Genomic DNA, 72,089 nt, shown 5'->3' on the forward strand with positions numbered 1-72,089 from the left:
CTTCTGCAGTGCATTCCTCAAGTTATTACAAGTTCAGATAATGATGATCTTATTAAAGTTCCAGATGATACTAAAGCTCTAAAAGATATGAAGCCTTGGAAGGCTCCAGGTCCAGATGGCTTTCCACCTGGATTCTTTCAGTCTCATTGGGATGTTGTTGGAGATGATGTGATCAAAATGGTAAAGTAGTTCTTTCAAACAAGATACATTCTAAAAGAGCTAAATGCAACAAATATTTCTCTCATTCCTAAGACAAAGAACAAACAATTTCTATCTGATCTCAGACCTATTTCTTTGTGTAATACCTCCTACACGATTATTTCCAAAATTCTTTCTTCTAGACTCAAAAAAGTTATGGGGAAGCTCATATCACCTTTCCAGGCTGCATATGTACTTGGGAGACAGATTTCAGACAACATACAGTTGGCACAAGAAATTATACATACAATGAAGAATAAAAGAGAGGAAAAATATCATATTGCTCTTAAGTTGGATATGTCCAAAGCATTTGATAGAGTGGAATGGTATTTCTTAATGGATGTGATGACAAAAATGGGATTCTGTAGTGAATGGTGTCATCTAATTATGCTATGTATTAGTACTACAAAAATCTCAATTTTTTTAAATGGTTCTCCATGTACTTCTTATCAACCCACAAGAGGCATCAGACAGGGTGATCCCCTTTCACCCTATCTGTTTATTATTGTCATAGAAGCATTCTCAAGACAATTGCATCAGGCTGAGTTAGATAAGAAGATTCAAGGATTAAAATTGTTGCTAATGCTCCCTTCACTTCACATTTATTTTTGCAGATGATTGCTTGTTATTTGCAACTGTAGGATCAGAATCTCGCAGCAATAATGCCTCAGCAAAATTATCAGCAACAGAACACAACAGCGTCGCAGAGCAATTTCAGAAATGACATAATAAACGACATCAGCTAAATCATGAGAAAAATGTGACGGTCCTGCGAAAATTAGAGAGTTTGCGAGATTAACATTTGTAAGGATGCGAGAATGTCGCAAGCCATATCCGAAAATAAAGGAAAGATTAGCTGTCATCCACTATGTAATTCCCTATAAATAGACGCTCAATTGTAAAGGAAAGGGGGAGATCTTTTCTGAGTGAGAAACAAATAAATAGGAGAGAGAAAATCTAGAGCAGTGGTTATTCTTGATTCCTTTATCTTTTCTTGTAAGATTGTTTAAAGATTGATCAATAAAATTAATATTGTTAATCTAAAATGAGTTGAATGTTAATGAAATCTTGTGAGGGATGTAGTGTAGGATTTCCTGCAGCTACATAATGGCGCTAGAAACAGGGATGATTGAAGATTATTCTAGAAAAAATTGAAGATTAATATTGAGATTTGTGAAGATTTGGAGTGATTGATTAAGAATTTTACATAATCTCTTGCAATTCATTAATATTGAAGAAATGGCTAGAAGAAGAAATACATCAGAACAACCAACTATTGTTAGAAGAAGCAAGAGAATTGCTGGAAGGGAAAGAAGTGAAATGGGAGAATATACTAGAATGAGAAATAATCGAGAAAATCAAATTCAACCACCAGTTCAACAAACACTAGTACAAGGAAGGAATACAGATTATGATAGGGTGAGTATACACACTTGGCAATCAAATTCAGCAGAAGAAGTAGAAGAAGACCAGCAAACCAGAAATCATAGACAGGTAGAGAGAAATCAAGAAGCAGATGAAGGAATAATTCATGGAGATGAGGAAATTGGAGCGTTAGAAACGTTGAGACGAAGAATACATGAAGAAAGAAGAGCTGAGGCAGAAGAACGTGCGAATTTAACAAGGCAAAATCACGAATTGAGAATGGAAAATATGAGACTACAGAGTAGAAGATCGAGAAGTATTACAAAATCATATTCAATATCGACTAGAAGAGAGATGAGGCGAAACTCACCCACAATTAATGCCGGAAATAACATTCAAGAAGAAATATCAAATCCTGATGAAGAACATCGCGAAAATAGAGAAAGGACTGATGATCGTTACGTTCCACAAAATGAAACTTTTGATGATAGGCAAAATGATAGAAATCAAGAGAATGGACAACGTCAGGGACAAAATAATCAAGATGGCGAAGGGAATCGAGAGGAAGGAAGGAGAATTTTACATGAGAGAGAAGCTCAAAGAAATCAACAAACAATCGAAGAAGAAATTGAAAGACATTATGCTGAACAAGCACGTTTGATTTACGAACGTGAAAGATTGAGAGAAGAAATGGAAGAACAAGAGCTTCAGGAAACAATTCGCCAGAACAATCACGACAATCGAGAAAGAAGACGAACATAAAATCAGAATAACGGTAATATCAATGAAGAGTATGATAGAGTACAGAGGATGGCTGAAAGACATCGAATGGAATTGATGAGAAATGAACAAAATCATGGAGGGGAAAATGAGAGACATCATCATATACGAATTCAAGATAGAGATGAGGAAGAGAATCGCAGAAGAAGACGAGATGAAGATGATGAAGAAGAAATGCAAAATTTCGCGAGAGAAGAAAGATATGAACGCAGAAGAAGGGAGGCGAAATTAAAAAGACTAATGGATCAAAATTCAGGTGTAAATAAACAAATCTTAAAAGAATTAGAAGAAATGAGAGGAATGCTAAATAATAGAGGAGAAGTAGGCAGAAGACAATTGGATGAAGCTATAGAAGAAGCTGCGAAAACTCCATTTACAAGGGAAGTACAACTAGGAGGAATACCACCGAAATGCAATTTGCGCGCATTAACCAGCATTTTTGATGGAACAACTTGTTCAATTCAACACATTAAAGCCTACGTGAGGTGCGTGTTGCAATGGGAAAATCATGATGTTGTATTATGCAAGTATTTCGCATCCAGCTTAACAGGGGAGGCGTTAAAATGGTTCGAAGGTCTACCAAAGAATACAATAACATCCTTCAATCATTTGCAGACTACATTCCTGGGGGCATATATAAGTAATAATTCTTCGCGACCTGGTATTGAAGACGTGTTTGGATTAAAACAAAGGATTGGCGAAAGTTTGAAACACCTAACTAAAAGATGGAGGACTATGTGTAGCGAAATGGCTGGCCGTGTAGATGAGAGATATCTTATCTTATCATTTATCAATGCTATGTTTGCAACCAACCTATTGTATATCCAAATTTTCAGAGTCAAGAATACAATCACAATGACTGAATTGCGAGAACTTCAGGAAAATATATTGCTCTAGAGGAAAGGCAAAATGAAATGGAATCATATCCGGTTGCGAACACCAGTTCACAAACAGCAAATGCAAGCTTATTACCCAAACTAATAAACACAGTGGCGAGCACTTCACAAGTACAACAAGAAAAGGTGACGGGCAACAATCAACATAAACTGGTGGCTATGGGAAGCCGAGATCAAGAGGAATATGAAAGAGAAAGAAATTTCTACAATCATGGTGGAAATAACAAAATTCAAAGACTCGATCAGCCGCAAGAAACTTATGGAGGTCAAAGACAAAACTATAATAGAGGACAAGGAGGTCACAAGGTGGTATGGGAAGAAATCAAGATGCCACCTCTAAATGCAAGTGTGGAGAAAATATGGGAGGCTATAATTTTGATGGAGAATTGTAGATGGTGGATTTTCGACAAGGGCTAAAATTGTAAACTCATAATTATACGAAGCTCTGATCCAGCAATCAGACGTGAGTATTGAGACACGGGTCTCTCATCGAATTCTCAACGGAGAGTACTTTCTCTTAGAGTACATGTAGATATGTAGTCTCACGACTGGACAACGGCATATATCATGAATACTGAACACTTTCAGTGATTATTTCTATATAGTATCACGAGATGGACGGCTCCTAGACAGCTTCCTCTGCTAGTATAGAGCGATAACGTCTTCAGGAACAAACAACAAGTTTACCCTGACTATATAAAGGATATGACTTACCGGCAAGCTCATATCGGGATAATTAATGCTCCTAGACAGCTTGCTCTGCTAGTATAGATCCACAAAGTTAATTATTCCTAATTACAATTGCTCATATTCCATGGTCGAATCCACGACTGGTCTCATGGAATGGCAATAACGAATTTTCTGATTCTATGATCGAATCCACGACTTGATCTCATAGAATAACAATAACTATATTATCCCATTACTCCGATTTCATGATCGAATCCAAAACTGGTCTCATAAATGGTAATAGATAAATCTTAATTACTATGATTCTATGGTCGAATCTACGATCCCATGGAATGGTAATGCTCAATTTATTATTATGAATTCGTAGTCGAATCCTCAGCTGATCCTATGAATTAATAATAAACATCTTATTACTCAGTTTTGTGAATTATTCTCCACTGAATTCCACAATTAGTAATAAATAATCAACAACCGGGCGTCTGAGCTACCTCTAAGTAAGCCCCGATTCAAATGGTGAAGGTGTATTCAACGATGATACACTAACAGTCACCGTACGAACGAGTATTTCAAAAATACAACGAAACGATGAACCTATGCAAAATAGAGAAGAAAATAATAAATAAATAAAAATATTGACCAGGGTGCTGGGAGCACGGACACACGACCGACCGACCGTGTCATGGTCAATCCCACGCCAGTTTTATATTTTTAATGCATTTTTATTATTTTCCATGATTTGATGAAAATTCTCTCATTTTATCAAATCTCCTTCGTCTCGAGGAAACTCCTCGGTTTCATGGTACTTCCATAAATCCATAAAAAATAATATAAAATTAAGGAAAGGAGTATGGGGCGTGACCATTGGCCAACCGACCATGTCTTGGTCCCAACCGGCCCCACACCCCACGGTTCCTTATTATTTTATTATTATTGTTATTTCTCTAATTTAATGAAAAAACTCCTTGATTTCATGGTATTTTTGCACAAATCATCATAGAAAAATAAAATAAAATAAAATTATGAAAACTTGTGGGACCGGGCCACTAGCTGGCCGGCCATCCCCTAGCCGGTCCCACACGCCCTTTGCTTTATTATTTTATTATTATCTATCCTATTTTTCCTTGAATTCATCAAATTCCTTGATTTTATGGTATTTCTCTCAAATTAGGAAAAATTCCCTCAAATCATCAAAAATACCTAAAAATATTAAAAAATTAGGGAAACTCGTGGGACCGGGCCCTAGCTGGCCGGCCGCGTCTCCGCGGTCCCACACGCCCTTGTTTTTATTATTATGATATTTTTTGCTTCCCTGAACTCATGAAAACTCCTTCAATTCATGGAAACTCTCTAAATTCATCAAATTTCTCAAAATTCATGAATTTTTCATAAAATCATCAAAATATTATAAAATTAAGAAAAAGGCACCACGGGACCGTGGTCACGACCGGCCGACCATGCCTTGACCACGGAGGTCCCACGCCTCCTCGTTCTTTATTTTATAATTATTTTTCATCACCTCATGGTGTTTTCCTCAGTTTCGTCGAAACCCTAATTTTGGCATATTTTCTCGAATGGATGCTCAATTGCACGCCAGAAAATATCAAATTCTCAGGACTGAGACGCGGACGCCTTGGGGACACGAGCACGCTATCTTGACCGACCAAGATTGTTTCTTTGGCTCACAGAAGCCGGTCCCATCAATTTTCACAGTTTTGACCTAATTTGCACAATTGCTCGTATTAGGTCCAAAACTCTTCCAAACACTTTGGATTTTCATGAAGTGATCGTCAGGCGGTCACATGACAACCCAGGGCCGGTTTCGTGACTCCATGGTCGGTCCCTCACCTCGTCATAATTAATTAGGTTTTCTCACCTAATGCTCAGACGAGCATTTTTGAATAAATGATTAAGCCAGCATTTAATCATTCTTCCACCAACAAACCGTCAACTCTTCAGGAGTTCGAGTTCTTCGTATTTTCTCACGTGAGCATATGGACACTACATGGTTAATCCACGGTCCCTAGTAGTCGCTCCCTCCTTCATCCCATGGTTGAAATTCTGACGAACCATGAATTGATCATCAATTGATCGAATTAGGGTTTCTGAATCCAAGGATCATCATTCCAGATTCTAACCTTAATAATTTTACGACGACCTCATGGTCATTAATTTTATTAATTATGCTCGGTTTAACGACTAGTATTCTAATTAATATTTTTGGTACGCTGCCAATAATCCATCAGGCGAGCAACACATGCTCAGACGATCAAATATTCAACAATTCATCAGATGAGCAACACTTGCTCAGATGATAAATATTTGTTCAAACCAAGGAATATTGGTTCAACAATCAATATTCAACGATCCACCGAATGAGCAATACTTGCTCACTTCATCGTAAGAACTATACCTCTGTCTCATGACATGTTCAATTCATGAGTTTCAGAACATCATGTTCGACACTCAGCAACTACATGGACTCATCGTCCCATCAAACCACGAAGTCATCAATTGACTAACAAACCACAAGACGCCAATCGTGTCACTTGGGGGGATATCACTTAGGGTTTTGGTCTGGCGGTCTACGGCACGTGTGTTCAAACACACGATGGAATGTGAGCAAGTCGTGCAATCAGTTGAAGGAATTCATGAGGTAGTGGGTGGAAAATCGACCAAGTATCCACACGTTGAGCAACTGGTTTCAAACACGATCTCCACTTCCCCGCTCCTTGATTCCATCAATTGTCACACTTCATGGAATCATGGTATCTACAATTCCAGCAATATAAATAAGTCTCTGAATCATGATTGAATCAGCATCATCAGTATCATCAATCTCACATCTCATCGACAACACGAGATCATCAACTCATCAATTGAGCAACTACTCTCAATTGAGCAATTTCAATCACTCAGAGCTTATCGTATTCAGAATTCACACACCCACAATCTTTGATTACCATTGATTCCACACATTTCTCAGCTTCCCTCCTACAAATCAACCCATCCTCTCTTGTGACCGAATTTACTCTAGAACGGTCATTGTCTTGATTTATGCCGGAGTACTACAGATTGATCTCTCGAATCTAAAGCACCCCATTTGCAGCGGTGCATCTGTGTGAGGTTTAACATTTTGCTCGGTTCGAGGAGTCTCCTCCGTACGGTCGTCTCCTCAATTCCTTAAAACCAGCAAATCGTTTTTCCCCATCTACAAGAATATACCAACACCATGGAACATGGGAACAGAACCACCTTCAAACCACAGAAGTCATGAGTTTTGTTATTATCATCATTTTCATGGACATACTACAAATGATTGCAGAAATGTAAAAAGAATTATTTTGAGAATGATAGATCAAGGAAAACTAAACCACTTTTTGGTAGGGCAACCACAATCTCAACCATTGCCACCACCACCAGAGCATCACAAAGTAAACACGATGAAAAAGAAGGAAACATTCTTCATAGAAGTTGGTGCAAAAGCAAAGAATCTATTCTGTCACTCTATCGTACATTCATACAAGACAATTGAAGATTGTCATGATAATGTTTTGAGTAGAGTGTTCGCAAGAGATAATGATGGAAGAGAAATTATGAATATTGCGAAAATCTCGCCACTAGAGGAATGGCAGAAACAGATTATTTCTTTTACCGCAGTAGAAATTCCCGAAGGTGAAGAGGTACATGATAATCCATTGGTAGTAAAATTAGAAATTAATCCAAAACTGAAAGAAGATGAGGATGATGAAGCTGAAGATTCATGGGCAATTAATAGGATTCTAATCGATACTGGAAGCTCTGTGAACATCTTATTTTATCATACTTATAAAACTATGGGAGGAAGAGATTATGATCTTATACTATCAACATATAAGATATATGGTTTTAATGGTACTGCCAACAAGCCTAAAGGGGAGGTTACTATGCGAATTCCATTGAAGGGATATCTTCTGAAATCCTATTATGTGTCGTTGATGTAGAATCACCCTACAATGCATTAATTGGTCGACCTTGGCTACATGGGATTCTAGGTGTAGCTTCAACTTTCCACCAGTGCATCAAATTCCCTCACCCCAGCGGTGTAGGAATCATAAAGGGAGATTGGGTTGAAGGAAACAGGTGTTATGAAACTGAGGTAGAATCCTGCGAAGGAAGAGCAAACAAGAAGGAAAGTTGGCGACACAAAATCAAAGAGACACAAAGAAGTAAGAGGTTGATGGTGGATGCAATCGAAAGAAAAGAAGAATAGATGTTGCGAAACTAATGCTAGCTCAGAATAAAAAATGGTGAACATACCACTACCAAGGAAACAGTAGCAGAAAATAACAAAGAAGCAGAGGATAGCAAAGGTAATGTATGAATGATTGATTTGTTGCGACACTCTCGAAATAAATAAAATTCTCAAAAATACATTTTATTGAATGACAAAATTGAGATTGCGAAATGCAAATACAATATGATGATGTGCAAGAATCTCGCAGAGATAATGAATTCTACAAAAGACAATCAGAGAACAATGACAAAAGAGAAAGGGGCGAACCTTTATGGCGTACACCCTAGTTCGCGAATACAGTTTCGCAAGAGGAAAATGTAAGACCTAAAGTACGTCATATAAGGGGGTACCTGTTGCATGGCTCAGGAAAAGGCTACACCGCCACCGGAACCTGAGTCATGGAGATTTTGGGTCAATAAATCCCATCCGGGAGAGGCACCTTGGATTCTCAGCTTAAGCATATGACTTAGGTTGGGCGACTAAGGTAATAAGGATTCTCCCAAGGAGTGCAGAATCTGATCAAGGATCCAAGGTACACGGTTGAGTCAAGAGTGTCAGGGGCGTCTGGAGCGTACCTTGCCATTCTTGACAAGTCTTGGCTTATACTGCACTCGGCCCGAAGAAAATCCCACTTAGGGTGCAGTATCGTAACCATAAACCCTATAGGTAAAAGGGATAAGAGGATGCGAAAACAACTGGTTGTTGTTAAGACTGGATGGGAGGAGCTAACCTTATATGGTAGAAGTACGCCTCCTTGAAGGGGAAACCAGGGGGAAGATAAGGGCGGCACCCTCCATTAAGGAGCTGATAAGTGTCTTAAGACGCAAATGTCATGAGGCTTTCTATTCGCAAGAATATTAAGGCTTGTCATATTTGTGCAACAATCCTGAAGAGGCAATAATACAAAAGAAAAAGATAAGACGAGATCAATGGGTTTTCGCATGAAAGTGCAAAGACGTCATGCGATTTCGTCGCAAGACGACAATGTCACGGGGCTTTATTTTCGCAAGAATATTTAGGCCTGTCATATTGTCGCAACATTCCTGAAGAGGCCATCATACAAAAGAAAAAGTTAAGGCAAGATCAATGGGTTTTTGCATGAAAGTGCAAGGACGTCCTGCGATTTTGTCGCAATGACAAGAGGTGGCATAATAAGACCTTTAATTAGGAAGGCAAAATAAGACCACATGATAAAACAAAATATTTATAAGTATTCGTAACAGATTATTTTTTGCAAGAAAGATAATGAGAGGCAAGTATGGGAATCAATACACAAGAAGCATTATCTTTCTCATCAACAAAATATTAAAAGGAAAAGTTGATTCCAAGGTTGGTTGAAAAATGTAACTCGCAAAAGTGATAAAAATAAGACAGTTCAAGAAGACAAAGCTAGTTAAGAAGCTCAAGCTTCAATATTAATTTCAGTAGCAGGAGATAACAGAATTCTTCGCCAATATTCTCGCAAGCCTCTCCTTCATTTCGGTTTTGATCTTCGACTTGACTAGCATCTTGATTATCGCCAGCAATTACTTCTTTAGGAGAAATTTCTTTCTCATTTTGATTAACACCAGCAGATGCTTCTTTATAAGGAAGACTACTTCTTAGTTGATCCTTAATCATCTTCATCAGACTTGTTCCCTTCTTCGTCTGCATCAGAACTTTTATCTCCATCAGAACCTTCATCACCATCAGATTCTTCATCATCAGCTTCGCTATCAGAAATAGTCAGACTGGGAATGTTCTTTGGGATCTCCTCCAAGAGACAAGGATAATCAGAATGAGGAATACTATGGTCATCACAAACCATTTGAATAGTTTGATTGCGAAAATGCATAGCATCGTTCTTAAAGTTCGCAACAGTGATCTTGATTTTATTCTTTAATCTAGAATACTTATCGTTGCGAGAAGAAAGATTCTTTGCGAGTTCCTCTTTTTCATCTTCAAGTTCCTCAATTCTTTCGAGATATCTACTTTCAAAATCTGTGAGCAAAAGATTAGTGAAGAAGAACAGTTAATAACCTTCTCTGTCAGAAATCATATCTCTAATCAAGGTTGTATGCTCAACTTGGAGACTAACATTTACACCTATATCTTTTCTGGCATCATCTAAGATTTTCGCAGCCTAAGCGAATTCATCCTCATTATTTATAAGGAGACGAGAACGAATTTGGTTTTCTCTTTCGCGGAGCTCGGTATTCTTGCGGTTAGCTTCATCTCGTTCAAGTTGAACTTCAAGAAGGGTCTCCTGGAATTTCGCCAAAGCCTTAGCACCTTGATCAGAGATGCGATCCTTATCATCTATGAGACCGCTAATTTTGGTTCTTAGCTCATTGATTTTCTCTTTAGAATTAAGAAAGAGACGCTTAAATCGGTTGGCTAAGCATAAACTAGATCTATGGTCAATTTCTAAGAGGCGAAATTTGGATCTCAGTTCATTCGGAGAAAGAGATGAAATTTTATCATTTGAGAAACTATTTAAAGATTTATTAAGACGCTCAAGAAGGGTATCATTATCCAAGGCATTAGGAAATGAACGAAGAATGGTAGCTTCATCAGAAAGACCATAAATGTCTGCAAAAAGGATCAATTAAATAAGATAAAACAACACGATAAATGAATGAAGGGAAAGGAGAAAAGTAACATACCATAGAGTTGATTATTAGCTTGCTGAAGACTAGAGATTTTGTTCTTGTACGAAGAAGAATCGATTTCTAGTTGTTTGTTCTTCTCGCGAAGACATTTGACTTCAGCCTCTAGTTCCTCATTTTTTGTACGAAATTGAAGATTCTTCTTTTCAAGAATTTCGCGTCTCCTCTCCATATCTGAGGCAACAACGAAAGAAGCTTTTCCAGCCTGCGAGAAAATGTAAAGAGTGTTAAAATAGAAAGAGATTTTGAGTTACAATAATGAAGAAGTAAAAAGACGAAAGCATACCAGACTATTAAGAGAATGCAAGAAGTTGGGAGTAACCGATTTAGAAACTCCGTGAAGAGAATTATCACCATCCAGTAAAGGAACATCGCAAATCGTAGCGAGAGCTTTGCAGGTATTAGCGAATTTATATCTCTCATTCCTTGCAAAGAATCAGAAAAGAGGCCAGAGAGCTTAGCCATAGAAGATTCAGATGGAGAATCTTCATTTGCAGCAAGGTCATCATCCTCATCATTCTCGGAGTTTTCATGAGAAGGAATATTTGAAGGAGAGGAAGAACATACTTTTCTCTTCTTTGAAGGAGGAGCAGTTGGTTTTTCCCTGCGAAGAGCACCTTTGCCTTTATCACCAGTCTTCGCAACATTGGCAGACTCTTCTATTTCAGCAATAATCTTCGCACACAGATAGAAATAAGAAATAGAGGCAACAGTATACTGTTTAAAATCATAAGAGAATATTTCTTACCTCATCTGTGTATGAGAGAAGAGCTAACAAGGTACTAGCCTTCCTAGTCCTGTGATAGCTATCTTTCAGTTTCTGGATCTGTAGAATGTCGCAAGAGTCAGCGAACAAAAGAATAAAGACAAATAAAGAAATATAAAGTGGGTAAAACTGGAAGAGACATACCTCTTTCTCCTTCTCGGGCCAAGAGAATACCCAAGGTTGATAGGAAGCGAGATTCTCAGGAAGAACATTTGACCCAGCAATGTAAGGTCCTTTCGGCATCAAGGGAAAAACACACCATTTATCATCTTTGGATTGGCGAGGAGTTGTGTTCTTACCAGAATGCCAATCAATGTCTTGCATGAGTATTTTAGCTTCATCAATATTATCTTTCCTTTTCAAGCGAATACCCCAGCGAGTATTCTCTTTCTTCATGGAGATCAATTCATAATTTTCAAAGAAACTCGCTACTGTGTATTTTTCAGCAATTATCTCCAAGTCTGCGAATTTAGGATCCCTAAGTTCTTTGGAGTAAAGAGATCCTTTACCAGCACCACGGTTAGCGAACTCTAGCATCATACGAATGCAATCCCCACTCAATTGGAAGATAGCTCGCGAAAATCCCGAGTGAGCGAGAATTTCATAAAACAGAGGAATATCTGGGTCATAAAGAGGAATGGGGAGACCTGCGAGAATTTGACCTAGCGAAATTATGATTGATTGATCATCACAATGTTGATCATAGAAAAGTTTGATAGAAAGAATTGACTTGGCACTTTCACCAGGAATGGTAGAAAGTGTTAAACCTTTCTTAGCAAGATCTTTTTGGACGTCTTTTAAGTTTTTTTCATGTTTGTGGCCACTTGGAGGCATATCTGAATATAGAGTATGGGAATGAATAAAAAGTAAGAAGATTGATGAGGGAAGAATTACAGTAGCAGAACTTACGAAAGAAAAATAGAGTTGCAGAGATGAGAGAATAAAAAGAGAAGAGAAAGTAAAAAGAAAATGGAAAGAAGAGTAAGAAAAATATATAAAGAAGATTTTTTTTACTCGAAGAGATAAACACCATTAATGCGAAAAGACGTGAGCGGTTGAAAAGCAGCGGTTACGGAAGACGTGTCAAGAAATAGATGGAAGAAAGAATACGTGTGATAAATGCAGAATATGAAGAGATGAACAGCTGCGGCATTTCTGACATCATTCTCTACTTCGCAGAAAAGATATGAGAAGAGGCAAGATGTAGGATCAGAATCTCGCAGCAATAATGCCTCGGCGAAATTATCAGCAACACAACACAACAACGTCGCATAACAATTTCAGAAATAACATAATAAACGACGTCAGATAAATCATGAGAAAAATGTGACGGTCCTGCGAAAATTAGAGAGTTTGCGAGATTAACATTTGTAAGGATGCGAGAATGTCGCAATCCATATCCGAAAATAAAGGACAGATTAGCTGTCATCCACTATGTAATTCCCTATAAATAGTCGCTCAGTTGTAAAGGAAAGGGGGAGATCTTTTCTGAGTGAGAAACAAATAAATATGAGAGAGAAAATCTAGAGCAGTGGTTATTCTTGATTCCTTTATCTTTTCTTGTAAGATTGATCAATAAAATTAAGATTGTTAATCTAAAATGAGTTGAATGTTAATGAAATCTTGTGAGGGATGTAGTGTAGGATTTCCTGCAGCTACAGCAACAGCTGATCTCCATAATGTGAATAACTTACTTCAAATTATTGATGTGTTTGGGGCTGCTTCTGGACAATTTGCAAATTTCTCTAAATCAAGTGTGCACTTCAGTATTAAGGTTCCACAAATATTTTGCAGAATTCTGGCAAGAAGACTTAAGGTGCCTAATATGAGTACAAATGAAAAGTACTTGGGTATTCCTCCCATTATTGGTAAAGGTAAAAAGCAATGCTTCACGCATCTTTTGGAAAAAGGTTAAAAACAGATTGGAAGTTTGGAGAGGGCCTCCAATGTCACAGTGTGGTAAGTCTCTCATGATAAAAACTGTGACTAACACAATTCCTTCTTACACTATGAGTTTCCTTCAAGTAACAAAAGCAACTATTAAGGAAACAGATGCAGTGCAGAGGGACTTCTGGTGGGAATATGAAGATCATAAGGGCACTTACATCATTTCTTGGAAGCACTTAAGAAGACATAAAGATATTGGTGGTCAAGGTTTCAGAGATCTGAAGATCTTGAATCAAGTTCTTCTAATTCGAGATGCTTGGAGAATCTGTGTGCACTCAGATGAAGTTTGGGTAAAGTGTATGGATGAAAAATACTTCCCTGGCACTAGTTTACTACCCGCCAGTAAGAAAGATAATTGTTCTTGGGCTTGGAAAGGCATACAGAAGAATATGGACTTCATCAGAAAACATAGCTGTTGGAGAGTGGGGAAAGGCAATAAAATAAAAATCTGGCTTGATGTTTGGATAATTGGTCTGGATTGTCCACCAACACCAAGACAAGAAGCAGAAAATAATGAAGAATTTATTTGGGTCAGTAATCTGATTTTGGAGGAGAGTAACTCATGGAATTCAGATTTGGTGCATTATCTTTTTGAACCAAATGTTGCTGAGCTTATTGTAAGAATGCATACACCAAGAACTACAGATGATAAGTTGATTTGGAAACTGACCAGAAATGGTGAGTTTACCTTGAAATCAACTTATAATAAGCTATTTGAAGCTAGTTTAGGAGGTGTGCAAGTCTCAACTAATGTTCAAGGTACCACTGTCAGATGGAAGGAGCTTTGGAGAATTCAGACTTGGCCATGAGTGAGACATTTCTTCTGGAAATGTCTAAGTGATATTTACCAACTAGAGAACGTCTAGCAAGAGCTTGCAACTATATCAATAAGACTTGCCCTTTCTGTAATCAACATGAGGAGAGCCTTATGCATGTTTTATTCTACCGCCCTTTTTCAAGAGCAGTTTGGATGGAATACCTGGAGGAAGCACTGTGTACACATGAGGATACACTGGCATTGCTCCTATGTTTGAAGAGTGAATGAATCAACATAATCAGCAACAAGCTAAAAGCGAATGGCTAAATCTTGCCATGGTTACTACATGGAGTATTTGGAATGAAAGATGTGAAGTGGCATTTCAGAATAAGAAGGCTAGCCCAAGAAGCACCGTTCAGAAAGCTATTAGTCTTGCCAATTACATTAGAAAACTCAATACTAAATCTGTAACTGCGACAGATACATTGCATAATCATGGGATTCGACCTGCTATTTGGAACCCCCTAATTTCCCTTTTCATACTATAAACTGTGATGCCTCATTTTATGTAAATACAGGACTAATGGGAGTTGGTTTGATTTTACGTGATTTTGCAGGAAAATGGTGTGGATGCTATGCAAAATGCTATGCAGGAATAGAAGACTCCGAACAAGCAGAGTGCATTGCAATTTCTGAAGCTGTAGCATGGTGCAAGGAGTTGCAGCTTACTCATGTGGTCTTTGAAACTGCCTTGAAGAACATTGATGGGTATATCAACAAGTCTACACCAATAATAGCTTGGGAAAATGAATGCATTTTGTTAGATGCATTAGATATGATGAAGAAGTCGATTCCATTTTGGAAATGTGGTTTTATTCCTAAAGTACGTAATAAAGCTGTTGACGAGTTAGCAAAATTCAGCAGAAAATTTAGTGTGACGAGAGTCTGGTTGGATCGTCCTCCAACAGTTATTGTGAGTCAGTTGATGTTAGACAATTTGCATTCTGCAACTTAATAAATATCATCATATTTTTGCATCAAAAAAAAAAGAAAGAGAATTTCTTGTGATTTTCATCCATTATAAAAAGTACCAAAAACACAAAAACCTATCGTTCTCTCGTTAATTTAGCAAGGGAAAATAAAACACAAAAAATCCATAAAATGCTTTCATTAACTGTAGAAAAACAAAAACAAAAATCATTAAACAAAATTATTATAGCGTGGAAAAGAAAACTAAAATTAATAAAATGTTTTCATTGAGAGATAAACTCAAGACCTTCGGCTTACTAAACCGGTGCTCTAACCAACTGAGCTATGAAAGCTCTTTAGTCAGGTGCCAACCAAATAAAACTCAGAAAGTGACCACAAAGAAAATCACCCATCAGGAGATTTCGCTCTAAAAGCATCTGAAAGGATAATTCCGTCAGAATAACATGAACATATAATATCCCAGGATATCCTTTAAGTGCCAATAAAACATCCCATTAGATATTTCCACGTATCATATTTCCACTTTCAACCTTCATTGTCTTTCTTACAGACTAATAGATAAGGATGTAGTAGTTGGTGTACTACCGTATTAAACAATTTCTTAACGTCAACTACACAAAATTCCCAAATTAGTTGATCAGATTATACAACCAACTACGGTTATTATGTCTAGTGTAGTTGGCCACCGGCTGATTTTTTCCTGGGAAACTATGTTCAAGCTAGGTTTGTGGTTAGAGTTACGGCTTCGAATCCCTCAAGGCAAGAATCATCTAGAAAATGTTAGTTTGTTTCTTATAAGTCACCATTGGATTGCTTCATTGAAAAAAAAAAAAGTCATCATTGGAGATTCCTTCAAAACATCGGTTATTTTATTTCATCTCATTTTCACAAGACATCATGGATTAAGCTTACCAATCCATGATTAATGTAAACAATCATCACCAAGTCACCAAAAACGCACACCTAATCAGCATTATCTTATTATTAAGATTACGGTCCGTTGAACAAGCAAATCCGTGAACGGAACCTCTTTTGCCAAGTTTATTGTCACAAGTTCGTAATTTAAAAAAATCCAAAAAATCTATACACGATAGTCCAAACGATACCCAATAATAACTCGTCAAAAAGGAGACTCTATAAAGTACACGTAAGCCTGCAGAAACCTTGATCCTTTCTTTTTCACATCTTTTATTGATCCGACATTTCCCCAAAACAAAAAAACTTTTATTTTCCCCTCAGGGTTTTGAAGATCTAAATTCTCGATAATCTCATACCCTAGTTTCATTTATTCACTCATCATCACTTTCCCCAGTTTCTCTTCAGCCCAAGATTTCTCAGCAGAATTTGTTGACAAGTTTGGTGAGGTACCAGAGGTTGTTTGGGAGTTGGTCTCTGGTTTGTTCCTTCTTCTTCTCTTTTCAATTTAAAAAAAAAAAACCCTAATAATCTATCTTCTTTAGTTTTTGTTAGTGCCCTTATAATCTTTAGGGCTTTATATTGCACAATCGATATAGATTTCTCTTCTTTCACAGCTCAAGCCCTCTTTTCTTTTGTTCCGTTACAATACAATGGGAACCCTAACTAATTTTTCTGTGTCACCCCTTACCATATTCTTTCCGATGTTTGTGATTATCTATCTAATTGCTTACTATGGGGTATTTAGAAATTGGAACCCTAAGTACAGACCAGAAGCATCAAGTTGTTTGATATCATTAGCTCATGGAACACCTGCTTTTTTCTTAGCTATTATTGCTATAGCAAACCAATCGCAGTCGCAACGAGGTTTTGCGTCTCCCAACACTGAGCTGCAGAATATTGTTCTTGATTATAGTATTTCGTATTTTACGATGGATTTGATTCACTATTTGGTTTTTAACCCGAACGATGTGCTGTTTATTGGGCATCACTTGGCGACGCTGTTTGTGTTTGTAACGTGCCGGTATTTGGTATCTCATGGAGCGTTCGCTATATTGATTCTTCTGGGGCTTGCTGAAGTGACGAGCTTTTGTCAGAATACTTGGACTCTTGCTGGTGTTAGGAAGAATGATGTTGCTGCTGCTGGGAAATTATATGAATTCTTGTCGCCTCCGTTTTATGTGTTTTACTCAGTTGTTAGAGGTATTGCAGGGCCTGCTTTTGTTTATAAAATGGGAGCTTTTTATTTGAGTGGTGCTGCTGATAATGTGATCCCTAGGTGGCTTGTGGTTTCATGGTTGGTTGTCCTTGTGGTTGCGATTTCAGTGAGTATCTTGTGGGTTGCAAATCTCTGGGTAGATTTGTTTAAACAAAGGTCAGGGAAAATGGAGAAGAAAGTGAGATAGAAGAAGTTGGTTTTTCTACTTTGATTCTGCTAGGTTAGACACAATTATCATATGGGTGCCAAAATTTGATGAATGAACCTGCAGTAGTGTAGTGGGTTCTTCAATCTTCACACATTGTAATTACTCTTACTGCTGATTTCAATTGATAATAAAAGTTTCTGGCTTTCTGCCTTTCTTGTTTCATTTAACAATGTGTCACTATTTTTATTTTATTTTTCCTTTGCTCAATCTCTTCCTTACTGAATGTTGTATATCATCAATAGCTTTATTCTGCAATAGTTATTTGGTATATGAAACTAATAGTTGATGTAGAAAGCTTGTAGTTGAGATTGAAATTTTACTCAGAGGAAAGAAAAAACTTGAGAATATAGGATTGCCAATACTAAAATCACTGATGAGCTCAGCAAATTAATGAACACTATTAACACTTGAGTGCTAAAGGGAGACTTGGCTCCTTACATGACTATCATGTTCATCGCAACAACGATTAAGAACTCAGAGGGAAGCAACCATTAGGTTTTGCTTTCGGATCAAGCCCGACCAGATCGAAGTGGTATATCAGTTGTGAATGACTGCATATGTTTGGCTGTAGAGTTGGATTCCACGGTCCTGAAATTCCTAAAGTATCTGTTGGCACCTGGATTGTCGGACTCATTGATGGATCACCTAGATCCTACATGCGGATGATTGTAGCGCTTGTCCTGTCCAAATTCCCACGGTAGGTAAGCTCTACAAAGGTACCCCCTCCAACTCCCTTCGCCAACCTACCAGGATTCACAGAAATGCACTTCACTGGCTGTTCCCCATATGCTTTCCCCCCTACTGACAGTACCTAATAACAAAGGTATTTATGTTAAAATTGCTTGCTTATAAATTTCTTAAAAATCAGCTGACGCCCATAGGGATGTTCAAGGCATGCTTTCTTTATGATTATGATCCATCTAGAGCATGAGTTGTTCTTAATGTTAGGTCAAGTTCTGTATAGTATTATGAGCCTAAGGGAGAATTCAGTACCTTCACAAATGAGGCCAAATCTGAAGGTAAGACGAGAATATCTGGAATGGCGGGAATCTGCAGTGCTTCTGGAGCAAGTGAAAGATCCAAAGGAACATCTTCGGAAGGGGGATATAGAGGATAAAAGCTGTGGGGAAAAATAGTAAATTTCGCTCACATTTTTCAGCAATATGCTAGTTGCCTCGTATTTATGTAAACTGAGATTGAGGTCTAAGCTTACCTTCGTTGGTTCAGTAAATGAGTTGCAAGTCTTCCCATACGATCCCTAGACGAGCTGTCAGCTGGTATTCTTGATATCTCCTCCCCACTAAGTTGTTTTAAGACATCCACAGAGCAGCATCCAACCTTGAGCTGAAACTCGTAAAAGAAATGGTGGTACTAGTTAGAGATGCTTAATCAGCTGATTACCCAATACAATTGGGTATTTGGAACACATGATGTTACATTCTATGGTAGTTAGGTATCCTATGTTATGCCCGCTCAGAGACAGCACCACCCAACCATTTCGTTCCCAGTCACTTGCGCATTACATACAAAATTCATGATTAGTGTAAGGAATTTTTCTCATGTGCCCTGGATACTGATCTACCGAGAATCTCTAATCTGAAGTTGAAGTATGTTTAAGTTTCAAAAATATCTTGTATTAATTCTCTCCCTACTTTATCATGCTTGAGTATTTTTATATAATTAGGCTTACCACAGTTGAGTTAATATTTACCTTGTTTGCAGTGAAGCGAGCTGGATTTGGAAGGCTTGATATCTGCACGAGAGAAAATGTAAACTTGAGTTTTCACAATAGTAAATAGAGGACTTCTTGAGGGCACAGTAGCAAGTACCAACAGTGAGCATCGGGTAAAAGTATCTACCTGATGTTTAAGATTGGAAAGATGGAGATCCAGAGCAGGCTACAAAACCACAATAACAAAATTTGACTGATTATGGTACCAGAGTTTGTTGCCTGACTTTTAAGATAATGAATTCTAACTGAATTCAAATATAACAATACCTGAGGGAAAACAAAATCATGGCTAGCATCTCGTATAGACGGAACAAGAACTACACGTGCAGCAGTACCCATGTACTCTGCGTGATCTTGCAACTGAATAAAAAACAACAAGATTAGAAGGCTAAATGCATATAGCAGCAAGATGTAAGAAACTTAGAGCACTACTAACCCTTCTGACGATTTCAACTTGAAAAATCTCTTCATAGCTTCTATCAACAGTCCCCTTCTTAATCTCTGGATGCTCAGAATCAACAAATGGCCCCAACTGTGAAAAATAATTCAGAAGTTTTAAATGATTGCAACTTCAGCAGTCTCATAATATAAACTTTAGAAGCTTTACTGAACTGAATGAATAGGTTCTCACCAGCACAAGCAATTGGGGTTGCTTTCTACTTGCATAAGCAAGTAGCTCCGTTAGAGGCTCAAACAACAAGTTGTCAGTTGTAGAGAAAGGACCTGCTGCAATAATCTGTCTTAAGCATTAGAACCTTGGTAACTATAATGTGCTATGAAGTGCACATAAAACCAAGTGGCTTTATAATGTCAACACCCAGTGTGGATAAAAAAACTGGTCATAGTATGACATCATATTAGCTATTTAAGGTATAGATTGGGCAATATGATAAACGTTGTATAGCAAATGGTATTTTATCCTTGTCACCAGTGGGTCTGTAGGTAATCATTGGCTTCAGCTACTGTATATTCGGATTTTGAATTAGTTATTTAAACATGTTCCTTACCATAGATAGCTCTTCTGTCGATGGACTTGAGGGAGAATTTAGCTGAAATTGATCTATAGCTTGCTTTTTAGCTGGAGGCAAATCAATATCAGGCAAAGCAGGTAGAGGAATAGAATCAACCACTTTAGATGCAATCAAACAGTGTCCACTAGGATTGTTCCCTTCAATTCCCAGAACCTGCATCAGTATATGTCTCAAATTACTGTTGATCTGTGTGAGAGTTTAATTTTTAAGTCGCTGCCTATATATTACTCCTACCTGGCCAGGAAAAAGGGAATAATGACTTAAATTCTGTAAGTCAAGGCGCACGCGTTGCCCTCCACAGTGCTCAACACTATTAAAAATCAGCCAAAACCAATGATATGATTCCATTAAACGAAGATGAGAATTATATTCCCCACTCATATAACAAATTGATTGCAAGTCTTGTTAAGTTAATTATGCCAGAGAAAGAATTTTTAATTGGTGTTCTGATATGTCTGTATACCTGCCTTGCAGCAAGATAGACTTTTCATTGAGACGACCTTCTCCGTCGCAACAAACCATACCCACGGAAAATATACTTTTCTGAGATACAAATTGTGCAAGATGTTAGAGGCATGAAATTTCGTTAAAGCAACTCATTAGCTCATTCTATGACCAACTGAGGCAATGTTAGAAAAGTTGGTCAGTGAGAGTTTAGACCAAAAATATATGTACTCAGATCAAGTACTACCAAACAGGAGAAATAACAATGATTTACAAATTATATTGTCAGGATTGACAAACTTACATTTGAAGCAACTGTAGGATCTACTGATTCCTCAAAGAGTCGAGTAGCACCAATTGTCGATGCATGCTTTATGATGTGATTCTCAATGGAATTAAACTATGATAAAAAGAAACGACGTTAAAATCAACAATAACCAGGAGCCCTCCTCCCAAGGTAATGCAGTGAAGGGACATCAATTACCTTGTTCTCAATACTATCGTACATGAATCGGCAGCCAGGTTCTGGCTTTGACCCTTGGATTTCCAAGGAACACCTCTCAATGGGTCGAATCCTCTTAATGACATCATCCTCTTGAACTGCTAGCTCGTTGCCGCGTACATCATTCTCTGTATCTTCTGTCTTATTACACGCAAATTGCACAACAAACTTGTTTGTTCTCTGCCCAAAAGGCGTCATATGGTTACTGCCACGTTTCGTCGGTCTTCCGGAATAAGACATTAACTCATTTGTTTGGGGCGAGTCCAAATACAGTTTTTCTCGTTTGTCAGTTGGTGTTCCAATAGTACCATCTCTGGAATCATAAGTTTCATCTCCGAGGAGCCTACGCAAAATGAAGACCAATTTTCAGGCAAACGAAACATTATAAGGTCTATAACCACCATCAATTCACAAAACAACTGATTAACATTTTTTTTTCTTTTCAGTGAAGAATGTAAACAGTTAAGCAAATGCTAGATATTACCAATATGATCGTGGTTTAAAGAACAACACAAATTGTTGATGAGCTAAATCTTACCTTATCTCCAAAAATACACTCCCATAAAAACAACCACCGAAGTTTATATTAGTGCATTTGTATACATCACAAAACATATTATCCCAATAAAACATTTGGAACGAATCCAGTCTCCACACTCACAAAACAAGTAAAGGTAAATGACATCGCAGAAGAGGTTTTTGTAGAAAGATTGGGAACTCACATTTCAACATCATTGCTAGAGTACAGATGTGGGTATGGTTCCTCTTTGATAATCGCTTTCTTCTGTTCATTCTCAAGGTGATTCAAAAAACCATCTATTTGAGAATTCTGTAGAGAGAATCCAGTTAAGTCCCTGAAACAATTAACATCTCACAAAAATCAAATCCATAAACCCTAACCCTAGAAATCAAATTCATAAGTAAAAATCGAGAATAAATCAAATTTTGAACGTTTTCTTCTATTGCTTAACAATTTATATCTATAAACCGCATCAGCATAGGTAGAAACGAAAGTGCCCAAATAAAATGTAAAAACACATCGATTTGGGTTTTTACCTGTTCAAATGATATGCTTCCCAGTTAGATGCGAGATCCGAAGGTGTAAGTTTATAATTTATACAGACAGTAAGACCTGATAGAATCATTAAGGGTTTGTTTAGATTGCTATCAGCATCGATCGATACGGGAAAAAGAGGTGTAGAGTGATAAAAATCTTACATTTTTTCAGTATTTCTTCTTCAGCTTCAGCTTCAAGAGAAAAACCGCTTCTTTTGAATTCAGCTTTGATCTCCTGATCCATGATGAATAAGGGTTTGAAGTTTGGAGTTGCAGAGAAACGGAGGATAATAAGATGATAAGGAAAAGGCGGGAGATTTGGTTTTAGGGTTTTATTAGAATGATTTCATTTTCGGTGCGGGAATTCTTATATATTTCGCGCCCATTTCATTGAAATTGCACTGGGGACACAAATTTTATCGATTTATAAAACTGTCGGTTATTGAGAGCCGACTGCATGTACTAACCGAAGATAGAAGTTTTTTTTTATTTATTTTTTTTACCTGGCATTTTTAGGGGCGACCCAAAAAAAATTAGGGGCGACTTTTTTATTTCCAACCTATACACTACGTTAAGGGATGTCCAAAAACGCGGAGAATACGTTAATGCCCTTACGTAATCGGAAGTTATACTGTACCCGAATGTAAATACCTAATCGGAAGGTTATTAACTAGATTACACTACCGATTAAGTTCGTTTATGTGCCAAACTCGTATCTAGCTTCTATAACAATCGGGAGTAACAAGATCCTCAAGAGACTACCAATTGTTAAAGTATAGAAATTAGAAATCTTTAGATTTTTGCAATGGTGAAATTTGGGGCTCCTATATAATCGGACGAATTAAAACCTGTCTAAGCTAACGATTTGGGGTTTCCCATAATCGGAAAACTACGAGTAACAATACCTCCCGATTATGGTAGATTTCAAATTCATTAAATGAAGGATTTTATAAGAAAACTTATTTTGGGGCAACCTATAATCGGAAGTTTATGTAATCCATATACCTTCCGATTATGACCACATCCAAAACACGAACCAAATGGTTATGGTCGGCTCTGTACCCTCGAAACCTATGGAATTTGGCAGTGGTTCGATTTGGGGCTTCCTATAATCGGTAGGTATATAAGTAACAAACCCTAACGATTTTGGGCTACTCAACAATCGGTAGCTTATGATGTGGTAATGCCTACCGATTATTAACCGTTTGACAGATAAAACCAAAGTCAACTTGAATTTATTTCATTTCATTTCTTTTCTTTTCAACTTCAACTCCTCTTCTCATCTTTCCTTCCGATTGTAGAGAGGAAAACTCTCCCCCTCTCCTCGTTATACATCGTTAATCGTCGAATCGAATCATCGTCGATTATTCTCTATAAAAATGAAAGAAAAGGAACCCCAGAAATCTAAAACCAAAAACGTTTGTCGCGGTAAGGATCCAAACATTGGATTGCATGCCTGTAATAAAGAGGTTTTAACTCAAGAACGCGAAGAAGATGCGGCCCCTGATGTAGGCGATACTCAAAGCCAAACTCTCCAGCAACTTGAAATGGCGCCTATTAGGTAAGATTCTACCATTAATTTGCTTTATATTGCTTTAATTCGTCGAATCCATGATTTTTTTTTTAGGGTTTTCGGTTATTACCCATATTCATTAGGTTAGTAATTGTTTTAAACTCCCGATTGTTGTCGATTTCTTCATTTCACAAGAACATTCGTTATATTCGGGTGCTAAATATTTAGGTTTCATACCGATTATTGAACATTTTTCATTACCGAGGCCTAAATCGATCATAATCGGAATGTAATTGTGTTTTTGACTTCCGAATATACTAGGGAAGAACAAGTATTAGAGACGTATTAAGCGGTTGATATGTTGTGTAATTTGCTTCCGATTGTTTAGGCTGAACCATATCAGTAGTTTCTGGACACAAAGTGATGCATATTCGGTAGACATTAGTTTTGTGAGACTTACGATTGAGATTTATTCAGAAGGTTATACTTTTTATTACTTTCGATTATTCCTATTCGGAAGGTTGTGTTGAAATTTAGTTTTCGATTATTTGGTGTAGATAAACATATTCGAACACCAAAAATTTATTTTGTTTCCGATTATTTGTATTCGGTAGGGTTTAGTGAACTGGGGATTCCGATTGTTCGTAATCGGAAGCTAGTGGTTTACTCAACCAATCGAATATGGATATTCGGGAACGGTGTATTTAGATTAACTTCCGATTATATAGTTTACTAACCTGTTGTACTTTCTTCGCGTTGTTTAGGGATAGGCGAGGTAGAAAAGTCGAAGATGCAATTGTCTCAGATAGTGCAAGGAAGCAAAGGCGTCAGAACTTGACAGCTAGTGTAAGGAGAGTTAGGACTGCTAAAGCCGCTTCAAGTGCTCAAGATGGAACTCAACAAGCAAGTCAAGAAGGTGTTCAACCAAGTGCCCCTCAATCAGAACCAGTTCAAGAAGGTGTTCAACCATGTACCTCTCAATCACAACCAGTTCAAGAAGGTGTTCAACCAAGTGCTCCATAATCACAAGCAGAAATTCAACTAGAAGCACCCGGAGATAGAGTACCAGAAGTAGGACAACCTAGTGGTGCGCAAGAAGAAGGAGACGCCGAAAAGAAAAATCCTCCTTGAAAGAAAGTGCAACTCCTTGTCCCAAATGAACTGAAGGTGAAGGATATTCCATAACGTGTAATCCTTGGGCTGCCGGAGGATGGAGGACAATTGTTATTTGGATACAAAGACTCCTGGGCCAAAGAAAGTTATGAAACCGAGGTAATGATTGTATCCATTTTATTTACCTATTATGTTTTTCTTCGTAATACTTTAGGTTATTCTAAATTTTTTTGTAACTTGTCATGTGTTTAATAGTATCATTCCGATGCGGTTCGGTTGCTCAAACCGACCGCCGCACCAACTAAAATGCTGGATTGGCCTTTGAAGGATGAATGTGAAAGGTTCAAGACCATTATTGCAAATTCAGGGTTGGCTGATGCTGCGGAGAACTCAATGTTGGAACATGACCGGTGGCTATATCGACGTTTGTGAAGAGACTTTATCCTGAGACCGACACCTTCCATATGTCGTTTGGGGAGATGGCGATTACCCCAGATGATGTTGTGCAGATTGTTATACTCCCTGTCCATGGCAAAGGTGTTAGGGTTGAGTTCACAAAGCAGTTGGAATGGACCAAACTTTATGATCTAACTAAAAAGTGTTTGGGTTGGGATGAAGAAACATCTACAACTGAGTTCAAGAGATGCATGAAGTATAGAACTAGACAGTTCAATATTAGTACTCTAATAGATATGAGATTCTTTATATAGGTTTAGGGTCCAACGACTCTTTTTGTTTTTCCCAAAAATTCCAACGGCTAATTTGACGAAAGTTGAATGTAGAGAAACCAATAATCGGTGGGTATTGTATTTAGCATATCTACCAATTATGGTAGCTTTCAAAATTTATATTTGGGAAAACTTATAATCGGTAGGTTTTGTACTATATTTAACTCCCAATTAACGCTGCATCCAAAACACGAACCAAGTGGTTATGGCTGGCTGTGTACACTCAAAACCTATGGAATATGGCAAGGGTTCGATCTGTGGCTCCTTATAATCGGTAGGTTGTTAAGTTGTATTCCCTTCCGATTACAGCAGGTTTCAAAATTCAATACATGGAGGATTTTAGAAAAACTCATTTTGGGGCAACTTATAATCGGTAGGTTTTGTAATATATTTAACTTCCGATTAACGCTACATCCAAAACACGAACCAAGTGGTTATGGTTGGCTATGTACACTCAAACCCTATGGAATATGGCAAGGATTTGATATGGGATTCCTTATAATCGGTAGGTTGTTAAGTTGTATTCCCTTCCGATTATACCAGGTTTCAAAATTCAATACATGAAGGATTTTAGAAAAAAAACTCATTTTGGGGCAACTTATAATCGGTAGGTTTTTGTAATATATTTAACTCCCGATTAACGCTGCATCCAAAACACGAACCAAGTGGTTATGGCTGGCTGTGTACACTCAAAACCTATGGAATATGGCAAGGGTTCGATCTGGAACTCCTTATAATCGGTAGGTTGTTAAGTTGTATTCCCTTCCGATTATACCAGGTTTCAAAATTCAATACATGAAGGATTTTAGAAAAAAACTCATTTGGGGCAACTTATAATCGGTAGTCATATATGTTGGATAACCTACCGATTATAAAAGGGATTATTAGCCGACACTATAATCGGTAGGTACAGTTTCAATTTAACCTACCGATTCACCTCTAACCTACCGATTATGGTGTAGGCTCCCGATTATATAAGGGCATATTGGACATTTCGAAAAATCAGAGATAAGGGGTAGCTTAGAATTACGTTTGGGTGACCTTTTTTTGTCTTTTTGTGTCGCCCCTAATTCCTTTTGGGTCGCCCCTAAAAGTGCCAGGTTGTTTTAAGCCAAACTAAAATTACAAAACTAAGACAAATTGATAGTGGTGAGCAAAAACACCCAAGTCCATGGATTTCCCAAAACCAATCCGCATTTCGGCGTGTGGACACTCAATCTGTTTCTCTTTGATACGTGTGGAACATCACCCATCCGTTGAACACCTGATGCTAAGAATAATGTTAGTATTATATATGTAGGTATTGATGGTGGTTTTTAGCCTAGGGTTAAAATCGTAAAACCTTGCATCTGATGTGACGTCACTCTGCAAGGAAACAGAGCCACGCGTGCTAACCTCTCCACTGTCATACTTATTGAGCCGCTCAATACACTTACATGAAATTTATCCAGACTGGCGACTGTAGCGACCATCCCAGATGTTCTGTAAATTTCGGCACCTCGCGTATTCACTTAATATAAGTTCCTCTGAATTCCTTCTATGTTATGTTCTCCGACTGAACCCTTAATGTTGATATGGCATGACGATTTGTGTTCAATCGCAGCAGAGTAGCACGAATCTCCAAGTATCAAGGATAAGGTCTTTGCATAAGGTATTCGAATATGGAAAAGCGTGCTGCACTCTGGCAATGAACTTCAAAGAACTCTGTGTCAACACATAGAACTCAATCAATCGTCTTGACTAACTTGCAAAAGTTAGGGTTTCGCGCCTCGCGCAATATACCAGGCCTTGCCTGTCAAAATTAAGCCTAAGTAATTAATCCGCCATGGATTAGAAGGTGTAGAACCTCGCCCAGAATAAGAAAACAGGGAGCCGCAACAGCAAAGAGAGGCGCGGTTATACCTTAGGCCAGCTAGCGCCATTGTCCACGCTCCGACCCTATTTCTCTCGACCAATCAGGTCGCTTTAAACTCACCACACGCACATAAGTTGTGCTGGGCCCATGCTTGCCTACCCCACGTCTAATCGACCAATCAGAACGCGCCAAAGCCGCCGCACACTCACCAGAAGTGTGGTCGCGCCTTGTGTTTGGACGGCCCCCTTTTGCGGCCAATCAAGTTGCTCTAAACTTGCCACCATACGTTAAAAGCCAAGCACACCCTGTCGTGCCACCTTGCTAAACTGACAAGCCAAACACACCCTACCACAACAACATATTGGTCGGCATGCCAACATGCCACTCTACCGCGGTAGCATTCCAACATGCCACTCTACCGCAGCAACTTCGCAACATGCCAACTTCGCAACATGCTACTTCACAAACATGCCACTTCGTGGAAACCTGCCATAAATAGCCACCCACGACAATTCCTACTCCTGTGGCCGTTTCCACACTATGGCCTTGCCATAGTTCCTTTGGCATATCCATGGCTCCATTTGCACAAAAGTAGCGCCACGCCGCAACCGCACGCCACGTACACTAATTAGGTTTTCGACAAACCCTAATTTGAGCAAATTGCTACCAAATCCAAATAACGTTCTAGAGCAACGGGATTGGCGTGGCAACAGGGCCAATGTTGCCACACCACATGTAGGTACGACTCCACGTTGCCTTGGACACGCCAAGCCCTAATTCTTTCACGGAGAATTCTTCCACGACGCCTTGGCCACGCCAACCCTAATTCTTCCACGACGCCTTGGCCACGCCAAGCCCTAATTCTTCCACGGAGCCATGGCCACGCCAAGGCTTAATTCTTCCACGGCGCCTTGGCCACGCCAAGCCCTAATTCTTCCACGGAGAATTCTTCCACGACGCCTTGGCCACGCCAAGCCCTAATTCTTCCACGGAGAATTCTTCCACGACGTCTTGGCTACGCCAACCCCTAATCTTTCCACGGCGCCAATACTTGTCCATACCAAATTCTTCCACGACGCCAAACCCTAACTTTGGCCATGTCGCAACATCACTGGCATACCGCTATGCCACGGCTACGTCATTACCATGCCGCAACATCACTGGGATACCTCTATGCCAAGGCTACGTCATTGGCATGCCACTATGCTACTGGCATGCCATTAGTATGTTGCTGACGCCACTTTGCTATCCAACAAGATGTGGCCATAATAATGGTCATCCTTCTTCATGAGATGCAATCTCAGCCACCTAAGTTCGTCATCAAACTGATGGACTTGTGGCAACTCTTAGGCGACCAACCGCCTAAACCCAGCAGCCATGGCTACGCCATGCACCTCTTGCACCATCGTGCTACTGGCATGCACAAGTCATGCCGCACTGCCACTGCGCCGTTATCAGGCGCCAACACAAGGTAGCCACAATCAACAACTATCCTTATTCATAAGATACGATCTCGGCCATCGAAGTTCGCCACCGAGCTGGTAAGATCGCGACAGGTTTTAGGCGACTAGCCAAAACGAGCCTAGCATCACATGCTATTTACCTGCGGCAAGCCTCTCGATTTTAACTTGCCACATGTAGCAAAGTGCTACATGTTTTCCACGAAAACACTCGAGACATCAAAATATATCACAAACTTGGGGATGCTCATCAGGGTATTGGTCTGGCGGTTTACAGCGTGCGGCGTGCAATGCGCCCGTTACAAGAAAGTGTCATGAAGTAGGATAATTAGTGGTGGTGAAAAGTAACGGTGTAAACAATCACTTCCCTCATCATGGAAGCATAATATCTGGCAGTTACGCATTACTCTTTTCTTCCACCACTCAATCGTTTCCACTTCCTACGAGACCAGGGTATGTTTCACTATGACTTGTATAAATAGGTCTCACCTATTTCCACCAAACAACAAGTTTTGGTCAGGAGAACAATACCACATCCAGAAATCATCTGATAGCTTTCTCACTCAGCTAGCCAGTTCAACTTTCTGATACAAGTCACAAAACGCCCACACTTCCAGAATCAACTATTCTGGTCTCAACACTTTCTTCGCTTCCTCCCTAAGACCAACCCTTCTCCTTCACTTTGTGACCGAAGCAAGCCTGGAATGTCCATTTCTTGGTTTAGGCCATGATTGTACGGATTGATCTCTCGAATCAAAAGTACTTCCGTGCAGTATATTGTTTAGGGTTTAGATTCGTTTCTCGCCCACACACCCAAAATTACCAAAATCAGAAGAAACGGTTTTCACCCTCAAACAATTGGCGACCATAGGGGGAGACTAATCTCTCGGTTACAATATCAATTTCTCAATTCCCGATTTTATCTTTCAACTCTGATCTCAAGATGGTAGAACTCAGGTCAGGATCAGCAACAAACCCTGAGAACACTGGTGCCAAAATTATTCTCGGCGTTAATGTTTCTCCCAGTGGTGCTAATACGCCAACTGTCAACACCAACAACATGGAGAATGTTCCTTCAGGTGTTACACCTCCAATCACCAGAGCCAGAGCCTCTTCCGCGAAAAATGCTCCTTCGGGTGTTACACCTCCAATCACCAGAGCCAGAGCCGCTGCCGCCGCTCCCAATATTCCGTCAAGTATGACACCTCCAACCGTCACCAGAGCCGCAGCTACTCCGTCGTCAGGACGAGAAACTGGAGGAACCAGAGGAAGCCGACCCTATATTACTATTGCTGATTTGATGGAAAGACGGGAGGTTCTCGCTAGAGCTCAGACGAACATGGCCTCAACTCAGAAGGAGGTAATTGTTTTTCTCAAGACACTAACGGAGAGGCTACCACAATAATCGCGCCAGCCAGAGCCAATGAAGAACACCTCCAATACCCCCGGCGCCAGCACCTCAACAGGGCGCACCTTTGTAGGTGAAGAGATTCTCCCAAGAACTCCAGCGGAAGGAAACCAACCGTCCAATTTTGTCACACGAGAATATTTGGAACGACTTCTCCGAAATCGAGACAAAAGCGATTCCATGGACATACATCAACATCAACCCCCGTATCCTCCGGAAGTACAAGGAATTCCTTTTCCAAGGGGGTACTCTTCCCCTCAATTCTCTTTGTACGACGGCACCGGTAATGCACGTGAACATGTCTCTCGATTCTTGGAGTCCCTGGGGGAGCACGAATACAATCACGTTCTCCGTTTGAGGGAGTTTTCGAAATCACTTACTGGAAGAGCATACACATGGTACAACAACATTACGCCAGGCAGCATCTCCAACTGGTCTGACATGGTTGCGGCTTTGTACAGGAAGTACTTCTTTGTATCTGAGAAAATTACCTTCTCAGATCTAGTAAGGATGCTCCAACGAAACAACGAACATCCAAATGATTTCGTCAAAAGATTCAGAATTCAAGCGCTAGATTGTCATGACTCAAACGTGACTGAATAACAATTGGTGGATTCTTGCATCAATGGGATGATTCCCATCTACCGCGCCTTACTAGAGAATCTGCGATTCCAGACATTCTCTGAACTTCATGAAGATGCAAAACAGTCGGCCACAACAGCATCAGCGTTGTTGGAAAGAACAAAGCCAACCAGAAGCGAGGATGCACGTAAAACTCGAGGGAATAGACGCCTCATCAATAAGCAATACAACACTGGTCCCTCCTCTGTGAGCGTGATAGACGAAGGAGGAAAAGGAAGGCTCCAGAGGCAGAACAACAATCCAAACGCGCAGCGCCAGCGCGACAGGCAGCTCCGTCACGGAAGACCACCGCTAAAGCTCCCATGAGACATCAAAAAGCTGGAGAAAACGTCTTGGATTTCCCGTTACCAATCGAGGAAGTGATTGAACTCTTAGAAGCATGGATCCAAGACGACGCCATCAGACTACCTCCTACCAGGCGCCCACCAACCGAAGCGGAAATAGTAAACCCCAAATATTACCGCTACCACAGATTTGTCCACCACCCGACCAACGACTGCAAGAAGCTAAAGCATATCTTCAAAGAAAAGATAGAAGCAGGGGAGCTTCAACTGGGAAATGAAGGAGTTCACAGAGATCCACTTCCAGTCAGAAGTTGCATGGTCTCTAGGGACTCTGTACACGAGACTGTGCAATCCATAATGCAGCATGTGTGCGAAATTCTCTATCTCTCCAAGACACATCGTCAAGATATCTTCAAAGCCCTTAATCGTGTTGCATCGGGCAAGCGACTCTTTCCTACTGAAGAAACCACGCCAGAACCCCAAACTCTCTCGGGAAACAGTGCTGGAAAATACAACTGGGGACTGTTGACCACGGTTTATCTGATGGACGCCGAGCTCTACAACACATTAATCGACGCGGCCTCTGACTTCAACATCATTTCCATCAAAACCCTGAGATCTGCGGGAGTTTCAAAGCAGGAGGCTACCCGTTCCCCAACTGTGGTCAAAAACTTGGAAGGGGAGGCGATGGATGCATATGGCTACATCAATCTTGAAATCAAGGTGGGAGACACTCTAACACATGGCAAATTACACATCGTCAAAGAACTCTCAAATTACGACATGATTCTGGGGTGCGCATGGGTACACAACAACAAAGTGAAGTTAAGAGCATCCCCTCTGCCGATGACGGTACCCGAAAGAATTTCCAACAAGCCATCCAACTTTGAAGATTACATGTTGTCGTATCAACAACTTACCAATGTAACTCAATTGCCTGGAGAAAGCCCGTCGACGTTCATCCGAAGATTCCGAGCACAAGTAAGCCTGGTTAAACAACCCTTTCTGCACCCAGTCACCTCTCCTCTCAGCCAGGCGTGGGGACTCGGTCCGATTATCAACCCGGGCGTCATTAGGAGATGTGAATGGGACGTTGGGCCTTTCAAGCGCTTTGTCAAAAATCTGGAAGCGGTCACAACCAAAGATGACGAGCCCAAAAATCAAGTGGTTGCGCAACGCCTAAACCCGTTTCATATTGGAGATGTGGTAGTCAAGACGACCTCGTTTCAAGTTGGAGATATAACGATGAAGATAGCCGCTCGACCCGATCCGCCTAAAGAAAAGGAATACGAGCCATACCTGGTGGCGGATGTTATCTTGGGTGGTTACTGCAAACTCATCAATACCGACAAATTGGAAGATGTGACAATTCACTCGCGATGGCTCAAACCCTTCAATACCTAAAACGCTATGCTACCTTCACCTCCAGCGTTATTCTTTCAGCATTTGCTTCAGCATTTTTCCCTTTTCATGCAATGTTTGTAACTTCTCTAAAATGGTTGCAACGCTTGCATTCATAAGCAGAGTTTTCAATTTCAATTAAAATAACATATTTCCTTAAAAAGTTTTCCAAACCGTCTTAAAGGAAAAATACTGAGTAAACCCAAACTCTCACATAGTCACTACCCGGCGATTGAAAACCAGAGAAACCAAACCACCACAAAAATATCTATTCAAAAGTACTGAAGGAGGGAATATGCCAGGAAGATGATCATCAGGCGGCAGAACATATATCTTTTCAAAAATATCTGACTTCAAATCTCACCTAACGCTCCACTAGTTTTCGGGATGTGTGACAACGATGCTGCTACAAGGGAGAACCAAGAAACAGGTCGGTCGAACCTTTAAACCATTGTTGTTATTTCCCCTGTTTTGAGTTACTATGGGTGATGTCGGCGTTCGGGGGCATTGGCTGCGCAGCAGGCCGGCTAGTACCTGTGGCAAATTCCATCCACATTATTTGTGTACGACGTCTGTCCATCTACTGGGTGGCTAGAAGGGGCGAGCAACTTATTTTCACATAAAGGGTCTTTGGATCTTTTCAGTATGAAGGTTTTATTAATTCATTCAGAGATGTGAAACCATAAAAGCTGAATAATAGAATGTTACTTGGTGAAGCCCTAACTTCGTCATGGAAACAAGAAAGTGAAAGTAAACCTTTGGAATATCAAAAGCGGCTACACGCCGAGAAGAAATAGCAAAAGTGGAAAAACTGGTCGTTAACGGCAGACGCCTGGATCAATAACGCCTTCATCAGAGCTTTTTCAAGCACTTTCTCCAGCACCTTCTCTGGCAGCAAACGTTCCATCTAGACGCCGCTTCGGCAGCAGCGACTCCAGCATCCCACCCAGAAGCCGCCTCAGCATCAACAACCGCAACTTTCCATCCAAAGGACGCCTCAGCAGCAGCTTCCACATCCTGTCCGGCGTTTGTTTCAACAACAGTCCCAGCGTATGTTTCCGTGGCTTCTCCAACGGCTCCAACATATGTTGCCTATGTCTCCTCGTCCGCCTCAACGTCTTCCTCAGCGGTCGCTTCAACGACCCTGACAACAGTTTCGGCGTCCACTCCAGAAGTTGCTTCAGTTTCGTAAACCGTGTCGACATCTTCTTCATGAGCTTTTCCAGCAGCTCCTTGAGGATGTCCCGGTTCGTCTGCATCAAGGTCAAGGATTACAATACCACTGTGGACAGGTTAATTAAACTAACTCTCACCTAAAAGTTTCATGGGCTCCGTCCTCCACCGTTTCAACCGAGAGGCGAATCGTTCAGCCCTAGCACTGGGTTGTAGAGAAGTTTCGTTACTCTGAGATCTCCCAACACGCTGGGATGCTTCATCATGTCTCCAATTTTCCTCCATATCCACTGAAGCCATGAGATTCTGAACACACATCCGCACTTTGCACAAATGGGCGAGATACATGCCTTGGATAATCTCGTCATCCTCGCGAAACAGAGAATCAATTCTATCTAATACCTCATCATGAGAAGAAAACTGGGTTTCGTCGGGTTCAGAATTTCTCTCCGGAGAGGTACGATCCTCACTGGAATAACAATAAATTTTATTATGTGCTACACAAAATAAAATAAAATAATAATAACAATAAATTTTACCACGTTCGCACCGGCAATCTACATGATGAGGAAGACAAAATGGGAACTAAGAGCATAAACACGAGACAGTACCTCTGAAGAGGATGGACGCGATTTTAGGATAATATGTATGAACGAATGATTCAAGATCACCTCTTATATTCAGCAAAAAATCCTTTTACCAGCCGTGAATTAGGGCTTCAAACGCGTGATACCAGCTGGACGACCCCCATTTGTGGCCAATCAAGTTGCTCTAAACTTGCCACCATACGTTAAAGGCCAAACACACCCTGTCGCGCCACCTTGCTAAACTGACAAGCCAAACGCGCCCTACCACAACAACATATTGGTCGGCATGCCAACATGCCACTCTACCGCGGTAGCATGCCAACATGACACTCTACCGCAGTAGCATGCCAACATGCCACTCTACCGCAACAACTTCGCAAACATGCCACTTCGTGGCAACCTGCCATAAATAGCCACCCACGGCAATTCCTACTCTTATGGCCGTTTCCACAATATGGCCTTGCCATAGTTCCTTTGGCATAGCCATGGCGCCATTTGCACAAAAGTAGCGCCATGCCGCAGCCGCACGCCATGTGCACTAATTAGGTTTTCGACAAACCCTAATTTGAGCAAATTGCTACCAAAGCCAAATAACGTTCCCAGAGCAACGGGATTGGTGTGGCAACAGGGCCAATGTTTCCACGCCACATGTGGGTCCGACTCCACGGAGCCTTGGCCACGCCAAGCCCTAATTCTTCCACGGAGAATTATTCCACGACGCCTTGGCCAGGCCAAGCCCTAATTCTTCCACGACGCCTTGGCCACGCCAAGCCCTAATTCTTCCACGGAGAATTCTTCTACGACGCCTTGGCCACGCCAAGCCCTAATCTTTCCACGACGCCAAGACTTGGCCACGCCAAATTCTTCCACGACGCCAAACCCTAACTTTGGCCACGGAGCCAATTTTTAGCTTTGGCCATGCCGCAACATCACCGGCATACCGCTATGCCACGGCTACGTCATTACCGTGTCGCAACATCACTGGCATACTGCTATGTCACAGCTACGTTATTAGCATGCCGATATGCCAAGGCTACGCCATTGGCATGCCATTATGCCATGGCTACGCCACTGGCATGCCATTAGCATGTTGCGGACGCCACTTCGCTATGCAACAAGATGTGGCTATAATCAATGGCCATCCTTCTTCATGAGATGTAATCTCAGTCATCCAAGTTCGTCATTAAACTGATGGACTTGTGGCAACTCTTAGGCGACCAGCCGTCTAAACCCAACATCCATGGCTACGTCAGGCACCTCTTGCACCATCGTGCTACTGGCATGCACAAGTCATGCCGCAATGCCACTGCGCCATTATCAGGCACCAACACAAGGTAGCCACGATCAACGGCTATCCTTATTCATAAGATACGATCTCGGCCATCGAAGTTTGCCACCGAGATGGTAAGCTCGGGACAAGTTTTAGGCGACTAACCAAAACGAGCCTAGCATCACATGTTATTTACCTGCGGCAAGCCTCTCGATTTTAACTTGCCACACGTAGCAAAGTGCTACATGTTTTCCACGAAAACACTCGAGACATCAAAATATATCACAAACTGGGGGATGCTCATCAGGGTATTGGTCTGGCGGTTTACAGCGTGCGGCGTGCAATGCGCCTGTTACAAGAAAGTGTCATGAAGTAGGATAATTAGTGGTGGTGAAAATTAACGGTGTAAAAAATCACTTCCCTCATCATGGAAGCATAACGTCTGGCAGTTACACGTTACTCTTTTCTTCCACCACTCAATCGTTTCCATTTCCTACGAGACCAGGGTACATTTCACTATGACTTGTATAAATAGGTCTCACATATTTCCACCAAACAACAAGTTTTGGTCATGAGAACAATACCACATCCAGAAATCATCTGATAGCTTTCTCACTCAGCTAGCCAGTTCAACTTTCTGATACAAGTCGGAAAACGCCCACACTTCCAGAATCAACTATTCTGGTCTCAACATTTTCTTCGCTTCCCTCCCTAAGATCAACCCTTCTCCTTCACTTTGTGACCGAAGCAAGCCTGGAACGACCATTTCTTGGTATAAGTCAGGATTATACAGATTGATCTCTCGAATCAAAAGTACTCCCGTGTAGTACATTGTTTAGGGTTTATATTCGTTTCTCACCCACACACCCAAAATTACCAAAATCAGCAGAAACGGTTTTCACCCTCAAACAATAGGAATGTTATTATAGAAATTTGGTAGATAATATATATATAGTTTGCTATTGAGAAGTGTTGAAGAACCTCAATGATATTCTAAAAGTATCAATTTTTGATATGTCAGAGCTGCTTCATATCAATAAATATTATAATTTTGGTTGTTGGAAAGTCATTGTGTTACTCTTGTTATGTTAATTATTTATATTTTACTAATCTAAATTTTAAAACTAAGTTGTATAGCTCATGTTCAACATTTATCCATTTTCGTTTATAATTTATTTAGATCCGCAAATCCATCTGTATCCAATCTTCTCACCTGCGGATATCACATCCGACTGGTAATGGATCGAACATGGGTGAAATTCTCAAATCTGCCAATTGCGTGGTTGGAGGTAGGTGATACTGAATTTGCATCCACTCATCCGTTGCTCATCCCTACAAACTGAGAATATGCTAGAAGGTGAGGCCCATTTGATATTGAGTTACACACTGATTAAGAAACAGAGGATACATATCCAGCCATATGTGTTTGTTGCGACGTGTCCGAGTATTTGAGTCTTATCGGCAACAAAGTTTGCTAACGCGTCAGCTAGTTGGTTTGCTTCTCTGTAGATGTGAAATATATCCCACTGTGGTACAGTAATTCCTTTATTTTGCGGATGAGCGGTTGAATGTGTCATGGAGACGTGGTGTTGGTGGTGAGGTAGAAAACGAGTGATAGGGAATCAATCTCAATTATGAGAGATGAGAAGTTCATGAGACATGTTTCATGTAGCCCAATTAGTAGACCTCTCGTCTCTGCCATAGTTGCAGAGGTAAAGCCAAGTGTTTCTGTTATAGAGAACAAAACCTTTCCTTTTGCGTAGCACAAAACTGCTCATGCTTCAGCTATGTCAGGGTTATTTCTCGAAGCGTCATCACAATTCAATTTGGGGGACCAGGTAACGAAGGAGTCCATCCTACATAAGCCATGTAACTTATAGCACTATGGTTTCTGTTGCGACTGGTTGGAGGTATCCGCGAAGCTAATGGTGGTTAATTTAGTTTTTCCCACATGTATTCAGCTGCTCCTTTTGTGATCAATAACTTGGTTATGTTTGGTGGCTCATTGCTCTGTTGAAATATTGATTTGTTTTTTTGGTCTATATGTGTCATAATGTGTAACATAGATGAGTTGTGACTTCAGCTGGTGGAGAGGGTGCAGAGGATGAAGAAAATTCCCCATATTGGTTGTAGCAGTGATTTTTAAAGTTATGGTTGGGAATTGTCTCTATAAAAAGGTCCTTATCTGGCTCCATATAAATTGAGCTTTAATTTGGACAAGAGAAAAAAAAATATGTGTTATGGCTTCAGAAAATTCAGACACATATGAGAGTCTATGATTTGTCGATGGTGGAGAAGTTCTCTATTAGGTAAGGCATTGTGCAGAATTTCCACACAAAAATTTGAATGTTAGGTGGACAAGGAAGAGTCCATATGAAGCTCTTAGAGTTGGGTTGTCTTCTTGGTGGAAGAGTCTATAAGCCGATTTAACCGAGTAAGCTCCTATTTTTGTAGGGTACCAAACTAGTTTGTCTCTAGATGGGTTTGATGGTTATTGGTATAGCGATGATTTTCAAGGTGTTTACTGGATCAATGATGGTGTTGATGAGCTGAGTATTCCAGGAATTAGTTGTTAGATTGATGAGCTGAGCCACATTCTGGAGATTTGAGGCAGTATTGTTGGGTATTGATTTAGTTCCTGGAATTCATTGTTGAGACCAGATTTTGGTTTGATCACCTGATCTTATTTGGTGAAATAAACCTAAATCTCCACATAGGATTAGGGTTTGAGTTGGTGATTGAAATGGGGTCGAGCAATGAAGAGGTAAAGAGGTACTTCCCATAACAGCTTGAGGACCAGATTGTGTCATGGTTAACCCATAATATTTTAAGTATTAGAGCTTTGTTCATTGTTTCTCTTGATCTAATACCTAGACCTCCTGCTGATTTATTCATAGACATTATATTTCAATTGATTGGGTGGAGTTTCCTAGTATTTTTCTTATGCCCCCAAAAGAAGTTCATTTTAATTTGATCAATTTTTTTTTGTCAATGTGTTTTGGCAGGAGAGCAGTTTGCGTAATATGGTCTTCATGCTAGGTTTAACAAAGTAATTTTCCATCGTTGTAGCTTGTCTGTCAGTCTTCGCAGTAGAGGTTTATATACTTCCTTGGACATTCTACCATGAGGAATAGGTACACCGACGTAAGTGGGAGGTATTGAGATGGTAGTGAAATAGAAAACTGACTGAAGTGTATTAGTGATTTGATGAGATGGTAGTTGAGGGTGGCGAATGATACAAGATTTTGTGGCATTAATTTGTCGTCTTGCATAGTCAGCGTACATGTTTAGGACATGAATGAGGTTGTAACCATGGTTGGAGTTTCCATGACAGGTGAGGATTAAATCGTTTGTGTACATCAAGTGAGTAATATGTGTTGAGTTTTTTGAGATTTTTATACCTTATATCTGACCTTGTTGTTCCAGATTAATCAGGTTAGTCGAGAGGATTTCACCACACATGATGAAGATGAACGGGGATAATGGGTGTCCTTGGCGAATGCCACAGTTAGGTTGCATGAAGCTATGAGGAGCACCATTAATCTTTACATCTAAAGCCACACTCTTGATGTATAACATGATTCTGCTAATAATCCAATTTGGTAATCCCAAAGTTGTCATTGATCTTTCAATGAACTGCCTGTCAAGCTTGTCATATGCCTTATGAATGTCGAGTTTCATAGTAAATTTTGGTTGTTGACCTAGTTGAGATGTTGGAATATTTCCATAGCCAAGGAGATATTATCTTGAATGGATCTTTTTGGGATGAAAACACTCTGATGCGCATACATCTACTGATATTAGATTTTATCTACTGATACATAAGGGTGAATACAATGGAGAGGGACATTGTACTAATTCAAAATACAATAAAAAGGTGTTGCTTGTTTATCCAGTTTATCAGTAGCCGCATTTGTTGATCTTTGGACAAAATGAAAACCCTAAAAATTTGTACAAGTCTCTACAGCCGTCATTGCCTCCTCAAGAACAGCCTTATTCCTCAAAAAGATTGGAGAATTGATCCCATTAATATAGTCAAATAAAAGTTTACAGCCTCCTTCAATTGTAAAGTTACTCATGTTGGTTTCTCTGGCTCACTACAATACCTGAAGAACTCTTAATGCTTCTGCCTCTTATGGTCTAATGCTGATGTTGGTCATGATCTTCTTGCTTCAAAATTGCCTGCATCATCTCTCAAAATTAGAGCAAAACCATATGTTTTTGTCTTTAAAATCCAAGCAGCGACAATATTAATCTTATGATTCATAACTTCAGGTTGGACCCATTTTCCAGGTTCTTTCCTGGGTTCAGAAACTTTTCACAATGTTTTGTTTTTAGTTTTAGTCCAGAAGTATAATTATCTCTGAATTGCTAAATCTACCTACATCGGGTTATCATATTTTCAAAATTAACCACATTTTGGAAATTGCTAACTACTTCAATAGTCTAGGGATCCCTAGGTTGTTGCATCCAGGTTTTATAAATGTCTAGATATTTATCCAATTATATTTATTAGTGGAAGGAAGGTTTTTCTATGGAAATAAAATCTTCTTCAAACTGAGTTGTACAAGTGTCGAGCTTCTTTTAACAAGATAAGTATTTGGACCATGCACATGAAGTGGGCTTAATAGCTCGTCAGCCCAATTACCGTAAATAAAATATTGGTTCATGGGTTGATGTCTAAGCCCATGAAGAGTTGTTAACCTGATCTGCTATCTTTTATACTGAGAAGATCAGGTATAACCTGGAAGTTACGGATCCTCAGAAAAATAAGCAATCAGTTACTGAGAAGACCAGGTATAACATGGAAGTTACATATCCCTAAAAAAGGGGGAATCAGTCAAAGAAGAGACCATGTACATAATCAAACCCTGGAGGTTAGAAATCCATAGAATAGAGGGGAATCAAAGAAGACCAGATATAACCTGGAAGTTAGAGATCCTAGAAAAAAGGTAAATTGGTTTGGAGCGGGATGAACCTGAAGATCATTTGGTCCAGGTACATAGTCAAAATGTATTCAGAAAAATATTTGAATGGATACAATTCATCCACAACCTATAAACAGGGGCCGAATTTCAACAAGAGAAGTACACATTTCTAATCATTTTCTCTCCATAAAAACCTGCTTAGAGCTCTTACTCATTAAGGCATCAGCGTTTCTTTGCAGGTACCCCCACTTTCATTTACCAACAATTATTGGAGAGAAAAAGTTAATGAGGAGTTGATTCACTAAGTAGATGAAGTTTTTTTATCTACCAAGAGCATATCACGAAGAATATTGATGAGTCATCTAACGACTTAAATTTTATGTCCATATACAAATATCGAGGATTGTTGTATAAATATTTTTGCTACAACATCTTTTGGCACACAGTGGGGCAGAGAATAAATTTTCAAACAAAATCAACATTCATGGCTACATCACAGGCAAGTCGGAATAATAGAAAAAACAAAAGAAAAAGAGATCTATGGAGCAGACAAGTATAATTGGAGACAGTGTCTTCTCATAGTAATTTGGAAAGTAATGATAATACTAATTAAAATGAAAGATATTGATTGTCCTGGGTTGGTATCGAGGCAATTAAGAGCAGAAGCAAAAAAAAAAAAAAAAGAAACAAAGGTACACGAGCAATGACTTTAATAAAGTTCTCTCAATTATTTATATGCGAAGGTAGTCAAAGTTGTTGCACATGTGGTCGTGAAAAATGGAGCAGAAATAGTGACGAGTCACAATCAATCTTCTTTTGGGAATATCTAGTTCTCTTGTGATAAGGGAGTCGACACTCTTGGTTGGATAAGATAAACAACTAGTCTAAAGAGCAATTGCAGTGGTGCGATCAAAACCAAAGATTAAAGATCAAATAAAAGACCAAAATTTGGGTTTAGTCCGTGTTGTGACGTAACGGTACATGATTAAAATTTCGTCAGGCGGACTTTAAAATTCCGTCACATTAAAATTTCATCAGGCGGACTTTAAAAGTCCGCCCCATTTTTTGTAAATTTCATCAGACGGACTTTAAAAGTCCGCCCCATTAAAATTTCATCAGGCGTACTTTAAAAGTCCGCCCCATTCTTTGTAAATTTTAACAGGCGGACTTTAAAAGTCCGCCTCATTCTTTTTTTTTTATTTATTTAATTAAAATTTCATCGGGCGTAATTTAAATCTCCGCCCGTTAACAAGCGTACTTTAAATTTACGCCCAGCAACAAGCGTACTTTAAATTTACGCCCGACTATATTAGAATTTGGGATTTGGTCGCGACCATATTTGGTCTGGAATTTGATCTTTGGTTGGGATTTGATCTTTACTCCGTCCCACTGTGTTACGATCTCATCCCAAATTTTTGGTTATACTCGCCCACTGTGGATGCTCAAAGGAAGAACAAAGACTTACCCAAAATAATGGGACCTATATCACATGTGCTGTAATCATTTTGTCATGAATGACACCAACATTTCAACATCAAAAGAATAATTATTTTATGGTCCCACTTGAAAGCTCAATAGGTGGGTTAATCAGTATTCACTTGGAGATTAAAAGGTGTTGCTGGGGTAAACTATTGTCCATATTCTCATGCAGTGTCAAGTTGTTGTAACCTCATGAAACATCCTCATTTCTTAGCTAACCAAATCAATCTCCGCACAACCTCCCCCCATCACCCTGATGCCAAAAACAACAATCACACAATTCCTTCAATGTAGAGCCCCCCTCTATTGCCTCTTCCTCTTGTTTTCTTCTTTGGTCCTTATGAATAGCTAGAACTGAATTGATCGTTCATTACAAACAGCCGAACCCAAGAAATACAGCATGCACAAATGACCCCATGCCTTCAACAAGACTTTTTTTGGGCATGATGGCTATCGTAGGCACAACAAATTAATAAATATATTTCCCACTAATTAACTGGTAATATAGCGGTAGTAAGAGATCGTTCCCACGGAGAGCCGTGTAATTGATAGGTTATTTGTATCAGCAAAATAAAGTAAATCACAAAGGGGATTGGTTTTAAGATAAATAAAGAGACAATAAGAAGAAAGGGATGATTAAGGAATCCTTCGTCGTTACCAAGCGTTAACGAGATTAAAATACTTATCTATTGTTCGTAAGAACCATTCATCACCAACCGTAGAATAACAGCTAGATCAGTATTATCCCAAAAACTCCTTCAATCATTGGATACATAAGTTTTCGACTACCTGATTCTATCCAACGAACCACCAAGTAGTAGATCACTCAAGGTGTAATCCAATCGAACGCCTTAAGCTTTGTGAATTTAGGTTGATCCCAGTAATTAAACTCTTAGATCAAGGTTTACTTGCTGGTGTTGTCTTCACACACGACTGCTCCACAGAATCCCTCTGTAAGGTCTCGCGATTTCTACTTGTGTAGGGAGTTAATCGACGATTACTTATCTCATAACTTCTACCAGCGATAGAACAATCAATAAACTAATCTAGTATGCATCCCAAATCAATCTAAGAATCACTCATAAACCCTAGATATGGTAAAGACAAACGATGATGATAAAAACTCTCAATAGATTTGTATTATTAATAAAGCTTCACGCTTAGAACATTGAATTCATCCTTAATCAATAAAGGATTTAGCTACTCATATTACAAAGAAGATGAATAATGGTGGTTTCCCCCTAAAGGGGTAAACCCTAGCTTATGATATGAGATTTTTCGATTAATATGTGAAAAGCCTAATACTTATTTTTATAGGTTTACATTGCTTGGACATCAAGTATCTAGTTCGGTTCAAGAACCCGACCCGAAAATACCAAATAAAGACCCTAACCGTGACCTTAGGCCTTCATAAGTATGCATACCCGTTTTTATACTTGTTAAGTATGTGTACCGGTATCCGTACCTCAAATAACTCAAATTGCAGCAGAAATTTTCGGAACTAAGGTATGCTTACCCGTTTGCATACTTTACTATCTTCGGTATCCAATAAAAAGCTTGTTTTGACCACAACTTCTTCGTCCGAACTCGGAATGACCTCATTCTTTTTATCTTTCAATTCTCTTTAAGATGGTAATGAGAAATCCTTAATTTGAATGAGTTAAGATCGGTCTTTGGCCCGTCTCTTGATTTTGAGCGTTTTGCTCCTTTTCGTCGCACTTCTTCCACTTTTCTTGGACTTGGGCACTTGGATACTTGAAATACTTCTCTTCAAAGCTCTTTTCAGCAATTTGTAGCTCCTTTTTGAATGATTCACCTAATATAGGTGTAGATGGGGAAAAACGATTTGCTGGTTTTTAAGGAATTGAGGAGACGACCGTACGGAGGAGACTCCTCGAACCGAGCGAAATGTTAAACCTCACACAGATGCACCGCTGCAAAGGGGGTGCTTTAGATTCGAGAGATCAATCTATAGTACTCCGTCCCAAATCAAGACAATGACCGTTCCAGAGTAAATTCGGTCACAAGAGAGGATGGGTTGATCTGTAGGAGGGAAGCTGATAAATGTGTGGAATCAATGGTAATCAAAGATTGTGGGTGTGTGAATTCTGAATACGATAAGCTCCGAGTGATTTAAATTGCTCAATTGAGAGTAGTTGCTCAATTGATGAGTTGATGATCTTGTGTTGTCAGTTTGACGTGAGATTGATGATACTGTTGATGATTCAGTCATGATTCAGAGACTTATTTATATTGCTGGAATTGTAGACACCATGATTCCATGAAGTGTGACAGTTGATGGAATCAAGGAGTGGGGAAGTGGAGATCGTGTTTGAAACCAATTGCTCAACGTGTGGAGACTTGGTCGATTTTCCACCCACTACCTCGTGAATTCCTTCAACTGATTGCACGACTTGCTCACATTCCATCGTGTGTTTGAACACACGTGCCGTAGACCGCCAGACCAAAACCCTAAGTGATATCCCCCAAGTGACACGATTGACGTCTCGTGGTTTGTTAGTCAATTGATGACTTCGTGGTTTGATGGGACGATGAGTCCATGTAGTCATTGAGTTGAACATGATGTTCTGAAACTCGTGAATTGAACATGTCATGAGACAGAGATATAGTTCTTACGATGAAGTGAGCAAGTATTGCTCATTCGATGGATCGTTGAATATTGATTGTTGAACCAATATTCCTTGGTTTGAGCAAATATTTATCATCTGAGCAAGTGTTGCTCATGTGATGAATTGTTGAATATTTGATCGTCTGAGCATGTGTTGCTCATCTGATGGGTTATTGGCAGCGTACCAAAAATATTAATTAGAATACTGGTCGTTGAACCGAGCATAATTAATAAAATTAATGACCATGAGGTCGTCGTAAAATTATTAAGGTTGGAATCTGGAATGATGATCCTTGGATTCAGAAACCCCTAATCTGATCAATTGATGATCAATTCATGGTTCGTCAGAAGTTTAACCATGGGACGAAGGAGAGAGTGACTACACGGGACCGTGGATAAACCATGTAGTGTCCATATGCTCATGTGAGCAAATACAAATAATTCCTGAAGAGTTGACGATTTGTTGATGAAAGAATGATTAAATGCTGGTTTAATCATTTATTCGAAAATGCTCGTCTGAGCTTTAGGTGAGAAAACCTAATTAATTATGACGAGGCGAGGGACCGACCATGGAGTCATGAAACCGGACCTGGGTTGACCCGTGACCGCCTGATGATCACTTCATGAAAATCCAAAGTGTTTGGGAGAGTTTTGGACCTAATACGAGCAATTGTGCAAATTAGGTCAAAACTGTGAAAATTGATGGGACCGGCTTCCGTGAGCCAAAGAGCCAATCTTGGTCGGTCAAGATAGCGTGATCGTGTTCCCAAGGCATCCTCGTCTCAGTCCTGAGAATTTTGATATTTTCTGACGTGCAATTGAGCATCCATTTGTGAAAATATGCCAAAATTAGGGTTTCGACGAAACTGAGGAAAAACACCATGAGATGATGAAAAATAATTATAAAATAAGGAATGAGGAGGCGTGGGACCGCCGTGGTCAAGGCATGGTCGGCCGGTCGTGACCTAGGTCACGTGGTGCCTTTTCCTTAATTTTATAATATTTTGATGATTTTTTGAAAAATTCATGAATTTTGAGAAATTTGATGAATTTTGGGAGATTCCATGAATTGAAGGAGTTTTCATGAGTTCAAGGAATCAAAAGATATTAAAATAATAAAACAAGGGCGTGTGGGACCGTGGAAGGCATGACTGGCCGGCCAGGGCCCGGTCCCACAAGTTTTCCTAATTTTATAATGATTTTATGAAAAATTCATGAATTTTGAGAAATTTGATGAATTTAGGGAGTTTCCATGAACTGAAGGAGTTTTCATGAGTTCAGGGAAGCAAAAAATATTAAAATAATAAAACAAGGGCGTGTGGGACCGTGGAAGGCATGGCCGGACGGCTTGGGCCCGGTCCCACGAGTTTTCATGATTTTTTAATATTTTTTAGGTATTTTTGATGATTTGAGGGAATTTTTCCTAATTTGAGAGAAATACCATGAAATCAAGGAATTTGATGAATTCAAGGAAAACTAATAATAAAATAATAAAAAAAAGGGGTGTGTGGGACCGGCTAGGGCATGGCCGGCCGGCCAAGGCCCGGTCCCACAAGTTTTCATAATTTATTTTATTATTATTTGATGATTTATGCAAAAATACCATGAAATCAAGGAGTTTTTTCATGAAATTAGAGAAATAATAATAATAATAATAAAATAATAAGGAACCGTGGGTGTGGGGCCGGTTGGGACCAAGGCATGGCCGTTTGGCCAATGGTCACGCCCCACACTCCTTTCCTTAATTTTATATTATTTTTATGGATTTATGGAATTACCATGAAACCGAGGAGTTTCCTCGAGACGAAGGAAATTTGATAAAATGAGAGAATTTTCATCAAATCATGAAAAATAATAAAAATGCATTAAAATATAAAAACTGGCGTGGGATTGACCACGACACGGTCGGTCGTGTATCCGTGCTCCCAGCACCCTGGTCAATATTTTAATTATTTATTATTTTCTTCTCTATTTTGCATAGGTTCATCGTTTCGTTGTATTTTTGAAATACTCGTTCGTGCGGTGACTGTTAGTGTATCATCGTTGAATACACTTTTACCATATGAATCGGGGCTTACTTAGAGGTAGCTCAGATGCCCGGTTGTTGATTATTTATTACCAATTGTGGAATTCGATGGAGAATAATTCACAAAACTGAGCAATAAGATGTTGATTATTAATTCATAGGATCAGCTGAGGATTCGACTACGAATTCAGAATAATAAAGTGAGCATTACCATTCCATGGTATCATAGATTCGACCATAGAATCAGAGTAATTAAGATTTATCTATTACCATTTATGAGACCAGTTGTGGATTCGATCATGAAATCGGAGTAATGAGATAATATAGTTATTGCTATTCTATGAGATAAATCCGTGGATTCGATCATAGAATCAAAATAATTGTTATCGCCATTCCATGGGACCAGTCGTGGATTCGACCATGGAATAGGAGCAATTAGGAATAATTAACTTTGTGGCTCCATACTGTAGAGCAAGCTGTCTAGGAGCATTAATCATCCCGATATGAGCTTGTCGGTAAGTCATATCTTTTATATAGTCAGGGTAAACTCGTTGTTTGTTCCTGAAGACGTTATCGCTCTATACTAGCAGAGCAAGCTGTCTAGGAGCCGTCCATCACGTGATGCTATATAGAAATAATCACTGAAAGTATTTAGTATTCATGAGATATGCCGCTGTCCAGTCGTGAGACTTCATATCTACATGTACTCTGAGAGAAAGTACTCTCTGTTGAGAATTCGATGAGAGACTCGTGTCTCGACACTCACGTCCGATTGCTGAATCAGAGTTTCGTATGATTATGAGTTTACGAATTTAGCCTTTGTCGAAAATCCACCATCTACATTAAGTCCCCTGCTTACTGAGGAAAGTTGTGTTCCTCAGTCAGCATTAAATGGTGGTTTTCCGGCCATAAATAATAATACCAGTAATTGAACTTAGTCTTGAGTTGAGACGTTACCGGATTTAGAGAGCACGAGCAAACCACGACTTGATGAAGGCTTTAATGTCATGATTGGAGCATCGTTTGATGAGCATAAATTGGTGTTGGACCGCTGGTTTGGATGACGAGTCCGCGGTCGGTTAGGATTCGCGGGTCGGGCCCAATAAGGAAATCCTTAGAAAATTAGGTTTTGGAAATAAAATTGATATAAAAGGGATTAATCCTTTTTTTTCCTTCACACATGGCCAGCACCTTCATCACCTCAGTGCCTTCACGCCAGCAGCAGGAGAAGACCGCCGCCAGCCGCCTTCTGTTCGCCGCCGACCAAATTCCAACCGACCAGGTACGTGTATTTTTATTATTTTTTATTTTTGCTTATGTTTATGATTCTCATGAGTTGTTCATGCTTTGATCATAATGAAGTTATATACATGTGTGTATATTAGTGTGAGTTTTATGAAAAAACCCTCGTTTTTGAAAACGTATGTTCGTTCGATCGTTAGTTTTGTAAACTAACTATAATCCCTGATTTAGGAGAGATTTTTTTTTTTAATATGAACCTAGGTCCAGTGATAAAACTTAGTGTATGAGCTTTCATGTATACCAAGGTTTCATCATAAAAGAAGTGAATTTTCATGAAATCGGAATAATCTTTCGTTTTAAAGACAAATAATGATGACACGAAGGAAAATATGTATGATGAACTTGTGTTCAGTGATAAAATTTTGCTTATGAGCTTTCATGTAAATACAAAACTTTATCATATGTATGATATGTGAGCTTTCACAATATTTTTTGAAATAAACCTTCGTTTTAAAGACAAATAACGACGATACGAAGGAAAAATAATTTTTTTTTAATATATGTATATGCAGCCGTGACATATATTGTGCATAATGTGATGATATATTTTATTTTCATGAGTTTATTTTCATCAAATAAAATCCTTGAGAGTTTATGTATGCAAGTTGCATTAATTGCTGTTTTTTCGAAAAAATCAGAAACGTGGGTTTTGAGGAACCTTCGAAGATAGACAATATATTTATGATGGAATATTTTATTGTTGTAAACTTCGTAGGTCAGTTGTGTGAATGTTCACATTATGAAAATTGTGTCAGTGATTTTATGAAAAATCAGTTTTGAAATTAACAAAGTTTCGTTCGTTTTTGCAGTTTTCGAAGAGACGAACGATTTTGAGGTGTTAACTCTAGCATTACTGTCACTATTGTTAGTGGAAGTATAAAAGGTAAGAGTTAAGAGTTACCATTATTGCTTGTATTTCCTTGATTTATATCTGGACAACATATTGAAGTAGAATGTAGTGTGAACCTTTTCAGCTACTTAGCAAAGATGTCCAATTCTCAAGCTGACGACGCCTCGAGGGAAGAGATGTGCGTTGATGATGGTATCTCCAGAGATGAGACATGCATGGATGAAAATTCCGTTGGGGGAGACGAAGACGAAATCCCTGGGATTAAGAATGTCCCGAATATAGATGATACATTCTTTGAGAAAAATATTCCAGGAGCCGAGCAACATTTGAAATCCCCAGTGTATCGTCTTTTGATAAATCCCAGAACTGTTACTCAGAAGAAATTGGTGACTCCTAAGACAGTGATTCGATTTTGTCTTAAACGAGGGGTCTTCGCCTCATCAATTATAGAGTTTAAGCTTTCTCGACGACCTTTGGAGAAATTTGCCGGCTGGGCGAGGCATATGTTGGGTTTTCCTCGTGTGAGGACCATGCTCGACCAGGCGCAGGTGACGAGAGCTATTCAAGCTTCTGGAGAGTTGTTCATTTATCATGACGCAAGTGGTATTGTGGCTCTGTTTGCTCACTGGTGCATTCCCACTCAAACTTTCATATGTAGATGGGGAGAATTTACCATTACCTTGGAAGACGTGGCTGCTCTGATGCATCTCCCGATCACGGGCAATCTTCCTGGGGATCTTTCAGATGAGGAAACCGCCGTTTCTCATGTCTTGAAAGCTGCAATGGAGAAAGCGAATAAGGTTGGTAATAAAGGATGCTATGCTTCCTGGTTGACACACTGGTGGCCCAAAGACGAGGTTTCTGATAACCCCATCGAAGATATGTTACCCATTGCTGCTTTCTTATGTTTGTGGTTGTCCAGAGACGTTTTTGAAGACAGTGGAAACTTGTTGAAGCCTTTTGTGATTCCCTTTGCTATTAAGATTGCTCAAGGTGAGAAACTTCCGATAGGTAGTTTATTCTTAGGCTCCTTGTATTACAACCTGGACTCCTTGATTATAGACTCCAGTGTGTCGTACGGCTCTATGAAGATTGAGTGTTATGCCAACACGATATTTCTTCAAGCTTTGATGTGGGAGCATTTTAAGAATTATGCAGCTACTCCACGTAATGTTCTGCAAGGATCGAATACTGATGCGCGCCATACTTTACCTGAGAAAGATAATGCTAGGATCATGCATTGGTCCACCAAGCAGCCTCGTTCCAAAATACGTTTTATTGATGTGTTAGATGAAGAATCTGAGTTCAATTTTCTCCCGTGGGTGTCAGTCCCTGATTATGTTTTTCAGCCGATGACTTTCAATACTGGAGAAGGCACGAGTTTGGCGTCTGGTGCGCATCTGAGTGATGGCGAAAGGTCTTTCATGTTGAGTTGCACTCCTGGTCATTTGCTATTAGTCACGTTTGGAGAGCTTTCAGTGGAGGAGTATAATATTGATAGAGCAGCTCGACAAATGGGTATGGATCAGTGTGTTCCAACCATACGGAGAAGGAAGCCATCAGTTGAGCAACTCAGGACTCATTTGGATCATACTCACGTGGAAGGGAGTAGCTACTGGTTTCCTGGTTCTGATAGATTCGCCTATGTAACCCCAGGTTATGTAGAATTCTGGGACCAGCAACTCGGGCGTTTGCGTGGCTTTGTAAGATTTCCCAGACCTCCATTCAAGGATCTTCCTTCGGCTGAGATGATTTCCAGTCGACCCAGATTGAAGTATCTTTCTGGTGATAAACGAAAGTCGTCTCCAGGATGCTCTCAGGTATGTTTCTTCATATAATCTTCACGAAATTATAAGAACTGTATTTTGATTACATTACTGGATTCCACCAAAGGATGGTCGTAATATACGACCTCGAATCAGTGTAGATTTCTCAGAGACTGAGGCGGTTATTCATGGTGGGGAAGGCAGGCATAAAGGTTATAACTTGTTACCCAATACCGTAAAGTCCCCAATTGGTGCTTTGGTGAGTTCCCAATATTTCTCACCGTGACTTTCATTGCTATTAACATTAGAATCATGAAGCCAATGTTGTTAATTTTGTTGCAGAATTTTACTCCATCGAGTCTTGAAGGTCTTCAATTTTCTGCTACTGAACAAGCAATCGATGATTTGAGTGGCAAAGAAACTGTAAGTATTTCTTCACATGTTCAAATATGGTGCTTCATAGATGAAAATATTGATTGTAGAGGACGTGTACAGGAGGATGTCGCAGTGGAGATGGAGAATTCTGGAATTCAATCATCCTCTGGGAATGGGAATGGAGGTAATTCCCAAGATTCGGAGCCGGATGGAAGTGATGTTCCTCTTGTCGTTGATGTGGACAACTCCAACCCCTTGGACACTTTGGAGACTCCTCAAGTAAGTATACATCCTGTATATTCTTCATAGAAGTATAAAAGTGCTGACTTGTGAATGAATGAATGAGAACCCATGTGAATATATGAAAACTTAGTCGAATTTCGTCGTCAGAAAATTCAGAACCCAGCTTTTTAGTAAAAACGCTGTAGAATCCTCGTCCGGAGTCGGATTTTGATGATCTGCATGTGCAAATTCAATTGTCGTGACCACGGTCTCGTGGTGACTTTTCCTTAATTTTATAATATTTTGATGATTTTTTGAAAAATTCATGAATTTTGAAAATTTGATGAATTTTGGGAGATTCCATGAATTGAAGGAGTTTTCATGAGTTCAAGGAACCAAAAGATATTAAAATAATAAAACAAGGGCGTGTGGGACCGTGGAAGGCATGACTGGACGGCCAGGGCCCGATCCCACAAGTTTTCCTAATTTTATAATGATTTTATGAAAAATTCATGAATTTTGAGAAATTTGATGAATTTAGGGAGTTTCCATGAACTGAAGGAGTTTTCATGAGTTCAGGGAAGCAAAAAATATTAAAATAATAAAACAAGGGCATGTGGGATCGTGGACGGCATGCCGGCCGACTTGTTCCCGATCCCACGAGTTTTCATGATTTTTTAATATTTTTTAGGTATTTTTGATGATTTGAGGGAATTTTTCCTAATTTGAGAGAAATACCATGAAATCAAGGAATTTGATGAATTCAAGGAAAACTAATAATAAAATAATAAAAAAAAGGGGTGTGTGGGACCGGCTAGGGCATGGCCGGCCGGCCAAGGCCCGGTCCCACAAGTTTTCATAATTTATTTTATTATTATTTGATGATTTATGCAAAAATACCATGAAATCAAGGAGTTTTTTCATGAAATTAGAGAAATAATAATAATAATAATAAAATAATAAGGAACCGTGGGTGTGGGGCCGGTTGGGACCAAGGCATGGCCGTTTGGACAATGGTCACGCCCCACACTCCTTTCCTTAATTTTATATTATTTTTATGGATTTATGGAATTACCATGAAACCGAGGAGTTTCCTCGAGACGAAGGAAATTTGATAAAATGAGAGAATTTTCATCAAATCATGAAAAATAATAAAAATGCATTAAAATATAAAAACTGGCGTGGGATTGACCACGACACGGTCGGTCGTGTATCCGTGCTCCCAGCACCCTGGTCAATATTTTAATTATTTATTATTTTCTTCTCTATTTTGCATAGGTTCATCGTTTCGTTGTATTTTTGAAATACTCGTTCGTGCGGTGACTGTTAGTGTATCATCGTTGAATACACTTTTACCATATGAATCGGGGCTTACTTAGAGGTAGCTCAGATGCCCGGTTGTTGATTATTTATTACCAATTGTGGAATTCGATGGAGAATAATTCACAAAACTGAGCAATAAGATGTTGATTATTAATTCATAGGATCAGCTGAGGATTCGACTACGAATTCAGAATAATAAAGTGAGCATTACCATTCCATGGTATCATAGATTCGACCATAGAATCAGAGTAATTAAGATTTATCTATTACCATTTATGAGACCAGTTGTGGATTCGATCATGAAATCGGAGTAATGAGATAATATAGTTATTGCTATTCTATGAGATAAATCCGTGGATTCGATCATAGAATCAAAATAATTGTTATCGCCATTCCATGGGACCAGTCGTGGATTCGACCATGGAATAGGAGCAATTAGGAATAATTAACTTTGTGGCTCCATACTGTAGAGCAAGCTGTCTAGGAGCATTAATCATCCCGATATGAGCTTGTCGGTAAGTCATATCTTTTATATAGTCAGGGTAAACTCGTTGTTTGTTCCTGAAGACGTTATCGCTCTATACTAGCAGAGCAAGCTGTCTAGGAGCCGTCCATCACGTGATGCTATATAGAAATAATCACTGAAAGTATTCAGTATTCATGAGATATGCCGCTGTCCAGTCGTGAGACTTCATATCTACATGTACTCTGAGAGAAAGTACTCTCTGTTGAGAATTCGATGAGAGACTCGTGTCTCGATACTCACGTCCGATTGCTGAATCAGAGTTTCGTATGATTATGAGTTTACGAATTTAGCCTTTGTCGAAAATCCACCATCTACAATAGGCAATTAAGAGAAAACAAGAGTAATAATACGAATACATGCAAGAATAATAGCTAAAACAAGTATGGAATGGATACTAAAATCCTATGAATTATTCACTTATCTAATTCCCCCACACTTAGCTTTTGCTAGTCCTCTAACAAACTAAAATAAAACTAATCCTAAATACAACAACTCCAATGCGTTTAGAAAACGGTTACACTTAGCTAATGTAACATGCCTTTAAACCCCTAGGTGTCCCTAGTGGACGAGTTATAGTCTCGTGAGGGTTTACAAGAGGTATACCCACAAAACCCACTCCAATTTCTTGCCTTGGAAGAATCACTAAGGATAGACACAAAGTAGAAAGCCAAATAATTAGCTTACATAAGTTCTTTAGATGCAAACATCCCACATACATTCCAATCATCACACGTAAGCATTTACTTACGTGTGACATTCAACCTGATTGCAAAACTCTACTAAGATAGTCATCGTACTTGTTGCAATGTTTGCCACAACACTCGCGTACTGAAATCACATGGATAGATAAGAAAATGGAAATAGAAAATTGAAGTGTGCAAATGTTAACTAAAGTGAAAGATGTTACCCACAATACTTGTATGAATGTCGTCAAATGATTCTTATTTATAGCGCAATAGTTGAGAGAAGCACCCATTTAACTTGACCGCATGATTAGATACTCTAAGCGCATGTTTCCTTTCAGCAAGTATGTGATAGTTGCCTTGGATCCTGCGTTCCACGCTTGTTTAGGCGATGGAGACATGGACAATGTTTCACACATACTGTTATCCAAGCGTCAAGAACCTCATCAATAGTCTTTTTGACTTGCTATATAATGATGATATGATTTTTGTTTTTATCGACTATGATTAGTCCGCAATTCCGGACCTATCACTTATTAGTGTCGATAAATGAAGAGGAGCCTTTTTTTTCTTTTTTTTTATAGTATTATTGTATTATTGGATAACGATTATTACATGAAACTAGTTGGAAGCCTAACAAGCTAGGCTCCAACGACATACTACTACATTAATTGAACAGGTTGCTGTGCTAGCCTACCAGCGAGCCTCATGGGTAACCTAGGGGGGGTGAGATTGTGTCACAAGGGGTGCACACTAACTCTACCTTCCATGTCAATTTCTGCAATATTATGCCATTGGGGGCTCGAACCTGGGACCTCCTGGAACGCATGAAACTTTGGGGAACGAGGATGACCAGATGAGATAGGTGCTCGTTTTTAAACTTCAGCTCACTCTTTATAAGTGTAATACAATTGTCTATAGGGATTTTATATACTCGACCAATGATTTCCTTGCTACAACATCCACAACAGTATCAGGATCCCACCAAATCACTTTAAAGAAACATAAAACTGCAAAAATAAAAAGAAAGTGATTCAATAATGATTAATTGTGGGGATGCATCTTTCAAACGACTACCATGATATTGCTAGCACCTGAGTTTCACAACCAATTATGAACGTATATATAATTAAGGATTGTATAATGATAAAGTGGAACTCAATCTATAGCCGCGAGAACTGTTTCAACCTAAAAAGGTTTAGAGTGTCATCCTAAATAGCTCATAATTAACTCCAAAATATGAAGTATCAAGAATGCAAGAAATCAAAGAGTATTATTTATTTACTTTATATGCAAGCCAAACATGCTTAACTACTCCCCCACACTTAAACTCAACATTGTCCTCAATGTTCAAAACCGAAAATTCTGATTTCTGACATAACAGCCCAGAAAAACTCAAACATTGTACCAATGGGTAGGGAAATAGGAAAAACATCCTAAACAAAAGTTGTTATCCTGTGTCTTTTCTATAAGGTGTAAAAAGAGCACAGTGTTTCGATAAATGGTCTGACTTTTATGGCCTCCGGACTGACAGACATGCAATCTGAAAAAGTTCTGGAAAAATACCGAAACTCAAATGTCCAGGCCTATCTCTCCAACTTAACAGACTCCGAATTCAGATTTTCTTTTTGTAAAATAAAGGTGAGTCTGTACTCTTTAAAATTTGTGGTCAACAACTCAAATCGGACTCCGTATGAAGTCTCGAGAGCTGTTTTCGCAACTAGTACGCAGTCATAATTTTTCAGACGAGAATTGTTTCGTCAAAAGTTTCATTATAGATATAGGACTTTGTAAAATATAAGACGAGAATGCAAGATATGATATGAAAAACTAAGAAAACTAAAAACAAAAGGGATAGAGATACAAAACCGATGTGTTGCCTCCCATGAAGCGCTTGGTTTAACGTTGTCAGCCCGACGTTATTGTTATCGTCCGTACACCAATAATCTTAAAATTTGGTAATCCTTCCAAATAAAAATCTGCAATTCAAATAAAATATTCAAAAAAACATTAGCACAAAATATAAATATTGAAGCTATCACTTTGTTGAAGTTTCCCCCACACTTAGTCCTTTATACACTCGGAAGTGGATAGAGAACATCACATTCGGGAACTTCAATAGGTTCCTCAGCTTGATGAACCTGCACAATACTCGAATCAAACACATCAAGTGATGGATACTTAGAAGCAAAATAATCCGTTAAAATTTTGGAAGCACACAACTCCAATCCTAAGTGAGGTATTTTCTTAAAAGTTTGGTTAACAACTCTTTCGGGAACTACTTCGATTAGAGGAAAAGGATCAAAAGATATAGAATTATGCAAAGGATTAGACAAACCTTGTATCGGATCCTCATCTTTCTTAATTAACAGTGAATTATCTACCTCAAGTATATCGTGGTCCTCTATCTAACTATTGTTATGTAGCTCAATTGGGTCTTCCACGACTTTCCTCAATTTGGTTTTATTCTCAATCTCTTCAACAACATCGTCGTCGGAATCGGAATCCTCTCCTAAAACGTCTAGTTCATTGATGCAACTGAAAATGCGGGGGTCTAACAACTTCACCCAATATTTCGATTAACAATCTGTATGGACTAACTCTAATATACTTTTAAGAGAATCAACTCAACAGTCAGACTCAATCTTAATAAAGAGTATATCAAGGAGTTAATATCTCGATCTCTTGATTTAATCTATACTCAAGCAAATAGAAATCCACGAGTCTTTATTAAATACAAGAGATATAAACTTGGATGGTACCAAAGACCAATATTCAAGGATCAATCAATTTCCAATCAACAACCAAAGGTTGGATTTCACAGTTGATCGATACAACGCACAACCTGTGATATTTCAATTATATAACAAAATATAATGCATAATAGAAATAACACAGACACCAGAAGTTTTGTTAACGAGGAAACCGCAAATGCAGAAAACCCCGGGACCTAGTCCAGATTGAACACCACATTGTATTAAGCCGCTACAGACACTAGCATACTACAACCTAACTTCGGCATGGACTGTAGTTGAACCCCAATCAATCTCACACTGATTCAAGGTACAATTGCGCTCCTTACATCTCTGATCCCAGCAGGATGCTACGCACTTGATTCCCTTAGCTAATCTCACCCACAACCAAGAGTTGCTCCGAACCAAAGTCGAAGACTTGAATAAACAAATTTGTATCACACAGAAAAGGCTACGGTAATAGATAAATCTGTCTCCCACAGATAAACCTACGAGTTTTGTTCTGTCTTTTGATAAAATCAAGGTGAACAGGAACTAATCGATAACCCGGACTTATATTCCCGAAGAACAACCTAGAATTATCAATAACCTCACAATAATCTTAATTGTATGGTAGCGAAACAAGCTATTGTGGAATCACAAATGATGAGACGAAGATGTTTGTGATTTCCTTTTGTCTTTCCCTATCAGAGATATAATCTCAAGCCAATCTTTCAATTGAACTCGTACGATAGAAAATGGCAAGATCAGATCGCTCAACTACAAGAGAAGTAGTTTCGTCTGGCTTCACAATCCCAATGAAGTCTTTATGTCATTAACCTACAGGGTCTCGAGAAGAAACCTAAGGTTAAAGGAGAATCGACTCTAGCTAAACCAACCAGTATCACACAGGAGGTGTGGGGATTAGTTTTTCCATTTGCTAGAGTTCTCTTTTATATAGTTTTCAAATCAGGGCTTGCAATCAATGTTAGCTTAGTAACAAAGCATTCAATATTCACCGTAAGATGAAAACCTGATTAGATACAAGCTAATATCTTTCAACCGTTAGATCGAAACTTAGCTTGTCATACACAAATGAAATGTATTTCATTTAGGTTTGAGTAACCGTACCTAAACGTGTACACTTAGTCAGTTCACAAATAGTTAACAAATGGTTATCCATATGAGCACTTCCATATTAACCATATTCATCTTCTTCACAACTAGTTCAAATGACTTCAAAAGAACTAGTTGAAGAGTTGTTCAATTGCTTAGGTCTTTATACATAGACACAATTGAAAAGAAATCGGTTTGGTTCATTTGAATCAACTCATGAACAATATAGCCACGGTTTGCAAAGATTGCATTCCTTATAATTTATTGTTTAAGTTCATGAACTACCGATTTGAGAAAATAACCATCTTGGGTATGCGTACGGGTATGCGTACCTTAGTGTTAGAGCATAGCTCGGTCAACCTCGCATGCGTTGATATCTCAAGCATGTTTGTCAATGTTAGTGATCAAAACTATAATTCTTGATTTCTAGCCTACATAGCTAAGTCTCAGACTAGGATAGAAAAGTGTAGTTGAGCTCAAGGACTTCATGGATATTCATCATACAACGACGAAGATCTATACAAGGAACCGTGGAACTTCATCAACAAAAAGGTATGTGGAGACTTGAACTTATCTATCAATCAAAAGTCTATCTCTTCTATCTCCTACTTCTTATGAGACAAAAGTCGTATGCTATATAGACTAGATCATACACATTTGACATTTCGAGCTGAGCATTCATTGCTTATCTTTTATCTCCAAATCGTGGGTAAAGCGTTTCGCTTTGATCAAGTTTATTTTCACCTAGTGACGAAAGTCATGAAAAGTTTCAATCACTTTGAGAATTGCTCTTACGTGAATTGGTCCGTGAATAACGGTTACATAGCGTCCTCTGAGAATATCTCAATGATTGAAATGAGAGTTTAGATTACATAACCATGTATTCCTTGAACCGAAGTTTTCGAACTTTGTTGATCAAGAGAAATCAGAAGGATTGTGGAATTGGCTTACCAAGTCCGCAACCCTAGTTCGCAGACTTAGTCTGCGAACTGTCGGAAGTTCTCGACCGAGAATTTCTGCTGGGATTTTCCAAAACTCGTTTATGTGCTAAGTCCGCGAACTCAGTCTGCGAACCCAGTCCGCAAACTGGCGGAAGTTCTCATCCCGAGAATTTCTGCTGAGTTTGGAAAACTCAACCGATTAACTTAAGTCCGCGAACTTGTTTGTGAACTTAAGAGGTTATGATCTAAAGATGTAATCTGAACATGAAACATTAAATTACTAAGGAATGCTTTATGCAAACTGTGGCTATAATGTTCATGAGCCGATTCAATCGAATCGAATCATCTTTGTTTCAATTGTGTCTTGTGTAGTTACATAAGATCTCATAGCAATTGAACAACTTTTTAACCAGATCATTTGAGTCAATTGAACTAGTTATGGTGAAGAAGAACAAGGTTAATATGAAATGCTCATATGGTTAACCTTTTGGGTTACTATGTTGAACCAACGTACACGTTTGGGCATGGTTTTCACGAACCCAGTAAACGTCTACCCAAGTGTGTGTGACAAGCTAAGTTTTCGATCTAACGGTTGAGAAATATTAGATTGAATCTAAATCAGGTTTTCATCTAACGGTGAATAAGGATTGCTTTGTAACTAACGCAAAACCCTGATTTGAAGGCTATATAAAGGAGACATCTAGCATTGTGTAAAACTAATCCCCACACGTCTGTGTGCTACTAGTGCGCCCGTTAGAGTCGATCTCCATTAACCTTTGATTTTCTTCTCTAAAATCAGGTTAACGACTTAAAAACTTCATTGGGATTGTGAAGCCATACCGATACTACTTTATCGTAGTTGTGTGACCCGATTTTGCATCTTCTATCATACGAGTACAATCGATTGATTGGCTTGAGATCGTGAGAGTTCTCCGACAGGCAAGATAAAGAAGTCACAAACATCTTCGTCTCACTGTTTGTGATTCCTCGACAATCCGCTTGTGTAGTCAGGAAGGATTGTAGAGAGGTGATTGATTAATCTAGGCTGTTCTTCGGGAATATAAGACCGGATTATCAATTGGTTCCTGTTCACCTTGATTTCATATCTTAAGACGAACAAAACCTAAGGTTTATCTGTGGGAGACAGATTTATCCTTTGATAGACTTTTTTGTGTGAGACAGATTTGTTTATTATCAAGTCTACGATTTTGGGTTGCAGCAACTCTTGGTTGTGGGTGAGATCAGCTAAGGGAATCAAGTGTGTAGTATCCTGCTGGGATCAGAGGCGTAGGAGTACAACTGTACCTTGTATTGGTGGGAGATTGATAGGGGTTCAACTATAGTCCAGTCCGAAGTTAGTTTGCAGTAGGCTAATGTCTGTAGCGGCTTAATACAATGTGTATTCAATCTGGACTAGGTCCTGGGATTTTTCTGCATTTGCGGTTTCCTCGTTAACAAAATTTCTGGTGTCTGTGTTATTTCTTTTCCACATTATATTTCATATAATTGAAATAATACATGTTGTGCGTTCGTGATCATCAATTGGAAATCCAACCTTTGGTTGTTGATTGATATTGATTGATCCTTGGCACCGTCCAAGTATTCCTTGTATTTGATAAAGACTCGCTATTGTTTTTAGCTTGAGTAAAATTAAAATCAAGAGAGAGATATTAACTCCTTGAGATACTTTTATCTAGATTGAGTCTGAATGTCTAGTTGATTCTCTAGCAAAGTATTTCGGAGTTAGTCCATACAAATTGCTAATCAAAATATTGGGTGGTGTTGTTAGACCCCCGCTTTTTCAATTGGTATCAGAGCAGGAAAACACGGTAAACCTAATAAGTTTGTGTTTGTTCGTTCCATATAAATTTCCCTATGTGAAATTTCCTTGGAAAACTTGCTCCTGGCATCTGTAACGCACGCCATAATTTCGTAAAGATTGTTCAAAGATTTTTATGGTTAAAACCTCTAGGTTCTCATGATAATCTTACTTCATCTAAAAGGGGAGATTTAGATGTTAAGAAACAATCTGAAAAATAAAATAAAAAGAATGAACAATTGGGAAAACGTTCAATACGCTCAAGGATATGGAACCTCGCTAGATTAACTCTTGATCTCTATGAGGAATACTAGCGTGATGGATCAATTGACAAATATATGTTTAAAGCGTTCGAAGGCGTTTTTAAATTCTTAGAAAAACTTAATTCTGTTAAGTCTAAGAATCATTCCGAAAAGGGTTTCGTATGTATTAAATCTATTGATACTGTACAACCCGGAAATCGGAAGAATCCTTCTTCTAGCCAGAATAAACGAAGGATAGGAAGCTCTAACTGCCCTGACTATCATCATTATTTTGATTATACTACATGGACTTTTCACACTTATCAACCAGGCATATCGCATGAGAACTCCTTTGCGCATTATGCCTCTTGGTAACAAGATTGGCATCTACCCCATTTGTACATATATTGAAGTGGGGCAAGAAATAGTTTGTGTTGTATACAGTTGTGTTGTGCTTAGTTAGCTTTCTATTGCTTCTGTTAGATGTTGGTTGCATTCCTTTAATGAGAAAAGGTCTAAGAATATCCCCTAAGTCTTGTGGGTCTCCGTTCGTGTACAACCCAAGTCCATGAATGAGGGATATATATATATATATATATATATATGTTGGTGGTCCGCGAACCTTCTTCTATCTCATCTTCCGTCCGCGTACGTGAACTAGGGTTTGTAATTCTCCACCATTAAAGCTTCTTTGAAGAAATCAAAAGGAAGGGTGTTTGAGGTTCTCTTCAAGTAAGTAATTTTCTCTTGTATATCTGTTTATGATGGGTTCTAGAAGCATGAAAATGAGTTTTAAAAGCTCAAAATTCTCTAGCTTGAATCCTCCTTGTGATCAAAATTCTCTAAGAATTAGGTTTGTGAATGATTCTTGTGCTAGAACTTTTGATAGAATTGCTTCCAAAGGTTTTATTCTAGAAAAGAAGTTGGAAACCTTTAGTGGACATAAAGAGGATTTAATTTGCTTCAAAAAGTTCAATCTTGGGAATATCTTTAATGGCCTTGGTGAAGGTTTTGATTCTCTAACAAGGATTTTCTATGCTAACATTTATGATGTTGATTTTAATAAGATGGAATTCAAATCCATGATAAATAGAAAAAGGTTCCTCGTTAATAGAGAGTTAGTTTCAAGGGTCACCGAAATACCATTGGGGAACGTACAGTTACCTAGAACAAGTGATGAACGTCCATCATATGATGATACCTCTATTGAACTTTGTGGAAAGAAGGTTGTTTGGAGTCAAGGGAAGTTTCCTACTAATGATATTAGTATTGCTTTAATGGCGTTTGGAAAACTCGGCATCTCTAACCTTTGTCCCTCCACAATTGAGAATTCTTGGTGGAGTTATGAATTTGAAAAATTAGTCTACTTTCTTGAATCCGGCAATACAAATCTTGACATTTGTGGTTTTATCATCTTTCAAATGATGACGATGACTTTTCACATCAAGATGTTAGGTTATCCTTGTTTGATTAGCCAAATTTGCCGTGATCGTGGACTTGATTTTATTGGAAATTCTCTTGGGGTCCCCAAACTTGTTCGTCCATGTACCTTTCTGCGTATAAGGGAAAATGTTCACAAGCGACAAAGAGGTACTCCTCTTGATGTTGAAGACCCTACCACCTTGAGGCTTATTCAAAAAGTTTACAAGGGTGTGTGCAAGGTAAATGCAAGAGTAAAGTGCGTAAAATATCAAGTGTCGTTAACTGGAACCAAGTGTCCCAAGCTCAAGGAAGAGTTGGATTCAATTGAAGCTACTTGGAAATTGTCCGATGATGAAGGTGATGAGTTATGCATTTTCTTATATGCCTAGTAAGTCTTCTTGTTGGATTAGTTGGAAGAATAACTAGTGCTTTGAATAGCGATGATTGTGACTACACATAGTTGTTTTTGTTTTCATCTTCTTATGTTATTTTTTAGGTTTATTGGTATTAAATTCTAAAAATATTTGGAGGATGATGTTTATTGCAGTATTTTAATGGTTTGTGATATTGCAATATTTTTATGGGATATGTATTGTTTACGTCCGTGAACTTGAAGGTCCCATATTGCAGTCAAAAGTAAAGTCGTTCATGAATCGGTATTCGTATGGATGAAAGAACGAATGGACTTTTGACACATACAAAAGTTATGCCTATGCAATCATATATTTGATGGAAAATAGGATAAAATCTTTTGTTCAACAAGGATACAGTCTATTATGTCGTTATGATAGAAAATAGAATATATCCTTGTATATTATCCACGGTATTGATCTTCATTGATCCATTTTATTATGTTTTACCGTGAAGGCTCCATTATATGTCTTATGTTGGGCACCTTACAACTAAGTCGATTTACCTTGGCTTTGTTGGTTATTCCATAAGATGCTATATGTCGAGCATTAAGAACTAAATTAATCAACTAGTTTGGTTATTTAGTTTGTACTTCATAAGTTTTCTTTCTTATGTCGAGTACATGTACGGTTAAGGTTGTCATATTCTATGATGAACTTAGTCGGGGCTCCATAAGTTCTTTTATGTTGAGCCCAAAATAATTAAATTGATTACTTCAGTGATTAGTTTAGTTATTTGTATTCCAATTAGATCAATTATAGGTTCTCTTGTAATTAATCTAGTTGAGTTTTCATATATTCCACAAGTTCTTGTGTTGAGTATATGAAAGGCTACACTATCATGTTCGTTGGTTAATATAGTCATATATTCCGTAAGTTTTTCCTTATGTTGAGTATTTGAACGGTTAAGTTAGTCATCTCCGTGTGATTGACTTAGTCATAGATCCGTGAGTTTACTTATGTTGAGCACTTTCAATTAAATTGATCACTTTTGTGGTTTGATTTAGTTGCGTATTCCAATTGAATTAATCATGGGTTTACACATGGTTAATTTGGTTGAGCTTTGGATATAGAAAATCATTCTTATGGTTTTTGGTGTCCAACACAAAATCCTTATTTTCTTTCGAAATTAAGGTCGCTCTTGTTGTTCTCTCGGGAATGACATCAAATGGGGGAGAGTTCTTTTGATGTGCTTAATGGTAATATCTTGCGGGGAGTGCAGTTGTGGAATCTTATAGGGGTTATCTTATATCTTAAAACTCCTTGATGAATGTTGTTAGCTTTGGCTATTAGATTGCATCTAAATTAAGTTGGTATGTATTTTTCTTTTGGTCATGAAATGTCTCTTGTGGAAATTTCATTATGATCCCATTCTTGTACCTTTGCCAATTTTATTGACAAAAAGGGAGAGAAATATTGTAGTTCACACTACAAATACATATGGTTTTCGGATCATTGTGTAAGGGGGAGTGGTTTCCATGATCGAGATGGAGTATTGACTAAGTGGGAGTGGCACATATCACCGTAGTATTATTGTTAAAGTCGTGATACAATTGGACTTTGATGTTATATAATAATACTATGACATTGTATAATAATGATCGAGAATCTCGATTTCTCTCATTGTTATAGCTACGGATCTTCAACAACGATGGTGCTAACTTACAACCTTTGGGATTATTGGAGTACTTGGAAGGACGAAGATTTCAAGGAACGTTGAAGATTAGGCTATGGAATAGGAGCCACTAAAGTTTATATTTTTTGTATTCCATATGTATTAATAGTTTTGTCACTAAAATTGACAAAGGGGGAGACTGTTAGAGCATAGCTCGGTCAACCTAGCATGCGTTGCTATCTCAAGCATGTTTGTCAATGTTAGTGATCAAAACTATAAGTCTTGATTTCTAGCCTACATAGCTAAGTCTCGGACTAGGATAGAAAAGTGTAGTTGAGATCAAGGACTTCATGGAGATTCATCATACAACGACGAAGATCTATACAAGGAATTGTGGAACTTCATCGACAAAAAGGTATGTGGAGACTTGAACTTATCTATCACTCAAAAGTCTATCTCCTACTTCTTATGAGACAAAAGTCGTATACTATATAGACTAGATCATACACATTTGACATTTCGAGCTGAGCATTCATTGCTTATCATTTATCTCGAAATCGTGTGTTGGTAAAGCGTTTTGCTTTGATCAAGTTTATCTTCACCTAGTGACGAAAGTCATGAAAAGTTTCAATCACTTTGAGAATTGCTCTGACGTGAATCGGTCTGTGAATAACGGCTACATAGCGTCCTCTGAGAATGTCTCAATGATTGAAATGAGAGTTTAGATTACATAACCATGTATTCCTTGAACCGAAGTTTTCGAACTTTGTTGATCAAGAGAAATCGGGAGGATTGTGGAATTGGGTTACCAAGTCCGCGAACTGTCGGAAGTTCTCGACCGAGAATTTCTGCTGGGATTTTCCAAAACTCGTTTGTATGCTCAGTCCGCGAACTGGCGGAAGTTCTCATCCCGATAATTTCTGCTGAGTTTGGAAAACTCAACCGATTAACTTAAGTCCGCGAACTTGTTTGTGAACTTAAGAGGTTATGATCTAAAGATGTGCTCTCAACATGGAACATTAAATTACTAAGGAATGCTTTATGTAAACCGTGGCTATAATGTTCATGAGCCGATTCAATCGAATGGAATCATCTTTGTTTCAATTGTGTCTTGTGTAGTTACATAATATCTCATAGCAATTGAAAAACTCTTTAACTATTTCATTTGAGTCAATTGAACTAGTTATGGTGAAGAAGAACAAGGTTAATATGAAATTCTCATATGGTTAACCTTTTGGGTTACTATGTTGAACCAACATACACGTACACGTTTGGGCATGGTTTTCACGAACCCAGTAAACGTATACCCAAATGTGTGTGACAAGCTAAGTTTTCGATCTAACGGTTGAGTAATATTAGCTTGAATCTAAATCAGGTTTTCATCTAACGATGAATAAGGATTGCTTCGTAACTACGGCAAAATCCTGATTTGAAGGCTATATAAAGGAGACATCTAGCATTGTGCAAAACTAATCCCCACACGTCTGCGTGCTACTAGTGCGCCCGCTAGATTCGATCTCCATTAACCTTTGATTTTCTTCTCTAAAATCAGGTTAACGACTTAAAGACTTCATTGGGATTATGAAGCCATACCGATACTACTTTATCGTAGTTGCGTGATACGATCTTGCATCTTCTATCGTACGAGTACAATCAATTGATTGGCTTGAGATCGTGAGAGTTCTCCGATAGGCAAGATAAAGAAGTCACAAACATCTTCGTCTCACTGTTTGTGATTCCTCGACAATCCGCTTGTGTAGTCAGGAAGGATTGTAGAGAGGTGATTGATTAATCTAGGATGTTCTTCGGGAATATAAGACCGGACTATCAATTGGTTCCTGTTACCTTGATTTTATATCTAAAGACGGAACAAAACCTAGGGTGTATCTGTGGGAGACATATTTATCCTCTTATAGACTTTTCTATGTGAGACAGATCTGTTTATTATCAAGTCTGTGATTCTGGGTTACATCAACTCTTGGTTGTGGGTGAGATCAGCTAAGGGAATCAAGTGTGCAGTATCCTGCTGGGATCAGAGGCGTAGGAGTACAAATGTACCTTGTATTAGTGGGAGATTGATAGGGGTTCAACTATAGTCCAGCCCGAAGTTAGTTTGCAGTAAGCTAGTGTCTGTGGCGGTTTAATACAGTGTGTATTCAATCTGGACTAGGTACCGGGGTTTTTCTGCATTTGTGGTTTCCTCGTTAAAAAAATTTCTGGTGTCTGTGTTATTTCTTTTCCGCATTATATTTTATATAATTGAAATAATATAGGTTGTGCGTTCGTGATCATCAATTGGAAATCCAACATTTGGTTGTTGATTGATATTGATTGACCCTTGGACATTGGTCTTTGGCACCGTCCAAGTATTCCTTGTATTTGATAAAGACTCGCTATTGTTTTTAGCTTGAGTAAAAATCAAATCAAGAGAGAGATATTAACTCCTTGAGATACTTTTATCTAGATTGAGTCTGACTGTCTAGTTGATTCTCTAGCAAAGTATTTCAGAGTTAGTCCATACAGATTGTAAATCGAAATATTGGGTGGTGTTGTTAGACCCCCACTTTTTCACTTAACAACCAGATTGAGTTGGTTTTGGTTTCCAAACTCAGCAGAATTTTCCGGGAGGAAAAGTTCTGCCAGTACGCGTACGGGTACGCGTACCCAACCTGTCTCCTTTACCAATTCCGCATGCACACTTGGTTTCCGGTACATGGATTTATACACTAATGTGCGAACATACTATATATGCTTATATCCATAGATGGTTACATAATCTCAACTCTACATTTCAATAATTGAAACATTCTTCTATAATGTTATAATAGTCGTTATTCACAACTATTGTCATCAAAGCAATTTTCAAGAGATTGAAACGTCATCATGACTTTTATCACGGGTAAAGATGAAAATAGTTAAAGCGAAATCTTACCAACACATATATCGAGAAATAGATAGGCGAGATAAACTCGGCTCGGAATAGCAAATGTGTATGTATGAAAACTATCATACTTATACGACTTTTGTCTCAAGAGTAGGAGATAGAGTAGATAGACTTTTGAGTGATAGATAAGTTCAAGTCTCCACATACCTTTTAGTCGGATGAAGTTCCACTAGTTCCTTGAGTAGTTCTTCGTCTTCGTAAGATGGTCGCCGTGGATAGAGCTGGCAAACGGGCGGGACGGGGCTGGCTTGTTACGGGTTACACGGGTTTGGGTTAACACGGTCCAAAACCTGCGGGTTGATATTCTTCACGGGTGGTCATTTCTTCAACCCGCGCCCGTAGCGGATAAAGCTTGCGGGTTCACGGGTTAGCTGGTTTCTGCTTAGTCAACGAACGAATTGACAGAGTTTCCTCTGATTTCTGGATTATTTCCGACCACATTCAGGCCATCAAAAACTCCTTCTCTGCAACCTAACATTCATCTAATTCATTTGACATTTACATTCAATTCAATCAACAGATTACAGATTCAACAGTTAGTGACTCGGTGTCACACCGAAATTTAAAAACTTAATGAAAGGATCGAGAAAATTGCAAAACTTAACAATAATTTGACACTAGTTTTGCATCATGAGAGGAACACATACTCACAGAGTCACAGATACACAGTATACTAATCATTGGTAGTTTAGTACTCATCAGTTCATGATATCTTCAAAAAAGAAAAAAAACTTCGAAACCGTAGTAATACCATTGTTTGTACTTTGTATCACCAAGTGAAACAATAAAGATATTAATAACTACTTCCTGCACAAAATGTATATTGTGGTTAATCAAAAAAAAAAGTGATAACTGTCCAAAAAACATCTCCAATCTCTTTTTTATACAAAATTTGGAGACACTACGATAACTGTCTGTCCAAAAAAATTCTCATTTTCCATGTCTATCTTTGAGTAGCTCCAACTATTCAATATGAATCTTTAATTTCAAGCAAAAATAAATCAAACAAAAGAAAATATTCAAGTAAAAAACATGGAATTTGCATAATTACCCCGCTTTATATTGAAGAAGTACGCATACTAATTAGACGCATAAAAACTTACTTCCCCATCCTCCTCTGCCCTATCCTCCACTGCACCAAGTTCAAATCCTAATACATCTTCTCCAATAATCCCATTGTCTTCATCCATATCTTCTTTTCCTACATGGATAAAAGCAATCAAAGTTATATATGAAATTTACACATTCAACTAAATGAAGTATTACTGAATTACGCGGCGCCACTTAGGCACACTTACCAACTCCATGTTTCCAATCACGAGTTGTTATCAATGCCTCAGCATTTTCAGGTAATAAAGAACTGCGAAACCGATCAATTACCCTTCCACCAATGATGAATGCAGATTCCGAAGCGACGGTTGAAATAGGAATTGACAAAATATCCCCTGCCATTCTTGAAAGTACTGGGAATCGTTGTTCCTGGGCTTTCCAATACATTAGGATATCGAGCGGTTGATTAACAAATCCATATTTCTCGCTAAGATATTGATCCAACTCTGACAAGTCAGATTGCAGATCACCACCACTTTCCTGTGCTGTAGCATATTCCTGCATGAAAAAAGCAATAAGTGAGTGCAAGGACCAGTTATCTTCTATGAGGACATATAATATAACTTCATAAACGCACTTTGTTTGGTTAAAACACAAAATAATACAAGACCACATATACTGAAATAAGTAAGCTTTAAAATTACCTGGATCCACTCACTTCCTTGATGGGCAGAATTCACACCAGTTTGAATACCAAAATTCTGAGTTCCACTACCAGAAGCTCTTGACAAGGTGTAATACTCATTATAAAGTTTTTTCATATCTTCACGCACATCAGCAACTTTACTTTCTAATTGTCTTACATCAGGATACAACTTGGAGTAAGCAAAGTTTAGATACTTCAGTTTCAATCTAGGATCTAACACAAGTGCCATAGCTAATATAGGACTTAAGTTCTCCCAATAACTGTTACACTTTTGTTGCATCTCTTTTACCATGTCCCTAATGAATTCAATTTCATTTGTGTTTTCTTTTTTTAATAACACCTGAACTTGACAAACTCCTTCAAAATATAGATTGGAGGTAGGATACTTACTACCAGAAAACAAAGTTGTGAGATCATAAAACGTCTTGAGAAACTTTGTGACCACTTCAATTTGATCCCATTCTTCGTCAGTTGGGCAGTCTTTATAGTCTGAATCCACCTCCTTCAAGTGAGCGAAAACACTTCTATACACAAGACAACTGTCTAACATAAGATAAGTTGAATTCCATCTGTATAAAAAAAAGTAACACACATTCAATGAGTATATTATAAACAATAATACCATTCTTTAACTGTATAACAAAATAAAAGTGGAAACCCACCTTGTCTTAACATCTTGACGAATACCCCTTCTTACTTCAGACATTCCTAAAGTATCAACAACGTACAAGAATTTTTGTTTTCTTACTTGGGACTTTTTAAGCGACTTCACTGACCTTCTTATCTTAAGCACAACTGGATCAATCTTCACAAGTCCATCTTTTAAAATAAGAGATAAGATGTGAGCACAACAACGCACATAAAAGTATTTTCCCTTGTTAAACAGGATCTTCTTTGAAACAAGTCTACTCTGCATAATTCTAGCACAAGCTCCGTTATTTGCAGCATTATCCAAGGTGATGTTGGATACTTTTTCTTCAATTCCCCAATCTTCTATCATTGCAAATATCTTGGCAGAAAGGTTTTCACCTGTATGAGGCAGTGGAACGCAAAAGTTAAACTCCCAATTGAGTACTTCAGTTCACATGTATGAGGTGGTGGAAGATCTCAAGACTCAAGTAAAATATCACATGCACATAAAATAAAAGATCTGAACACTCAAGTAAGTGCTTCACCTGTATGAGGTGGTGGAAGTTCACAAAAATTCAGTAGATGCTTCTTTAATTCCCAATTTTGATCAAGAAAGTGGACAGTTAAGCTTATATACCCTGTAGTCGTAACAGAGGTCCACATGTTTGATGTTAGACACATCCTACCTGTAAGGATTACACATACATATCAGCACATCTTATCATAATCAATTACACATACATAAAAGTACAAAACAAAACATATGGTGTGGGTCAGCAGGATTTGAAATTTTGAATCGTACCTGGAGCAAGTTTCAATATGTTTCGAATAACTTCTTTTCGTGCATTATGTTTTTTGACAATATCGGCTTTCCCAGTATTCCTTGCTATTGGTTTAGCATCCTCATTTAGATAAGCACATATGTCCCTAAATTCTTTCCACTCCACCAAAGCCAATGGGACATTTCTTGCAATGAGTAATTCTGAAATAAGATCCCGAAACTTCATCTGATCAATTTTGCGTACGCGGGAAGACAACTGGCTATTCTTTGCAGATAAAATTATTTTCCCTATGTCCTGAGAATGACGCTCACTACACTTATGCCTTTTCATATATGAGGTTCCACCTTTCTGGCTATCATATTTATATCCCACTTTACAAGCCTTGCACACTCCCTTCTTTAATCCATCTTTATATTTAATGAGATCAAAATATTCCCAAACATCAGATCTAAGTTTATGTTCCTTTTCACCTGAAACTGGTGCAGGTGCACAATCAACAGTTATAGAGCCATCCAAAGGATCTACCATCTCAACATCATCATCCTCACCGTCACTACTCATAACATCGTTATAATGAGTTTGTTCTTGTACACTTGACATCCTGGAATCTGGATGGATCCACAAAGAATAGGTCAAAGACATAAAAATCAGTACATTACTTACTAGTTACTATCATGGTTCAATAACAAAACACTCAAAGAATTCAAACCAATAAGGGAAAATAACTTGGACAAGAAAAGAAAACAAAATCCATCAGATTGTTACTACTGTCTACTATCATGGACTAACATCAGCAATTGACTTGCAAAATCACTCAATCATCAACTTTGGTCATTGAGCAGTGAAAGTTTGAAACATAACCAATCTAGAGAAATTATCAGACATGACATGAATTACATAAACACAGTACACAGAAGAACTAAAGAAGATAGGATTAGAAGATTACCTGTCCTCAACTCTGAATCTTCCACAATAAGATGAAGAATTAACAGAGATTATTAACAAAACCCCAATTCCAGAATCTGAAAAAACTCAAACTAATCGAATCACTATCTGCAGAAGTTATGATGGAGAAGAAGACTCGTTTTTTTGAAGATTAAAATCAATTAGAAATCACACTTACTCAGGAGTTCGGTGATTGTGAAGATTCAAGTCAAGTCTTTCAAGATCGATTTCAACATTCAACTAATCAGTGAACTGCGGATCTGCAGTTGCCGCTGCGGACGGAGAAGAAGAAAGAAGTAGAAAGCAGAGAAGATAACTAAGCTAGGTTTTTTTATTTTTTATACCCAGACACGTATACAAATTGAGAGGGACACGCGGCATAAATGGAACTGCAGGTATACGGGTTATATCCGCGGATTTACGGGACGGTCCGGGTTTGTCCGTTCTCACACAAGCCGGCATTTCTCCAACCCTAACCCGGCTTGTTAAGACAACCAGCCAAGCCGGGTGCGGGTTTTCACGGGCCGGGTCGGATTTATCCGCGGGTTTTGGCTGGTTTGCCAGCTCTAACCGTGGAGTCTGGAGCTCAACTAAACTTAACCATCCTAGTCCGAGACTTAGCTATAAGTAGACTAGAAATCAAGACATATAGTTTTGACAACTGAATTTGACAAACAAGCTTGAGATAGCAACGCTTGCGAGTTCGACCGAGCAATGCTCTAACAGTCTCCCCCTTTGTCAATTTTAGTGACAAAACTATTAATACATATGGATT

The 72,089-nt window shown here is 38.8% G+C and overlaps 2 protein-coding genes across 2 annotated transcripts; one reads left to right on the forward strand and one right to left on the reverse strand.

Annotated features, from left to right (window-relative positions):
- Positions 1-16,458: 16,458 nt before the first annotated feature.
- Positions 16,459-17,814, forward strand: LOC113298185 (TLC domain-containing protein At5g14285-like). The gene has a single exon (XM_026546876.1). It carries the CDS (start codon positions 16,879-16,881, stop codon positions 17,629-17,631), a length of 753 nt encoding a protein of 250 aa, XP_026402661.1. The 5' UTR covers positions 16,459-16,878; the 3' UTR covers positions 17,632-17,814.
- Positions 17,815-17,966: 152 nt separating this feature from the next.
- LOC113298186 (DNA polymerase alpha subunit B-like) lies at positions 17,967-22,765 on the reverse strand. The gene is made up of 16 exons (XM_026546877.1): positions 22,580-22,765; positions 22,418-22,493; positions 22,084-22,215; positions 21,344-21,704; positions 21,164-21,259; positions 20,879-20,958; positions 20,650-20,725; positions 20,392-20,568; positions 20,016-20,120; positions 19,821-19,916; positions 19,652-19,744; positions 19,512-19,550; positions 19,364-19,405; positions 18,866-18,996; positions 18,646-18,772; positions 17,967-18,463 (listed from the first exon to the last, which is right to left on the reverse strand). Exons 1-16 carry the CDS (start codon positions 22,659-22,661, stop codon positions 18,305-18,307), a joined length of 1,872 nt encoding a protein of 623 aa, XP_026402662.1. The 5' UTR covers positions 22,662-22,765; the 3' UTR covers positions 17,967-18,304.
- Between the last annotated feature and the right edge of the window lie 49,324 nt (positions 22,766-72,089).

This window comes from Papaver somniferum, chromosome 7 (assembly GCF_003573695.1).
Source record: "Papaver somniferum cultivar HN1 chromosome 7, ASM357369v1, whole genome shotgun sequence".
Classification (NCBI taxonomy): Eukaryota; Viridiplantae; Streptophyta; class Magnoliopsida; order Ranunculales; family Papaveraceae; genus Papaver; species Papaver somniferum.

Coding starts and splice junctions, on each gene's coding strand:
- LOC113298185 (XM_026546876.1), top strand. CDS start 16,879: ATGGGAACCCTAACTAATTTTTCTGTGTCACCCCTTACCATATTCTTT.
- LOC113298186 (XM_026546877.1), bottom strand. CDS start 22,661: ATGGATCAGGAGATCAAAGCTGAATTCAAAAGAAGCGGTTTTTCTCTT. Junction 19,406..19,511: donor TTTCCAATCTTAAACATCAG/GTAGATACTTTT, acceptor TCTCTCGTGCAG/ATATCAAGCCTTCCAAATCC. Junction 18,773..18,865: donor CATTTACTGAACCAACGAAG/GTAAGCTTAGAC, acceptor TTTTCCCCACAG/CTTTTATCCTCTATATCCCC.